Here is a 72089-nt window from a genome sequence, read left to right as displayed (position 1 = left end):
AACACGTCGCCTACCCCCTACAAAAGTTTTACTATGAATTTTGACAGCTGACAATAGTCTAACAATTTGTTTAGAACCATAAAAACAAAGTATAAAAGAAGATCAAATGTTGTTAAACTATATAAACCTTTTCGTTTCTTTAATAAACCGATGAACATGATGAAATAAAAGCATGTTTTGAGAATTAGTTAAAGTATTTATACCAAAAAGTAACTTTTGCGTACTGAGAGGATGAAATTCTCTTGTATTTCTAAAAAGTTCTATCCTCTGATGATTAAATTTTTTGCATTGAAATAAAAAATGTTCAGCGTCCTCTATTAAAGCACCACATTCACAAGCTGGGTTTTGTGTAATATGATTGTTATATAAGTCCGAGTTTAAATTACTGCAATTATTCCTAAGACGTGTATGGTATACTGTTGGTGAGCGCTCACCGTTTATAAAATAAGACGGAACAATGGGAGGTTTATAAATTTCTTTCAGTTTTCTTTTAAAGTTTGCTAACGAGTCAGATTCTCTAATATTTATTGATAATTCATTCCAAAGCTGTATTGATGACGGTATAACTGATTTTGAGTATATTTCGGTTCTCCTTGTCATAGTAACATAATTGATGTTATTTCTTAAATTATACTGGTTTTCATTTGCATTTTCTACTAAAGGGGGAAATAACTGTGATAAATATAATGGAAGTAAATTATGTTTATCTTTGTATACTAATATAAGTTTTTGAATTTTTCTTCTTTCTGCCAAAGATACCCAACCTATTTCTTTTAATAATTTTTGAATGGACACTGATCTTGTTAAACCGGTGACAATTCTAGCCGCTTCATATTGCATTTTTTCTAAAATATCTTTCTCGTACTGGGTACAGTTATCCCGTAAAAGTGAAGCATATTCAAGACGAGGACGTAAGTATGAAATATATATATTATTGAGTGTACTTCTTTGAACTTTAAACTTTATCATTTTCATAGAACCTAAAATTTTTGATGCCGAAGAAACTATAGTAGTAATATGTTCGTGCCATGATCCATCCTGACTTAGAGTTACGCCGAGGTGTTTATGGTGCTCTACAAAGTTTAATTGAACATTATCAAAGTATAATTGTGGGCGATCTCTATTGCAAAACGAAAAGAACATAACCTCGGTTTTAGAAGGATTAAAATTAACCAACCATTGTTTAGACCATTTATTTAACATATTGAGATCATGATTGAGTTTATATTCCATCGTACTAATATTATTTGTAGACACAGCTAAAGAACTATCATCTGCAAAAAGTCGTGTTATACTTAAAAGGGAGTCGGCAATATCATTAACGTAAATTAAAAACAAAAGAGGCCCAAGAACCGAGCCTTGAGGGACACCGCCATGAAGGTAACGTAAAATAGAAAAAGAAGTCCCAACAAAAACTTTCTGATTTCTATTCATTAAATAATTTTCTAGCCAAAGAATTAAATCACCTGAAATTCCGTACTGTCTTAATTTGAAAATTAAACCCTTATGCCAAACTCTGTCAAACGCTTTTGATATATCACAGAAAACCATACATGTTGATTCTTTTTTGTCTAAAGCTTTACAAATTTGATCATATATATCTATAAGTTGAAAAACAGTTGAATGACCAGGCAGAAAACCTGATTGATTTTGAAATATTAAAGCATTTTCATGAAGATAGTTAAAAATATGTTTAAAAACGATACGTTCCATAACTTTGCCGGTGCAACTGATAAGAGAAATAGGCCTGTAGTTTGACGGTATATCTTTGTCACCTTTTTTTAAAAAGAGGCATTACATGTGTTTCCAACTAGACGGATATATTTTCTCTGATAAAGAACGGTTATAAAGCAAAGAGAGTGGTTTACACAGTGTTTTAGACGTTTCTTTTAACATTTTATGACTAATTTCGTCAGGCCCGGATGCTTTGTTTACGAATAAATTTGCCAAAATATCTGTAATTTCCTGTTCACTTATTGTAAAATTTTCAAGAATCGCTTCTGTTCTTAATGAAAAATCTGGAAGATCAATATTTGATTCGTCAAGGTCTGAAATGGAAACAAAAAAATCATTAAGCGTATTAGCTTTTTCAAAATCTGTCATTGAATAATTATTGTTACTTGTGTTACATTTTAAAGGTGGTATACTTTCAGTATTTGACGAGTTTTCCCTGACAAGCATTTTAATTGTATGCCAATATTTACGCGGATTCGAAGAATTTAAGTCATTTAGGGAAAATTCGAGGTTATTATAAAATATTTCTTTTGCATGTTTTTTCATATTATTTACTGTATTTCTTAATTGTTTATATATTACCCAGTCTGATGATCTATTAGAATTTAATGCTTTGTGAAACTGTCTATCTCTTTGGCGCGATTTTCTGCGAATTTCTGAATTGAACCAGGGTTTATCCTTAGGTCTTATCAACGCCATATATGTAGGAATACACTGTTTTGCAAGTTCTAAGAATTTATCAGTAAAAAAGTCACAAGCTTGATCTATATTTCCATTTTTTATATCTGACCAATCAGTATTGCTGATAAGATTATTAAGTTTTGAAAAATCAGCTTTTTTATAATTCCAAACACGTCTTTTGAATGGTTTATTTGAATCAAAATCGATTTTTAGAAAAATATATGTTCCAAAATGGTCACTAACTTCTTTTGGTGTTTCAAATATACCTGAATCAAAAACGAAAATATTATTTGTAACTGCGATAGGATCAAGTAATGTTTGTGAACTAGATGTTATTCTAGTTGGGGCATGTATAAAATTGGTCATATTATTTAGTAAAAGAATGTCACGGAATTTATGGTTGGAAGAATTGAGTTGGTCTTCATTTATATCACCTACCAAGATTATATTTTGTTTTTGTTCAGAAGCTATTTCTAAACATCTATTTAATTTGTCCCAAAATGCGACGGTGTAGTGTGGCGGTCTATAAATTGTACATAGTAGATATGATTGTTTTTTTATCGTTTATCTCAATCCAAACTGATTCAGGAAGTACATTTTCTAAAGTAAAAAGTCGTCTAGGTCTTAGAAATGATGATACGTAAACTAAAATTCCACCGCAGTAACTGGATATATCCTTTCTAAACATAAAATCAAAACCTGTTAATTTCAAATTACTATCTTGTACATGTACGTCAAGTTTGGACTCCGTAAAACACAGAATATCCATATCTAAATAATTGTCATTTATAAAATCAAATTTGTTTCTAATGCTCCGTGTGATGGGTAGTTTTCGGTAGCATGGGCAAAAGTCACGTGACAAAATGCCTTTCGATTTCTACAGCCGACATTTTATTGTTTTTACGCAATCATTGTACAGCCCATTTCCGTGAGAAGTTACATAGAAACATTTTTTTTCAAAACCATATAGAATCTAAACAGTATTTTTATCAACACACGAAATATCAGCGTTTTATATTAACACATTTCCGGACATCCTTTCGACATGCTTGAGAAATTCGCCTTGAATGGATTATGTATGGTGGCTGATTAACGCCATCCAAATATTTTCGCGTCTTCGCCTCAAAATGCGAAAATGCGAAAACACGAAGGGACGACATATTTTGACTAATGTGTTCTCATGTCGGATCTATGTCTCTCTCGGAGTGACTCTTTTCACGTGTAAAATGTCTTTGAACATTACATTCCTAAGTTTCTATATTTGCAAATAAGAACTTAAATTGTCTTTTTTTTTTAGCTCACCAGAGCCGAAGGCTCAGGGTGAGCTATTAGTAACAAAGGGGGATACTCCGGCGTCCGTCGTCCGTCGTCATGCATCAACAATCATCTTCTTCTCTGAAACTGCTGGGCAGATTTAACTAAAATTTGGTCTGTAGCATCCTTGTGATAGTCACACTTAAATTTGCTCATGTCATTTCAATTGGCCCCTTTTAGGGTTCAGCAGAGCTAAAAATAGAAAAACCTTTAAACATCTTCTACTACAGAACTAATGGATGGATGATCACCAAACTTTGTCTGTAGCATCCTTAGGTAGTCTTTTATCAAGTTTGCTCATATTAATTTGATTGGCCCCTTTTAGGGGTCACTAGGGCTAAAAATAGAAAAACCTTTAGACATTTTCTTCTACAGAACCAATTGATGGATGATCACCAAACTTTGTCTGTAGCATTCTTGGGTAGTCTTTTATCAAGTTTGCTCATATTAATTTGATTGGCCCCTTGTAGGGGCCGCTATAGCTAAAAATAGAAATACCTTTAAATGTCTTCTTCTACAGAACTAATAGATGGATGATAACAAAACTTTGTCAGTACCATTCTTGGGTAGTTTTTTATTAAGTTTGCTCGTATTTATTTGATTGACCCCTTTTAGGGGTCTCTAGGGCTAAAAATAGAAAAACCTTTAGACATCTTTTTCTACAGAACTAATGGATGGATGATTACCAAACTTTGTCTGTAGCATTCTTTGGTAGTCTTTTATCAAGTTTGCTTATATTATTTTGATTGGCCCCTTTTAAGGGCCGCTATAGCTTAAAAAGAAACACTTTTAACTGCTTTTTCTACAGAACCAATTGATGGATGATCACCAAACTTTGTCTGTAGTATTCTTAAGGAGTCTTTTATCAAGTTTGCTCATATTAATTTGATTGGCCTCTTGTAGGGGCCGCTAAAGCTAAAAATAGAAATACCTTTAAACATCTGCTTCTTCAGAACTAATAGATGAATGATCACCAAACTTTGTATGTAGCCTTCTTTGGTAGTCTTTTATCAAGTTTGCCCATCTTAATTTGATTGGCCCCTTTTAGGGGTCTCTAGGGCTAAAAATAGAAAAACCTTTAGACATCTTCATCTGCAGAGCTAATTGATAGATGATCATTAAACTTTGTCAGTAGCATTCACAGGATACACAGTCTCCTTATAAATATAAATATGACATATACGTGTTTTGACTTCACACAAAGTAAATATGTTATGTTTTAAACTCTTAACACTTTTCGTGGTCACAGTATAAATATAATGATAGTGTCATTACAAAAACTTTTTTTTCTTTTTTTTTATAGAAAAGACCATCTTTACATTGCCTGTAATAGCATATGCAGTTTCCTGTACATAGTATATTCATTCTTTTATCCAAATAAGACATTTTCAGCAAGAATTTCATAAATTTCATTGGCTTGGGTCATGACCTGTTTATGATGTGTAAATATATTTCAGCTCTGGATTTCGGACTATTGCATCATTGTTAGGTCAGTTGTAGGTCATTAACCAGGAAAAAATAGGCATACAGAAACATAAAATTTGTTTCTCCTGTACTTTACTATCAAAGATGAGTTTATCTGCTCAATTCTCTTATTGAATTTTGTAAAAAATTGTAATTTTTTCATTTTTTTTGTTGAATTAACAAGGGACAAGGGGTTTAATTTCTGTTCCTGAATTGAATTTTGATATGAACTGGCTTACTTTTGATATATTTGATATCGCTTTTGATGTTGAATTCAATTTTGATACCAGCTGACCTACTTTAGGTATTACTGACATCATTTGACCTACTGTCTTGTATTTTGACATTCAGATTTTAAATGTTGACCAGGTTTGTAAATTCTGATGCCGAAATGAATTTTGATATCAACTGACCCACTTTTGATATTTTTGACTGCTCTAGTGGTCAGTTGTTCTGCATTTATTCTACATAGTCTCGTCACACTTGCAACATACATATTTTAACAAATCCTTTCCAAAATATTAGGGCAAAATATTACAATTTTTATAGTGAATAATGAAATGATGGGTTAGATGAGTCATCTAGGGCCATCTTAGTGGTCCTATTGTTTATTATGAAGAAAAAAACTAAAACAATCAGTGTTGTGAAAGTATATTACTAAAGGGGCAAGTTAAAGTTGATCGAGCTGAACTGCCGAAAGAGCTGGAATTGCCTTTCAGCAAGTTCTTTTGAAAAATAATTTCCAACATTGAAAAGCAGTTGTTTCTGGTGAGCGACTCAGGGCCATCATGGCCCTCTTGTTTAATAATTTCATTTTTCTTGCGCAATTCTCTAAAATGAGACTTGGCTTTTCTATATGCGTTTCACAATTAACATTCACCATACCAGGTTGTAAAATAACTTAATTTGGTCCTTAAATCAGTTTTTACCACAGCATCAAACTTCATTCAGAATTCATGTCACGTTATTGTGAGCAAAATTCTGAGTTTCCTTTAGATATGAGCAACAAAATGTTTATTACCCCCCGCCGAAAAGACAGATATAGAATTAGTCTCCATCCGTCCATCTGTCCTTCCGTCCGTCACTCTACATTTTTGTCCGGAGCATATCTCAAAAAGTATCAATTTGAAACTTCATAGGTGGAGGTATCAACTTGAAACTTCATTTGTGGATAAATCATATTTAGGAAAAGTGAAATGCACAAGAATGATAACTCTACGCTGCATATTTTTTTCATTGTTGCCCTTTGTTATTCTTCAAACTCAATTTTTGTCCACAGCATAACTTAAAAAGCCTTTGAGATATCAACATGAATCTTCATGTGGATAGATCTCACTCAGAAGGTGTGCAATGCAAGAGTGATAACTGTACCATTTCTAAATTTGGAGTTATTGCTCTTTCATACTTAATTTTTCACCTGAGTGGAGCATAAATTAACTAAAAAAAAGTGGTAGAGGTAACAACTTGAAACTTCATAGGTGGATAGCTCTTTTTGATGAGAAGTGCAGCACACTAGATTGTTAACTAACCGTGCATTATTTTTCAGTTATTGCCCTTTGTTATTTTTCATACTTAATTTTGTCCAGGGTATAACTACAAAAGCCTTTGAGATATCTACATGAACCTTCAAAGGTGGACAGATCTCACTCAGGAGATATGCAGTGCAAAAGAGTGATAACTCTACCATTCATAATTTTTAGTTATTGCCCTTTGTTATTTTTCATACTAATTTTTTCACCTCAGTGGAACATATCTCTGAAAAAGTCTTTGAAATGTCAACATGAAACTTCATAGGTGGATAGATCTTTTTGAGGAGGAATGTTGTGCGCAAGAATGATAACTCTATCCTTTATAATGTTTGAGTTATTGCCATTTGATATTTTTTAAACTTTTTGTCCGGAGCTTATCTAAAAAAAATGTTAGAGGTAACAACTTGAAACTTCATAGGTGGATAGATCTTATTGGGGAGCATTGCAGCACACTAGAATGATAACATACCGTGAATTGTTTTTTTCAGTTATTGCACTTTGTTATTTTTCATACTTTATTTTTGTCCAGGGTATAACTACAAAAGCATTTGAGATTTCAACATGAAACTTCATAGGTGGATAGATCTTACTCAGGAGGTATGCAGTGCAAAAGAGTGATAACTCTACCCTTCATAATTTTTGAGTTATTGCCCTTTGTTATTTTCCATACTAAATTTTTCACCTGAGTGGAGCATATCTCTGAAAAAGTCTTTGAAATGTCAACATGAAACTTTATAGGTGGATAGATCTTATTGGGGAGGAATGTTGTGCGCAAGAATAATACCCTTTATATTTTGTTAGTTATTGCCATTTGTTATTTTTCATACTTTTTGTCCGGAGCTTATCTCAATTATTATTAATTGAGCCTTGATTTTAAACTAAATGTGTCTGTATTTCTTACCATCCTTTACTGGTTTTAGATTATCATTATTGTTTAATAGGTTTACTTAATTAATGTTGTTGATTATGTCTTATATATATATATGATTATGTTTTATCGGATTTATGTAAAGCACTCTTGAACATTTATTATTAATGAAAAGAGTGCTATAGAAATGTGGTATATAATAATAATAATAATACTAATAATAATCATCTCAAAAAGGTGTTAGAGGTATCAACTTGAAACTTATTAGGTGGATAGATCTCATTGAGGAGGAGTGCAGCACACAAGACATTTAACCTACCGTGCATTATTTTTCAGTTATTGCCCTTTGTTATTTTTCATACTTAATTTTGTTCAGAGCATAACTACAAAGGCTTTTGAGATATCAACATGAACCTTCATAGGTGGATAAATCTCACTCGAGAGGTATGCAGTACACAAGAATGATAATTATTCTGCTCTACTACATATAAACATGGCTCTTGTAACAAGTTACATGATTATGATATTTTAAAACCTTCTGAACAAGTTAACATGTCAATACAAAACAATGCTATTTGGAGATACCTTATCAATATATTTAACTGGTATTTTTTGTTGTTGTTTTTTTTGTGTGGGGGTTGTTTTTTTTGTTTGTTTTGTTTTTCGCCGTGACAATCATATTGCTGCATTTCCCAGCAATTTTTTACTTGTAAGACATGTTGAGGAGTCTTCTTACCAACTCGCTGAATGGAAATGGTCCGAATGGGGATATATATATATATATATATATATATATATATATATATATATATATATATATATATAAAGGGAGATAATTAAATTCAATACAGTTATACTTTCCCTGCGTGGATCACTTAAGATACAAGTGTGCAGATAAATTGATAGAAATGAGAAAATATATACACACATACCACCACATCGATATGCCAGTCCAATTACGGCACAGCGCCTAGCAGAACAGTCATGAAAGCATAGCCACTGCTCATCCACCATCACAATAAAATGATGGTTTCAGAACAGCTTTATATACAGTCACAAACTGCACCACATTGAAACCAACAAATGAACGATGACTTTTTTTATTGTCTTCTTCACTGATTGGGACCAGAGAACAACGTTCTGCACATTTTGTGATGGTGGATGAGCAGTGGCTATGCTTTCATGACTGTTCTGCTAGGCGCTGTGCCGTAATTGGACTGGCATATCGATGTGGTGGTATGTGTGTATATATTCTCTCATTTCTATCAATTTATCTGCACACTTGTAACTTAAGTGATCCCACGCAGGGGAAAGTATAACTGTATTGAATTTAATTATCTCCCTTTATATATACTTTATCTGTCTAAATTCATTGTATCCTACGGATCTACTTGATCTTACGTGATCCAGTTGACTTTCGGAAATAGATATATAGTTCTCTGGTCCCAATCAGTGAAGAAGACAATAAAATGTCATCGTTGATTTGTGAGATATGTTAACAGAGAACAAACTCTATATATGAGAATGTTGAGCTTGTTTCAATGTGTAGTGCAGTTTGTGACTGTATATAAAGCTGTTCTGAAACCATCATTTTTGTGATGGTGGATGAGCAGTGGCTATGCTTTCATGACTGTTCTGCTAGGCGCTGTGCCGTAATTGGACTGGCATATCGATGTGGTGGTATGTGTGTATATATTCTCTCATTTCTATATATATATATATATATATATATATATATATATATATGGATTTATATTCAATCAACACATTGAAAAACACATTTTCCTTTACTAATTAGTTTCATGCGCAAAACCATCGAGCACTCTGTCTAGGTTTGTACTGACTTTTAGTGTTATTGGATTTATATATATATATATATATATATATATATATATATATATACATGTATATATACATGTATATATATATATATATATATATTATATATATATATATATATATATATATATATACATGTATATATTTATATATATATACATGTATAACTAACCTACACATAAGACAGGAGGTCGAAAATTGATTATGCAGGAGTGTCAATTTCTACAAAACGGCATTAGCACTGTCTTCTATAAAACAGTTTTAGCTGCCTTATATAAGCTATTAGTCGACTTAGAAGATACCAATAATAATATGTCGAATAGACTCTTTAAATGTTACATATCTCTCTGCACACTCTGTACATTGGTATGGCATTGTTGAACTGAAAACATAAAATACCATCATTATCATCATCGTCATCATCATCATCATTGAATAGCTATCATTATCATTTTCAGAAAGGCAGCATCATAAGCGGCAGCATTGTATCCTATTAAACAATATCGAAATCCAAAAAGAGGTCACTCGAGTTTGTCTGCACAAAAATATGAAGGATTTTATAGCCAGTAATATAGTATTTCCACCCAAAAGATAAATCTAATGATTAACCTAACTAATCAAGGCGGATATTTTAGCAAAGCTCATTAACATATGTTTGTTTTTCAATGAAGTCTTCAGACCGGTGACATAATAAACCAATATAACAAGTTTAGATCAAGTTTAGTTTAACTCGAACATGGTTTGAAATTGTATAAGGCAAATTATAGAATGTCCTGTACATAATGTTCTACTAATATGGAATGAAATTGTGGTCTTTTGAGTTTTACATTTTTCCTATTAACTTATAGTCACGCATAAAAAGTGGTATAACAGAACGGAAACTGTTTACTGCAATTAATATACATGTTGCGTAACATGTTTACAATTTAATTAAACATTTTTATCCTTTATAAGATTAATTCATTCACATCACAATCCCTGATCCCGACATAAATCGTTTTCTTCATCAGCGCACGTGTATATGCTCTGGTACTGAATTTATTTTGCAGAAAATGACATTCGTTTACCTACTACACCCCGTACAATCGCATCTACACCCCGTACACACCCGTACTAGACTATGTACACAAGGCAAGGCAGTTTTTCGCAAATTTTGTTAAAAGCAGCTCGAGTTGAAGGGTGAAAACTCAAATATAAGTAGAGGGATGTCTATAGTTTGTATAAACGGCGGGATTTGATACAGCAAATGCGTTTGTGCTTGATTTAGTGGTAAATATCAACATCGTTCGCAAATGTCAACAAATACGCTACATTTTGTCACCATTTTAACAAAAAGTATTTAATTTGCAGACAAAAGCAAATATAAGTAGAGGGATGTCTATAGTTTGTATAAACGGCGGGATTTGATACAGCAAATGCGTTTGTGCTTGATTTAGTGGTAAATATCAACATCGTTCGCAAATGTCAACAAATACGCTACATTTTGTCACCATTTTAACAAAAAGTATTTAATTTGCAGACAAAAGCAAACACTGCTCTAAAACTAGACATATTTAGCTTCACATTATTATTTAGTTTGGAAAAATCGATGAAGTTATGATGAAGAAATAAGTTTAAACATTTTCTTGGTCGTACTCGGTGTGCAGCTTTCTACTTTCGTTTTCGGTGTTTTTGGCAAGCCATTTCATTTGGAAAACTTGTTCCGGTTAGGTGGTTTCCTGCTTACATCTGCTGGTGCATGATTGAACGGGAAACCAGCTGCAATCGTGCCAATCGCAACTTTTCGGCCTTTTCCGTCACTCTTCGGATTAATGATAATAGCCGATGTAGTTCAGATTGCAATCGTGACAATTTGGGCGATTCCGTCATACTGCGGAATCAGACGAAGTAATATTACGGAAATCTAAGCTATTTTAGTTAGTTTGTTTATATAAATAGGATTTCTATTTTTACTTGATTTATCGGTTTAAACCGTAATAAATTATAAACGAAATTGTTCCGTTTCAATTGTTTTTCAAGACGCATGCAAAAGTTAGTTTCTTTTATAATTGTTTTTTTGTCTGTATTAGTTTTATACAATAGAGAATGGTGACTGTAGTAGTATTCCGTCTTCAAAGGGTGATCCTGCTTACCAAATCACGCATGATCGAGTTATATTTAGATCTACTGATCTTGGTGAGGTTATCTAAAAATAGCCCGTGCATATCATTAACCTCTACAGATAGCGCATATCGTCTATTTGTGATCGTGTAACATAGTTGATACATGCTTATTAATTGGTACCACGTAACGAAGTATTTTAGTGCATTTACTTGTCTATAAAGCAAAGGAATATTTCGCTGCGAAAAAGGGGAAATGAAATGTGCACACTTGTTTTCCTTCAGTATCACGTTAGTATTTTTACGATTGATCATTTTCTTTACTAGTTTTATACAATAGAGAATAGATTTCAAATCGTTTTGACAAAAAATATTCGGTTTTCCAAAAAAAAAACCAACTAAATAAACCCTTTATGATATACAAATACCGTAATTCAAAAAAAAAAAAAATGTGATAATAAATTGAAACCAAAAAAAAAAACAATTTTAAAGGGTTGGGATGAAGGCACAACTGTGCAAGCCTTTCCTTTTAAAAGGAAACTTTATTATGGGCTATATCTGGTGGACGCTGATATAATATTGTACTATTTAATAACTCTGCGAAAAAAGATCTTTATTGAACCGATATATGAACGCATTTTTACGAATATAAGATCTGATAACCAAAATAATATTTAGTAAAAGATGAATGAAAATAAGTGTAATATGAAAATAACATCTCTATTAAGTAAATTCTATTGATCGCTTAGGTAATGCACGGACAATATCTGGAAAAATGATGCATCATATGACACGTGCACATGATTGTCGGTAGCAATCAAGGCGCTAATACGATGATTAGATAATTGGATTATCGCACTTATGGTAATTGACACCTATTAAAGGCTCATCATTAAAGGTGTATAAGTAAGTAAGTAAGTAAGTAATTTATTTATTATAGTGACATGTGTAAACATATTTTACAAATTCAAATAATACAACATATTATACTTAAGGACAATGAAAACGCACGCCCGCACTATATGCATTTTATTACATGAAAACAAAACAATTACGACTCCATTAGATATATATCATAACTTTAATACAAAACGCAAACTTAACAACTGAAAATAATTCAAAATGTTTAAAATCAAATGTACAACAGTAAATCGAAGAACCTTAGGTGAAAATCCCAAAATCACACTTTTTCATCACAGTAATGCAAACTTAACAAAGGCAAAAACCAAAATAAAAATCCAAAACAAAGTCACTCATAATAAATGTCTATTCGTAATGTCACCGTCGGGATCTTTAGAAACGACAATATCCTCCATCAGCGTCTCTTACAGTTGACATCGTCGCCTCATAGACCTTATAGTGCGGATAGTCGCCTGTGGAATCTGAAGCCATTCAGCCTGTAGTGTAGTGCGAAAACGCTGATGAAGCGGAGAAATTGTAGACCGTGGACACCAAAACGGTTGGCGCTTTGATAATACAAAATTTTGATTGTAAGATAGACCAGACTGAATCTACCCAGCGGTTAATTCTTTGTAGAATCATTGCATACAATTTGCTAGCAAGTATTCAGTAGTGTTTGAAATTAAGCACCTTTTATAGAGGAAAAGTGTGTAAATGCAATTTCAATGTGAGCTTTTACGATTTCTAAAACTGACCATTGCCATAGTTTAATATTCATTTTCATAAAAATTTTAATTGCTCATATGTGGGTAACATTTCTAGAAAGGTGTGAAAAACAAGTTAATAATTAACAGTTTAAAAAAATCATTTTATAAAGTAACCATGAATTGATTTAATCTGTTTTCTGTTGTGAACTTATCACAATTAGCGAAAAGTGTTACTTTTGATTTTTCGCGTACTGTCTTTATCATGCAATAACTTCCTTAAAATGCAATCATTTTTCATAACTTTGGTATCTAAATGACCGGAATGCATTCGGTTTTATGAAACTGTGAAAAAATACTTAAGAGAAATATATTTTCCTTGTTAAAATGCAATTATTCCGACCGTGCGTTTTCATTGTCCTTAAGTATAAATACACCCGGCCCAATGGGCCTATAAGTCACCTTCAATAAACATGAGATATTTACATAAAGTCATAAGTAAATATATTAACAAATTCATTTGTAAAAAATCGTAGCTATAACTATAAGTTATAAGTTTATCTGCAAATGCTTTCACGTCTGTACAAGTATGATTTGACAATGTATTTAGCAAGAGTTCTAGATTTGTTATTTATCAAATAAACTAATTTTTCTGAATCAGTCTTTGAGTTAAAATCATTTGTATTAAATAGTTCACCAAAGTATTCAGAACGTATATGTCTATAAAATGAGCACTTTACTACAAAATGTTCTTCGTTTTCGATACACTGATCGGTACAAAATCTACAGAGTCTATCTTCAACACGTTCACCAATGTAACGTCCTGTCTCAACGCGTAATGGCAAAATGCCGCATCTTAACTGGGCAAGAAGTGATCGTTCGTTTCTTTTCATACTTAAAGAGACATACTTTTCAGTTGCAAACTCTGTTTTGAATGAAGTATAAGTCCTTAGTTTTGACATGTTTTCAATCCCGATTTTCCATATGCTACTATAGTATTCAAAGATCTTAGAGCGCGCAAAGTCAAGATTTATAATCATCTTGTTGTTGTAGTACTCTGATAAACCGATTAAGGATAATATTTCTTTCAAATCACTACACCAATTATTTTAACATAAACTATAATCCATTTCAAATATATTCCTTGTTAGACGATTTTCATTGAATGAAAGAAGTCTATTCCAGTATATTTGGATGAAACTTTTACCAATGTTACGGGAGCATGTAATCACTCCAACTGAAAAAGGGAAAATACCAAGCCACTGGACTAGTAATAACTCAGAGAGCGCCAATCACATACTGAAATCTGCAGTCCAGTGGAAAATGCAAGATGTCCTCACGTTCATCGACACTCTGCATGGTATAATTAAAGGGTAACAAACTGAAAGATGCAGAGCAATAAGAGACATGGGCAACTTTAAGCTATCTGAGAAATTTCAACATCACGCCGTCGATATTGATTGGACAAATATGTCTGAAAAAAAACGAGGAAATTCTTAACATATGTGGGAAAATGAATGCCAACACTGTTGTGTCAACCGATGGTACCAGAACTGTGCAAAAAAACATCTGCAGGACGGAAACCTTTTGTCAAAGATTTTATGCTTGTTGACAATTTTTATAATGTTTTTTTTTTTATTGTTGATGGCTATGATATATTTTTGTATTTGAATGATTTTGGTTGAGACTCGCATGTACTGTATACATGTTTCTTGGTTGGCTATTTCATAAAATAAAAACGTTTAATTAATAACAGCCGTACTGTACTAGAAATACTACAATTTGTACAAAAATAAAGTTTAGATTATTAATATATTTGTTGTTGTTATTGTTGTTGTTATTATTATTATTATTATTATTATTATTATTATTATCATTTGAATGTTTTTGTAGAGCTTTTTGAATAAGTTTGATTTGTAGTAGTTATGAAAAAAATCTTTTTACGTATTTTTTCACAGATACAGTACATGTTAATTGACCTCAGAATTCACACACCCATAATCTTATTCAATATTATAAGTACATGTACTGGCAGTAGAAGTCGTTGTATATTGGTTTCGAGATATTGACACAAATGACACGTTCCCTTTTATAATATTAGAGACACATGTCTGGTGAGGTGTACGGACATAATCCCCTTCGGACAAAATCCCCTTCATGTATTTTTTATATATCTGGACATAATCCCCTCCATGGGTGGCCATAATCCCCTTCATGTGTGAAATTTTGAAGTGGACAAAATCCCCTTCATAAAATTGCTACCTAGGACAAAATCCCCCTCGAATGAATTTTCTTTTAAAGTGTTTATAAAGTTATAAAGTGGGTATTAGAGCGATATACTGCATTATGCTGTGTGGTAAATATCTTAATGTATGAAGGGGATTTTGTCCGGGTATGCGAACTGTGGTGAACTAAAGTTTGATTGCTACGTAAAGTGAGATTAAGCGTTTTTTTATTATTAAAATACAGTTTGTTTGATTTGTCACGGAACAAGATGACCTTTTATATAAATCTCTGGATTTTGCTTTCCCTACTTAGATATAAATTTTGATAGTAATTTCCACTTGTCAAACAGAATCAGACTTGTAATGTTCAAATCATCAGTTTACTCCTACGAGGGGTGATCAAGAATTACGTAGACTGGCTCAAATATCTCATTTATTGTTTGACAAACGTACTTAATGATCAACATTATTTTTTGTCCAATCACATTGTAGTATTTTTCAAATTTCTGCTTAGTCTAACTTTGGTTAATGTGTACTAACTAAATAAAATTTACTTAATCTGTCGTCTAACCTGAGTCTAACAAATTTCAATAATGCATTATGTATAGGTTAGTGTTTAATAATACGTATTAACAAAAATAATTGGTCAAGCCTGCCGCAGGCAGGCGACCAATTATTTTTGTTAATGCGTATTATTAAACATTAACCTATTTAATGATCAACATTATTTTTTTCAACCAAAAACAAGGCATTTCTCTAAATCACTGATACCTCCGCCCTTTCGCTCTACAAGATGTCTACACCTTGTCAAGTTTCTAACATATCACATTTAGATAAGCTAAATAAATGGCCCTTTCAACATATAATTGGCACATTTTTATTGAAATGTCACAGAATTTATACATTTATCTACAGTAAGACTATCATGTTTCTATAAAATATCTGAAGAGGAAAATGATGCAATTAGGTAAAAACAATGGAGTTAATGCAATGTGTATATCCTTTTAAAATAAATGAAAAATGTGAGAAAAATACATTAAAGATTATTAATTGATACAAAAATTCGTTATTAGCTTCAAGTTATTCACTAACATTTAAAATCCCTATTGATTTGCTTATTTGAAAAACAGTTCATTTTTTTTTATTTTTCTATGTATCAATTTAGGTTTACAGGTGGAGGGGGTCCATTTACAATGAGTTTTCCAGCCAAAAAATGTAATCATTGTATTCTTAATATCAATGATTGTTAATGCAGTTCATTCCTATCAAGTGAAAAAAAAATGTTTTGGAAAATATAAAGTTTAAAACACTCAGCAATTTATAACAGACATTTTTCTTAGAGTTAAAAGGATATAAAAAAGTTAATATGCAATCATTTGTCTCTCCGTGCCCAACATGTATTATCTATGTAATAAATCAGTTGATTGTATCCTCACATTTAGAAACACCTGACCTCGACTAATTTTTTTTATGTTGGCATTGTTTTGCTAACCTTGACATTTTACAAATCAGAGTGTAAGCCATACCTCTAACTCCTCCCTAATATAATTTGTTATTGGAATTTGTTAGACTGCGGTTAGACGACAGATTAAGTGAATTATATTTAGTTAGTACACATTAACCAAAGTTAGACTAAGCAGAAATTTGAAAAATACTACAATGTGATTGGACAAAAAATAATGTTGATCATTAAATTAGAGAGGAGTTAGAGGTGTGATTTGCACTCTGAATTGTAAAATATCTAGGTTAGCAAAACAATGCCAACGAAAAAAAAACAATAAAGCGAGGTCAGGTGTTTCTAAATGTGAGGATACAATCAATTAATTTATTACATAGATAATACATGTGGGGCATGCAGAGACAAATGATTACATAATAACTTTTTTATATCCTTTTAACTCTTAAGAAAAATGTCGGTTATAGATTGCTGACTGTTTTAAACTTCTTTTTTTCTAGGAAAAGTAACCAAAACATAATTTTCTTTCAGTGGATAGGAATGAACTGCATTAACAATCCTTGATATTAAGAATACAATGATTACATTTTTTGGCTGGAAAACTCATTGTAAATGAACCCCCTCCACTTGTACACAGAAAAACTGTTTTACAAATGAGCAATTGAATAGGGATTTTAACTGTTAGTGAATAACTTAAAGTTAATAACGAATTTGTATAAATTATTAATCTAATGTATTTTCTCACATTTTCCATTTATTTTTAAAGGATGTACACATTTCATTAACTCCATTGTTTTTACCGAATTGCACCATTTTCCTCGTTGTTTTTTTCCCCTAGCATGATAGTCTTACTGTAGATAAAGGTATACATTCTGTGACATTTCAGTAAAAAATGTACCTGATTATTTGTTGCTAGGGCCATTTATTTAGCTTATCTAAATGTGATATGTTAGAAACTTGACTAGGTGTAGACATCTTGTAGAGCGAAAGGGCGGAGCTATCGGTGATTGAAAAAATAATGTTGATCATTAAATAGGTTACTGTTTAATAATATGCATTAACAAAAATAATTGGTCGCCTGCGGCAGGCTTGACCAATTATTTTTGTTAATACATATTATTAAACACTAACCTATACATAAAACTTATATCACATGAAAGTACGTTTTATCAACAAACAACATGCAATTTTGTTTTACAATATGTTTACATTATTTGGAATAACAAACCATGAAAATGTGTCATTATCGCGGTACCGGCCCACGTCGTCAAAAACTCTTGACGTCAGCGACGTCGCAGCGTCGTAAGTGTTTAAGGAAAAGCGCATGACATTCACTCTTTTTTCAAAGTACGAGCCAGAACATGCAATGCAACGTTCATGTCTCTTAGGCCACTTAGAGAAGAATATATTCCTGTAATACTCTGCTGGATACTGACGTATTAGTGTGTTTGTCGCTGACGTCGACTGTAACTCCTCCAAATTCTCAAAGCGCTGGCCCTTCAGCTGGCGTTTCAAATCTGGGAACACTGAGAAATCAAACGGATACGCAAATGATACATTGTTTATAAATTTGAATTACGCAGCATGTTTGAAACAAATGTGTATCCGTGCATTTTATTGTTGATAACAATACGTGCAAAATCATAAATTAGCGCGGAAAATTTGAGTTTTTATATTCGAAACTGAATAGGTTGTAGAGTGATTCAAACAAAAAAAACATACCTTTCGCATGTTCAATTTCTTGGTGATATTGTGTGCGTGGTTCCATAGCTCATCCCAGTTACTTCTGATATCTCTCGAACGGTCACTCTTGCTTCCTTTTTGATAATATCTTCAATTGACGTCATATGCATCTGACAGCTTGACGCTCGACCTTCTTCCATGGCCTTCATCATCTTCAAGTGACTTCCGCCCTTCAGAGAATCGCCGGAACCACTGAAAAACGAGTGCTCGAGAAACAGCATCTTCTCCTCTTGTCCTCTGCAGCTTTTATATGTGTCTGTAGGCGTTTCACCTAATTCCATGCAGAACTTTATGTTGACACGCAATTCAAGGCGTTCTTGCGATGTCATTTTTAACATAGCTGAGTAACAGACTACTATGGTTTAAACGTTGTTTATTTTCCTTATCTAACGTCAAATGACGTCAAATGTTTATGCGACGTCATACAAACGTCCGAAAACATATTCCCGCATTTTTCTGTTATTTTGATAATAGTGTCGAAATTATAATGCATTGAATAAAGCAATTATATATAAAAATAGCACCTGGGCCGGTAACGCGTTACTATAGTTACAATTATGCTAGTTATTCTGCTCTGAGTGATGTATGACTGATTTACAGCTCCTTGTAAATGGCAAGGAGATAGGTCACGACAGTGATATAAATAAAAGTATTTTATATGGGTCCGTTTCAAAGATATTGAACCAGTCTACGTAATTCTTGATCACCCCTCGTATCATTAAATGAGAATATTGTTCCTTTAAAAATATTAAAACAAACGTTTCAATAGGACAGATTATCATTTTCCCTATGAAATCATTACGATACGTGTACAAAATTTTAAACAGAATATCTTTGATCTTACATATCACATTCAGATAAGCCGGGATCTATAGATATATATAGATCCCGGGAATTAACCACTGCCATGTCATGTTCAGAAAAGCCGGGATCGTATTAAACAAAGAGAGATACCGGGAATTGACCGTCTGCCATATCACATTCAGAAAAGCCGGGATCGTATTAGATATTATATAGAGATCCCGGGATTTGTCCACTGCCATGTCACATTCAGAAAAGCCGGGATCGTATTAAACAAAGAGAGTATCGGGAAATAACCTTCTGCCATATCACATTCAGAAAAGCCGGGATCGTATTAGATATTATATAGAGATCCCGGGATTTGTCCACTGCCATGTCACATTCAGAAAAGCCGGGATCGTATTAAACAAAGAGAGATACCGGGAATTGACCGTCTGCCGTATCACATTTGAAGAAAAGCCGGGATTAATTTGTATAAATAGAGATCCAAGCAGGATCACATTACGAAAAGCCGGGATTGTACTAGACAAGCTGTGTCTATCATCAGCATCATCATCGTCGTCATCATGATTATCTGTTATTACTTTGCAGCAATGCAATAAATTTGTACATACATGTACTTGGGTTAACAAAATAATATCTTTTAAACATAATAATAAAAAACACATGTATGAATATAAAGGCGTATCTTGTATATATAATATATACGGACCGTGCTAAAGTTGATTAAACAAGTATTTCTTGAAACTATTCTTAAATATTGACAATTTTGTTTTTCTTCTTATAGTCAGTGGTATGGAATTCCAAATAACCATGGCATTAAATTGGAATGTGTCATTAAAATAATTAGTACGTGGTTCGTAAGACGAAATTAAATTTCCGTGAGATATCGATCTTGATTATTAGATATGGTAAGTAAGTCTCGGATATATTGAGGGGACATATTATTCAGTGCTTTATATACTTGGACACCGGTGTGAAAAATACATCTTTTCTTGAAAGGCAATATGTTTAATCTTTTGTATAAATTTTCTGATTGGTTTCTCATTGGAAGGTCTAGAATAATTTTGCAAATTCGTGTTTGTATTTTGTATTTTTGGCATATATATTTTTTGTTTTCTTTTCCCCATATATTACAACAATAATCAAAAATAGGAAGAAGGTATGCATTATAAAAAAGCATGCGAGATTCCTTATTTAAAAAGTACTTTAAACGCCTAAATAAATTAACTTTAGAGTTCAATTTTTTACCTGAAAGTGCCAATTGAGTGTATTTTCAACATAAATACCAAGCAGTTTTTGTGATTCTACATTGTCAAGAGTTGAGTCGTTAATTTTCAAATTTAATGCTTTTGCAATCTTTAACTTTTGTCTACTACCTACCAGCATACTTTTAGATTTTTTAGGGTGTAAAAGCATATTATTTATTTTACACCACTTAATAATCATATTAAGGCTATATTGTAGTTTTTCCTCTATAACTGATATGTCATCTCCAGATTTATGCAACTTGGAATCATCAGCATATAAATCTATGTAAACATCCTCGCAAATATTTGGGAGATCATTTATATAAAGAAGAAACAGTAAAGGACTTAATATTGAGCCTTGTGGAACAGCAGAGGTAACATATTATACGTCAGATTTTAAGTCTCCAATTTGAATTATTTGCATACGATTAGACAGATACGAATGAAACAGTTTTAAAGATGTGACAGAAAAGTGATAAAGTTTGAGTTTATATAAAAGTATTTCATGAGTAGTATAGGGGTCGGTTTACCCCCAAGACTGCGCATGCGCGGCGGCCATTTTGTTTTCTATAGTTAGTAACTCATTTGCATAGAAAAAATGACCTTACTACACATGCGCGAAATATACATTTCAGGGTTTTATGGACTGTGAAAAATTGGTTTAAAAATCGCTAAGGGGTCATAACTCGAGAACGGCTAAAAATTGAATCAAGAACCTAGGGTTTATTTTGAAGCATTTTGTTAGGTCTATCAAATCAAACAAATATCTTGAAAATCGATATCGTTAAGTGTTGCATAAAAGACAAAAAGGCGTTTTTTGATGGCAAGATTTATCCATACATCCTTCTCCACTTTTCATTGGTTAATGAAAAAGAGTGGGTTCAAAACGAGGCTGTCTATTTTTAGACGTCATCGTTTTTCAATTTCATTGGCTGATCAAAAATAGCAATACCGGTTTAAACCTGTCGTAACTCGTCATAAATAGTTTGATAGGCGAGGAGTAAAGACTGGGGTAAGCTTATTTTAGTTATTTTAATGTTCTTTACGCATAAGTGATTTCACTCTCGGTTTGACAGTACGAGCTTGTAGCATTTGTCAATACCTTTCGTTTAATATGCAACATGCCCATGTTATGTCCAGAGAATCGTCATTTTACGCATGAGTGATTTTGACTTCCAGTATGAACTTTACTATCAACAGCGTCTGAAAGTACTCTTGAATACCTTTAATTTGATACCAAGATGGATAAAATCAACCAATAAATAAGGACTCGTTTGAATATTTTCAAACAATTTAGTGCAATAACACTTTATCTAACATCGGTGGTGAAAATACACTAAGTCTATATCTGTAATATCTCAGTAACTCATTATGATAGACCCATAAGCCTATGCATTTTCTGAATCTACTCATCGAGATCTTTTTAACGGTATAAAAATTGAAGGGTTTTGTAAACTTTGAAAATTTGGGTTTAAAAATCGCTGTTACGTAATAACTCTGTAACAGTTGAAAATCGAATCGACAATGGAGGTGTAAATTAACGGTATTGAACTGTTCTTTCAATTGGTAGTCAACAATTAAAAATCATATCGTATTCGGTTGCTCTAGTAACCAATATATATATATTTTACGCATGAGTGATTTTGACTTCCAGTATGAACTTTACTATCAACAGCGTCTGAATGTACTCGTCAAGACCTTCAATTTGATATCAAACATGACTATGTTTCGTTCATAAACTAAAAAGTTATGCGCGTTTTTCCGCATGAGTGATTTTGTCTGCCATATTCAAACTCTCCTATCTCAGAAACAGTAAAAGATAGATCCATATAATAATACATTTTCTGTATCTACTGGCAGAGATCTTTCAAACGGCATATAAATCTCAGGGTTTTATGAACTTAAAAAAAATGGTTTAAAAACCGCTAATGGGCCATAACTCGAAAACGGCTAAAAATCGAATCAAGAACCTAGGGTTTATTTAGAAGCATTCTGTCAGGTCTATCATTTGATGCGAAAAACATCAAAATGTATATCATAAAATGTTGCACAAATGACGAAAAACGCTTTTTCTGTTGTATTTTTGTTCGGTTTTAGTTACCATTAATAATAGTTGGTTTTTTTATAATTTTTGCACATTCGTGATGATCAGTTTTCAAAACATGATGGCATTTATTTTCCAAAATATGTTTAAAATTATGCCCCAGTGGTAAACTGACACTTCAATAGCTTATTGCTTACTTTTTACTTTAGACGGATAAACTTTGACAGTTGAATGGAGCATTGTCCGCATATCCGTCCCTAAATAAACATACGCCAGACTGAGTGGCTACTTTAAAGGGATTAACTTTAACATTTCAATAGGCCATAGTTAGTGTTTCCGTCCCTAAATAAACACACGCCATACATTGTGGCGACTTTACACACGTGATCAGAGCATTTAGAAATAATACACTGATGATTTGTGTCATTTGGTTTCGGGCCGTCTAGAAGTAAACAAGTACTATTTTTATTCAATGTATATTATTTATTTTGACCATATTAAAAAAACATAAGCTATTTTTATTTTTTTTCCTTTAAATTCTACTCTTTTATTAATTAAAATGTTAAGCAGGTATTTATTTACAGACATTTCTTTTATAAATGATATTTATCTCTCCGTCTAGGGCCGAGGACCTGACCTACAATGTCCGCGAATCAGCTCCGTATACTTCCGGGAGATTAAAAATAAATTTCTAAAATTAGAACGATGATGTTATTCTAAATATAGAACAATGATGTCATTCTAAATATAGAATCCAATATGGCGCCGCGCGTCTGTTATTTAACACGGCCGCCGCGCATGTGTAGTAAAGTCATTTCTTCCATGCAAATGAGTTACTAATCATAGAAAACAAAATGGCCGCCGCGCATGCGCAGTCTTGGGGGTAAACCGACCCCTATACTACTTTCATGGTCAACTAAATCAAACGCCTTTTGCAGGTCTAAAAATACTGTACCTATATATTTGCCACTATCAACATCTTTTAGCCATGAGTCTATCAAATGAATTAGGGCCGTATTGCATGAATGATTCTTTCGAAATCCTGACTGTTTATTATGTAAAATATTTGTTTTTTTGGAAAAAATGCTGTAACTGATTAGCTATGTGACGTTCAAAAATCTTAGATATTGTAGGCAAGATAGAAATAGGTCGATAGTTGCTCGGATCATCTTTTAGTCCAGATTTGAAAATTGGAATAACTCGGGCATTTTTTAATTTATCGGGAAATATTCCTTGTCTAATACTGATATTAATTATGCTAGCAATCATTGGGGTCACAAAGTCACCACACGATTTTATTATTTTTGGACCTAGTTCATCTAGTCCAGTGGCTTTATTTGCATCTAGTTTATCAATAATGTTTTTAACTTCAAATGCAGAAATGCCTTCAATTTTGAATTCTTTCCATTTCATTTTATTATCTAAGTTATCCTTCAATATTTTAAATTCGTCGTTAGATAACTGTACTTTTTCGACAATATTAGAAATGTTTACAAAATGTTTGTTCAATTCATTTATAATATTGGCATGATCAGTAAATGTAGTATCGCCAAAAGTGAGCCGTTCTGGAATAAGTACATTTTCCTTTTTACCTAAATTAGTTAAATCATTAATATTTTGCCAAATATATTTTGGATTTTTTCTTTCATTTATTGCATTATTGAAGAAATTCTTTTTGCTTTTCTTAATCTCTGAATTTATTTTATTTCGTAATAATTTATAATTATCGAAATCTCCATTTTTGTGATATTTATCTCTTAAAAATATCATTGCTTTAATTTCATCAGTGAACCATTTAGGCTGTGCATCAAATTTAATTATCTTTTCTTTTATATGAGAATGTTTGGTAATAATATCTTTTACTATTGAAAAAAAGGTTTGTAAAGCTAAATTTGGACCAACAATATACTCCACAGATTCTAGAGAAGATCGAGCTAAATCAGTCTGAAAAGAGTGTTCATTAAATGTCTTGAATGATCTATACTTCATTGTCTTATGGAAACCATGTTTAACTCGTGACTTAACTGTTCTAATGAAACACTTATTGATAAATTTGATACAAATATATTACAGACATGACTATTCACACTGCCATAAATATGATCAATAATTGTTGCACTAGTTTTAGTTGTTCTTGTTGGAGTTTGAATGAATTGCTTAAGAACCAATTTTGATATTAAATTAGACCATTTTGTATTATTGAACTTGTTTCTGAGTTTATCAGGCATAAAATTAATATTTACATCGCCTAGAATATAATACTCAGAATATTTAGAATCAATTTCATCGAGTTGCTGTTCGTATACATCAATCCATGATTGGCGTACTTTTGGAGGGCTATTTCCTAGAAACATTTTTGTATTAGGGTAGTTTATCTCTATCCAAAGAGATTCTAAATTTTCATTTTCTAGGTCATTTCGACGTTTGTAGGGCACTTTCTCATTTATGAAAACTATCAACCCCCATCCGTTTCTTCCATTTCTATCCTTCCTTTCAAAAACAAAGTTTTCTATTTTCAAATCATTATTATAAATATTTTCATTTAGATATGTTTCACAAATACCGAAGATATCTGGTTTGTTCATTTTTCCTAGATGATATCTGATAACATCCATTTTTGGCATCAAATGTTGTATATTGACGAACGCAAACCGCAAGCCCTTAGAACAATAGTCAAAAGTGTTGATATTGTTTTGATTTGTAACATCATTTCCATTTCCAGGTTTATATAAAGTAGTAAGCTTTTTCTTGTTTACATTTTATTCTAAACTAAGTAGTCGTCTTTTATAATAGCTATTAAAAGTATTGAAAAATAAATTATCAACAAAACACGATTTATATCGATAATAACGATACAAATTTGATAGCAGTTTAAAAATTAATGTGTATGTATGAACGCTACAGCATAATTTAACAACGCTTATAAATGCCAGTATCCATAGATATTGGTAAAATGAATAGCATACAAGTACAAATGTTGCTGCAATGCAGCCATTGAGAAGCTCCGCGCAAAATATGCGCTCATTACAGATACCTTACAAGAAAAGCATTGATGCAAAGCATCAAAGGGCGTCCAAGCAAGAAATGCAGAAAGTGAAGACGAACTAGTAGACATATGATGACAAGATATTCTTATAAACTTTTCAATGGTTAATTTGTTTTTACCAGAATGAACGAACGAAAGACATTGTTCATTATGAACTTTGATTGGCATGCTAGAGATTAGAATATTACTTGTTATTTCTTTATGATCATGATTATTAATAGCAACGGATATACATGTATACCATCATTTATAATCCATATGTGTAACGCATGATCAACAACACACTTGTGGAATTGTCTCTTATTATGTTATCGCTATTAGCGAAGACCCTCTCTTAAGGTATCTGTTCACACTTAGTAAAAATATGACACTGGTTATATTACCATGTTGATCATGTTGAGCATAATTGTTTATTATACAATAATTGTAATATCTATTTTAATATAAAAATACAGATTTTATGAATATTGTTTTCCTCTCTTTGTTGTGTTTTATGTGCTATTTGAATACTGAGTTTTTACGTTTACTACTCTTTTTTTTATCAAAATTGTAAAATAAATTTTAAGAATTCAATTGTCATATTGACCGACGATTATAAGTCAAAACTTAACTGGAAAAAGTCAGTAAATTATGCTTAATCTTTCAATATATAATATTGTTTATTCTTAAACAATGTACATGTACATTTGTATTTTACTTTATCATTTTTTTAATTATAAATCAATTGAATAATTCATAAAATCTAATTTGTAACTTTGAATAATTCCTCGGCATCTTTACTAAACACGAATAACAAATTAAATAAAATGTTTCAAAGTTGAAAGTGCCATATTAATACCATAAAATGTACCTTTTTCTCAATTATTGCACATATTTATTGTTTTTATCTCATAACATGCTTTTGTTGTTGCTGTTGGGTTTTTTTCGAATTGTATGTTTATGTATAATAATAATAATCAATAAATTTGAGAGTTGATCTATGTTTATTAATTATTGTAACCAAACTAAGTGACAAACATTCATTTTGGAAAAAAAAGCTTATTTATCTGTAAAATATTTGTTCTGTTCTGTAACGATACCAAAACCGGGAGAGACCGGACAATAAACGTGTGATTCACTAGTAAATCCAGGTCAAAATAGACCGGGAGAAACCGAGAATTACCGATAGCAGTACATCCCTCTATAAATAGATTTTCGGAATATTTAGGTCATCAACTCATCATTCTATTTTAACATACCACATATCGCGACTAATTAATAATCAAGCACCCTCATACCGATCGGAATGATCGGCTTTTATTATGAACAACTATAAAAGGCTCGAGAAGTTGCTGTCGCACATTCACAAAATCTGATTTCATTCCATAAAAGGCGCCGCGCTTCGGCGCGGACGCCAATAATAACCCACTGTGTACTACAAAATGATAAATAAAAAAAAGAAGAGACGGAGAATGTACATATCGAGACATTTGTTTTAATCACCTATCGGAATGATCGACTTTTATTATGACCGACTAAAAGGCTCGAGAAGTTGCTGTCGCCCGGCGCGGACGCCAATTACAAAATTATTTCTACTACGCACAGGTCATGTTATATTCAGATTAAGTACTATTGTAGATTTTTTTCGAATGTTTTGTGAACCATTTTTTGCATAATTATACTTATCTTATGCACTGTCCATAATTTAAAAGAGGGGAAAGATATTTAATATAAAAAAATGCTTTCAGTGATGCCTACCTGGTAAGGAAAGTAATTCCATTGAATACAAAAAAGACTTACAAGACTTGTAAATGTTATGTGCCATGACTGTACTGTGTTCTGTTTGTGTCACTACTGTAGTCAGTAACATAAGATGATAAAGATATCAAAGTCTGTTGTTTTTATTATAATTGTAACAAATATACAAATAGTAATAAAAGGGACTATTATTATATTATAGTAATATTACTTGCATTTTTTTCATGTCAAATTAAAATAAAAAATGGTTTCTTTCAATACTGAAAGTAGAACACACTCTGGAGTGAAAAAATGGGATGAATTTCAAAAAGACCAAATTCAGGAATTTTTTGTTTGTTATACACGCGTTACATGGTGATACAGTATTTATCAATAGAAGACTGTTACCTGAATTTTAGGCAGGTATTAGGAAATTCACTAACATCATGTTCGTGCGAGTCAAAGATATAAAAGCTATTTGACATTGGTGATATATAAAAAAAAATCTATTGTTAATTGATTTATTGGAAGATCAATATACTTTTTCGTTGAATTGCTTTAAAACCATTCATAAAAAAACATTACACTTCATGTTCAATCGCAGATCAAAGTTTCTGTTGTTATCAGTGATGCTATCTATCTAACGCCTATGTTTATTGAGGGTCATTTCGCTCGTAAGGCCACAAAATGTCGAGTACGGACACCGGACTTGTCACCAGTCATACTTTTAACGTGTTCATTTTGAAGCACAAAGTGGTATGCAATACAATGAACGACATTGAAATGTAACCTTATATACTAAAGTTTAATTATTTCAAAACAACCAATATATCAACATGTTATTATTAAACATTTAATTTCATAAATATAAATTAAGAATAATTATCAAAAGCAAAAGTATTGAAGTCTTATGCCTGAAATCTTCTTTATATTGACAAATTCAATCACTAATAGTATATTTGATATGCTGTGTGTAAATGTAATTCAAACTGCAACATATTATAATTTCATGTACTACTAAAAAAGGGAAATAACAAATGTATAGTGTCAAAAATCAGAACATTTATAGCTATTTATAGCTTTCGAATTCATGTACACAGCAGAACTGCTTTCCGGTTCTCATTCATTAATATGACATGCTGCAAATCACCGAAGGGGAAACCAATATAGAAATCGAAAGGAGTTCTTGAATGTGGATTTATTTTTAGCTGTTAATCAAAGGGATTAATTGATCAAATCCGGGCCCATGGACAAAAAAAGTGGGCGCGGAGCAATAATTGATATTACTTTATCAGATTGTTCTTCTGTTTCCGATGTACATAGATAATGTACTTTAAAAGACTCACATGCATTTTAAAGACTAACGCTGTAACTTATATTACAAACCTCATAAAATTTGTTAGATAAATTGTTAAAGTTATTTTCATAAAACATTTACATTTGTATGAATTACAATCATAAAATAAACTAATTAAAAACCCATACCTAATTTCAGAGCTATTCTTATAACAAAAATATATAAAAGTATTATAAACGTAAAACAAAGTTTTACAGAGTTAAAACAGAGTTACCAACGTCCCCCGCCTCAGGGAAGTTTTATATGAAGCATAAAATTGTGCTATTTCAAAAGATTGAGGCATGGATCTTAGGACTTTCAGTCTAAAATTATGATCAATGCTAGATCTGCGAATGCAACAATAGATTTATTTAAGAAATAAATTGAAACACGAAATTTAAAAAATCTACCATGTTAAGCTTTGACCTCTAAGCGTGACCTTGACCTTGGAGGTAGTGGTGCAGGTGTTGTGCATGACATATCGTCTTATTATTGTAACTATTTCTGCCAAGTATTTTCAAAATCCCTTTAACAATGAAGAAGTTATAGGTCGGACACAAAATATACCCTATTACAGACTATGTTAATCTTTAACCTCTAAGTGTGACCTTTCAGGTAGGGACCCATGTTTTGCGCCTGACATATCGTCTTATTATTGTGATTATTTGTGCAAAGTATTTTAAAAGCCCTTGATCTATGACAAAAGTATGGACTGGACACAAAATATACCTTATTACAGACTATGTAAATCTTTGACCTCTAAGTGTGACTTTGACCTTGGAGGTAGGGACACAGGTGTTACGCATGACATATCATCTTATCATTGTGACTATTTGTGCCAAGTATAGTCAAAATCCCTTGATCTATGAAGAAGTTATGTACGGGACACAAAATATACCAATTTATAACAGACTCTGTTAACCTTTGATCTCTAAGTGTGACTTTGACCTTTGAGGTAGGTTGCAGGTGTTGTACTTGACATGTTCTCTTATTATTGTGACAATTTGTGCCAAGTTATTTCAAAATCCCGAAGAAGTTCTAGATCGGACACAAAATATACCCTAAAACAGACAATGTTAATTTTTAACCTCTAAGGGTGACCTTGAACTTGGAGGTAGGAATGCAGGTGTTAAGCATTACACATCTTCTTATTATAATGACTATTTGTGGCAAGTATTTACAAAATCCTTTGATCTATGAAAAAGTTATGGACCGGACACAAAATATACCCTATAACAGACTATGTTTGACCTCTAAGTGTGACCTTGGACGTAGGTGACCGGTTGTTCCGCATGACACATCGTCTCATTATTGTGAACAATTGTTGCATGTATTTACGAAATTCCTCCAAAAATAAGAAAGTTATTAACAGGACACGACATATACCCTCAAATAGACAATGTTGACCTTGAATGAGCAAGGACGACCTTGACCCTGGAGGTAGATGTCTAGTTGTTGCGCATGACACATCGTCTTATTATAACAAACATTTGTGTAAAGTTATTTCAAATTCCTTTGATTAATGACAAAGTTATGGACCGAACACGAAAGTGTGACGGACGGACATACAGACGAACAGACGGACGGACGGACGGAGCATATTTCTATATCCCCCTTTTTTCTTCGAAATGGCGGTGGGCAATAATTTTGCCTAGTACATACATTTTCACAATTTATATTAAAAATACACGTGGTTAATCTGTGCTTCGTAATAAATTGCTAAATATATATTATATATGTATAATTGACTCAGAGACATTTTGTAGACGTATTTTTTATGTAAACTTATTATAATCTTTACTGTCACAGAATTTATTTCATTAATACAAAGATTTGTATCTGTAAGCGACGCTGGGCCAATTAACAGGGTCATATGTTGTATATACAATAGGCACAGGGCTGTAATATCATAAATCAACATGATCAGATTACGTCACTTGTGCTATAAAAATTGATTAATCAATTATGATCGGACTTTAGTTAAGGATAATCCTAGGTGCTTTATTTATTTGATTCCCAAGAATGACCACCAACTTGTATTAATAAACACAGTTGTTACAGAAATAATTATTTTTCAATTATTAACGAAATTTCTGTGTACATTTTTCACCTTGTTTATACGTTAAATGAAGAAAAATATTTTCTTTACAGTATATAATAAGCAAAATATGAAAAATATAAAAATATTAAGTTGAAAATATCACAATATATTTCATTGTACCTTTCATAAAATATGCAGTGCATTAAACTGGCGTGGGGTCTCACTAAAAAGCGTCCCGAAGAAATTTAGCGTCCCGAAGCGTCCTGAAGCATTATTGTTAATTTAAACAGCCAGAAGGGTTATATTTATTGTAAATGAGCTGTATTATTATGTACTGAGGTATTTATGGTAGAAAAAAATATTCTAACTTATCATTTTTTCTATTTATATAAAAAAAACCTAACATACCTTCGACTCCAGTTCACTTGCTCAAAAACCACCGTATACCGACAAAGCGTCCGGAAGGTTTAATGTTTATCTAAACCAAAATTATTTTGAAATACTTCGTAATTTTAGTTAATGAAATAGTTATGTAAGTAAAAATAGCGAGAAAAAATGTTTTCCATAAATAAAATTATCTTTATAGCGCCCGAAATCGTACATCTATCCACGCATAGTTCAAGTCGCGTACTGACTAACATAGCGTCCCGAAACGTATTCATGGTTTTTATTTTTATCTAAGCAAAGATAAATCGTAATTAAGTTCTTTTATGATATTTGTAAGTGACATTAAAAAGGAAATAAACATTTCATCCACAAAATATTATTTTACAGCGCGAAAACTGACGTTTCCCATGTTGCGCTAACAAAGCGTCCCGAAGAATTTAGCGTCCCGAAATGTCATGAAGCGTCCCGAAGCATTATTGTTAATTTAAACAGTCAGAATGGTTATATTTATTGTAAATAATGTATATTATTATGTATTGAGGTATTTGTGGTAGAAAAAAATAATCTTGCTTATCATTTTTTCTATTTATATAAAAAAAACTAATATACCTTCGACTCCAGTTCACTTGCTCAAAAACCACCGTATACCGACAAAGCGTCCGGAAGGTTTAATGTTTATCGAAACCAAAATTATTTTGAAATACTTCGTAATTTTAGTTAATGAAATAGTTATGTAAGTAAAAATAATAAGAAAAATGTTTTCCATACATAAAATTATCTTTATGGCGCCCGAAATCGTACGTCTATCCACGCATAGTTCAAGTTGCTAACTGACTAACATAGCGTCCCGAAACGTATTCATGGTTTTTATTTTTATCTAAGCAAAGATAAATCGTTATTAAGTTCTTTACGATATGTGTAAGTGACATAAAGAAGGAAATAAACATTTCATCCACAAAATATTATTATACAGCGCGAAAACTGACGTTTCCGATGTTGCGTTAACAAAGCGTCCCGAAGAAATTTAGCGTCCCGAAATGTCATGAAGCGTCCCGAAGCATTAATTTTAATTTAAACAGTCAGAAGGGTTATATTTATTGTAAATAATGTATATTATTATGTATTGAGGTATTTGTGGTAGAAAAAAATAATCTTTATTATCATTTTTTTTCTATTTATATAAAAAACTAACATACCTTCGACTCCAGTTAACCGACAAAGCGTCCGGAAGGTTTAATGTTTATCTAAACCAAAATTATTTTGAAATACTTCGTAATTTTAGTTAATGAAATAGTAATATAAGTAACAGTAGCGAGAAAAAAATGTTTTCCATACATAAAATTATCTTTATAGCGCCCGAAATCGTACATCTATCCACGCATAGTTCAAGTGAAGTCCCTTTAAGGAAATTCTGACTATCTTCATTATCTTCGGTGTCCATTGTATATCACCTTGCTTATCTTCTCCTTGGAAGTAGATGCTAATCTGTTCATCGGGGTGATATCTGATTCTTTAACAAATTTTTTTTGAATTGCGCAATAGTGCCTTTTTTCCACATTCAGTGTTTTATCGTCGTGTATTTTAATGATTTTTTTATTTAACGATTAGCGTCTGCTTCTTAGCTTTAACGATATAAGCATGCATATAGTATATATAGCAGTAATTAAGTAAGTCTCTTTATTCGTTGAATTGTAACTAAAGTCTTTTATAACTCAACATATGAGTGGCAATGTACTTTTTAAATCATGTTATATGTGTTCCAAGTATATTGTTGGGAAAGTCCATTAAAAGGGTAATTCTGCATATTATCCGAAAACGAAAGTGTCAACAACTAGATAAGAGCCGCGCCATGACAAAACCAACATAATGGGTTTGCGACCAGCATGGATCCAGACCAGCCTGCGCATCCACACACATGCTGTGCGCTATCAGATTCTCTACTTGTTATAGGGTTTGTAAGCGAACAGCATGGATCCTGATCAGACTGCGCGGATGCCCAGGCTGGTCTGGACCCATGCTGGTCGCAAACGCATTACGTTGGTTTTGTCGTGACGCGACTCATATAGTTTAATTCTAACATCGTGATAGCTCAGTCGGTAAATCAACGTCACTGTTACTTTAAATGATTTGAACAAATAGGTTCGAAACCTACGCACAGCTTGTTATTATGATGTTGTTGTTAATGTGTTTCTCCCTTTTTATTTACTGTGTCTTTTGTTTGAATACATTGTCAAATCTATGAATGACATTCCAATAATACATTTCACATCATTCTAGGAATGACATTCTTTATAGTTGTAGATAACTGTTATGCACGACTTTCACGTGCAAATTTAAATGTCGAACTATACATACATACGCATGCATGCATACATACGCATGCATGCATTACATCATTCTAGGAATGACATTCTTTATAGTTGTAGATGTTGTTGTCATGCAATGCTTGCATATATATGTCTATATGTTTATGTTGTTAATATGCTATAAACATTGTATAATGTTTCAGGAAATAAAATTTGAAATTGGAAAAAAATTTTTTTTTATATTCTAATGTATATAATTGAACGAATTAACAAGAGACTATCTAAGGAGTAGGTATGCTATTTTTCACACTTACGGCTGTATACAAATCGTGATTGATATATAATTACTTCAGGCACTATTTATGCAGGTAGATGTTACATTGTGTTAACAGTTTATTTCATTCAAACATTAAAATATGACATTTTCAGCTCAGTTTAGATGTATATAAACTACTAGTTATTGCGTACTGATTACAGTCTGCCAAAACGATTCAATAATATTAAATACTGTAAGGACTACCACACAGACAAGGTCTATCTTAACACAAACGGGCACAAAAAATTCAGGGCCAGATTACAACGCGTGCTGTGTAAAACATACGTGAATGGCTGAAAACTGTCCTTTTAAGGACAACAAAAGGCCCTTTAAGGGCCACACACATGTCTCGAAAGAAATTACCTCAGTTGTCAATATAAATCAATCAGAATATAACCTTACCAATGAATTTCCGTTTTTCTATCAGTGCATCATACATTAAGTAATGAATATATACAGAAACAGAAGAAATGTATATTTCCTTGTATTAATTCAAAATATCGGTAATTACCTGTTTATAATACTTATTGTAATACTTACCAATACTTACTTACTATTTCAGGTATTCACAATTTCATGATTTTGCCCGTGTAATATACACTATTTTTACATATCTACTGTGATATAGAGTCTGAAAAAAAAAGTTTTAAAAATTATCATTCGATTTTGAAATTTTACATTTTCTAGTGTTAAGATATCACAGAAAACAACAAATATGTACTGTTATTATACACAAAAATGTCTAAAAACTATTATATAACTTATTCACAGTTTACGAACGAATGTCCGGATATACAATGCAATAAACTAGGAAAGGCAGTTATCTGGACTCTTCAGTAATGCGTACACAACGGGGGGTGGATGGGGTGCGGTATCCATAGCGATTGCGGTTAATTTCCTCTATCGATAGATTACAATCTTTCACTCCGTTTACGGCTTAAAAAATTAGAAATACAATAATTAAAATTTAGACAATTAAAACAAATCATAATGATAATAGTCTTGTTAGGTGGGATGTCATGTATATTATTTATTAACTTGACAAAATGATATTAGGATTGCAAAGAAATGAACACACTAATCAACATAAGGAACGAGACAATGAATCACAAATCAATAATTATAGATTATAAGAACAGTGCTCGTGCACCTAAATGTATAATTACCTACAGTACATACAAACCGGAAAAATGACACTGCCAGCCCGTGCATTCCATAAAATATTTATAAATACAAACATTAAAATTTTGCTTTTACATACATGTACATAAGTGTTATAGAAATATATAACCTTCTTATGGATATACATAATGTCATGATCGGTACAATTTAGAAAAAACAATGATTTCAATAAGTTACCATTTATTGCAAATACTATCAGGGTTTTTTTCCGAACGTTTTGTTAGCGCGACATGGCTAACGTGAACCGATTAATATTATCCATAAAAACAAATGTTACTTGATAATGATTGTATTCGGCTATATACAATTTATTACAATATCAACTTTTTTTGGATTACAATAACATCTTCCGGACGCTTCCTAATTTTAGGAATATGAGAGTGTGTCATCAACTGCGCACGTCCATGTCTACTTTAATCTTCTGGATATCAAATAATATTTGATAGAGAAGAACTGTCTTCCTGAATAATATCATCTAGAAAAAAAGACTGTTTAAATGGATAGTGATTTCTTTTAATTATATCGATGTTTAAAGTGAAACTGCTTTGGGACGCTAAATTTGTTCGGGACGCTTTGTTAGCGCAACATGGGAAACGTCAGTTTTTGTGCTGTATAATGATATTTTGTGGATGAAAAGTTTATTTCCTTCTTTATGTCACTTACACATAACATAAAAGAACTTAATTACGATTTATCTTTGCTTAGATAAAAAACTACCATGAAGACGTTTGGGACGCTATGTTAGTCAGTTAGCAACTTGAAACAAGCGTGGATAGACGTACGGTTTCGGGCGTTATAAAGATAATATAATTTTATGTATGGAAAACATTTTTCTCGCTATTGTTACTTACATTACTATTTCGTTAACTAAAATTACGAAGTATTTCAAAATAATTTTGGTTTCGATAAACATTAAACCTTCCGGACGCTTTGTCGGTATACGCCTATACGGTGGTTTTTGAGCAAGTGAACTGGAGTCGAAGGTATGTTTGTTTTTTATATAAATAGAAAAAAATGATAAGTAAGATTATTTTTTTCTACTATAAATACCTTAATACATAATAATATACATTATTTATAATAAATATAACCATTCTGACTGTTTAAATTAACAATAATGCTTCGGGACGCTTCATGACATTTCGGGACGCTAAATTCTTCGGGACGCTTTGTTAGCGCAACATGGGAAACGTCAGTTTTCGCGCTGTAAAATAATATTTTGTGGATGAAATGTTTATTTCCTTTTTAATGTCACTTACACATATCATAAAAGAACTTAATTACGATTTATCTTTGCTTAGATAAAAATAAAAACCATGAATACGTTTCGGGACGCTATGTTAGTCAGTTAGCAACTTGAACTATGCGTGGATAGACGTACGATTTCGGGCGCTATAAAGATAATTTTATGTATGGAAAACATTTTTCTTATTATTTTTACTTACATAACTATTTCATTAACTAAAATTACGAAGTATTTCAAAATAATTTTGGTTTCGATAAACATTAAACCTTCCGGACGCTTTGTCGGTATACGGTGGTTTTTGAGCAAGTGAACTGGAGTCGAAGGTATGTTTGTTTTTTATATAAATAGAAAAAAATGATAAGTAAGATTATTTTTTTCTACCATAAATACCTCAATACATAATAATATACATTATTTACAATAAATATAACCATTCTGACTGTTTAAATTAACAATAATGCTTCGGGACGCTTCATGACATTTCGGGACGCTAAATTCTTCGGGACGCTTTGTTAGCGCAACATGGGAAACGTCAGTTTTCGCGCTGTAAAATAATATTTTGTGGATGAAATGTTTATTTCCTTTTTAATGTCACTTACACATATCATAAAAGAACTTAATTACGATTTATCTTTGCTTAGATAAAAATAAAAACCATGAATACGTTTCGGGACGCTATGTTAGTCAGTTAGCAACTTGAACTATGCGTGGATAGATGTACGATTTCGGGCGCTATAAAGATAATTTTATGTATGGAAAACATTTTTCTTATTATTTTTACTTACATAACTATTTCATTAACTAAAATTACGAAGTATTTCAAAATAATTTTGGTTTCGATAAACATTAAACCTTCCGGACGCTTTGTCGGTATACGGTGGTTTTTGAGCAAGTGAACTGGAGTCGAAGGTATATTAGTTTTTTTTATATAAATAGAAAAAATGATAAGTAAGATTATTTTTTTCTACCACAAATACCTCAATACATAATAATATACATTATTTACAATAAATATAACCCTTCTGACTGTTTAAATTAACAATAATGCTTCGGGACGCTTCAGGACGCTTCGGGACGCTAAATTTCTTCGGGACGCTTTTTAGTGAGACCGCTGGCGTGAAGTACGTATAATTTAATGGCAATGCCTTTTTATCTCTTCTCAATTAATTCGCTGTGTGACACAATATTTTTTTTGCAAGACTCAATTTTTTTATTGGCAAAAGCATTTTATAGTGTCCATCGCCATTATTTATTTTAAAAAATGCAAAAATAAAAACATTTTCTTAAAATATTTTTCATGATATGGCGACGAGATGAAAAAAGTCACATATTCATAAATTTTTATTGATATTTATATAAAATTGATTAAAAAAAAATTATGTTGATTATTTGTAATGTTTTGTTTAAAATACATCCCCAAAAAAGCTCCATTTTTGCATAAATTTATTGAAATGAAAGAGGAAGCTGTATTCCCTATAATTGGTCAAGTTATTTTGGTAATAATTAAATTGAGAGATCATCTGTGTTAATTAATTATTGTACCCAAACAAAGTGACAAACATTCATTTTTGGAAAGAAAAATCTTATTGTTATATAAAATATCTACTCTAAAACCGGGAGAGACCGGACTATAAACGTGTGACTCTCGTAAATCCCGGTCAAAATAGACCGGGAGAGACCGGGAATTACCGATAAGAGAGCGGTTTGTAAGTGACTCAAGAAAAATGTCTGGAATAAGAATACATATTGTCATACTCTTATCTTCAATAAATATGATGTTAGGTCAGTTAATTGTTAATGTAAAAAATAAAGGTGGAGATGTAGAACGCGAGAATATTGAATCGAATACAACAGCAGACACAGTAAAACTGGAATATTTGTCCAAAGATGGCACACTTGTGACATACTTCACAGATTTTAAAACTGTAAGTTATGTGTGAATTTTCTTTGATTACGATCGAAATTTTATTAAGAAATTTCATATAGTCAGTGTAGGCAATCAGAATCACCTTATGAAAAGTGTTTTTTGCAATATTTTTGGAGTTGTCCAAAACCATGCCGCAAAAATGCCTATCTAGCTTTAAATAGTCCGCTCCAAATTTGAATATGGATGCACTATCTGGGACACTTATACCAAAAATGAAATTGATAAACTTGAACGTATACAAAGGCAAGCCGCTTGTTTCATTACTAACAACTATACTTCTAGGAATCCAGGCTGCGTAACATCTATGCTTGAACAATTGGGGTTACCGAGCCTCCAAGACACCAGCTTACTTTCATGTATATAGTGGAACCCCATTGTATCGTGCTATTCATTGTATCGATCTATTTACAAATCTTTCGATTTTTTGCAAAATGAACTAGCTACTGGTTGGGGACCACCAAAACCGGACAACCACCAAACTCGGACGGCCCCGAAAATGCTTAATTTAGTATTTTCTTTGTTCAGTGGTTGTCAGTCACTTTTTTTATCAACAATAAGTGCATGTTTATTTTAAAATTAAGTAAATAAATTTATTTCAACCTCCGTAAATGGTGATATTTTAATGTCTATTTCAAGAATGTTGATGTTGAAATTTGGGGGTCAAGAAAGCAATGCCTGGCCTCATATATCAGCTATATTCATTTGCAGAGTGAATAATAGAATATCCAAAACTTCACCATTTGTTGCTGACATATTGTATATCATGTTAAAAATCAAAAATCAAAACACCCAAGCTTTTATCTGAATTAAATCACGTCATGTACATATCTGTCCGGACACATGGTATTGTAGTGTAGACAATTTAGGTAATTTTGATACCCTCCTTGTCGAGCCTCAGATATAAGTGTCAATACAATCAGAAATAAACAAACTAGTTTGTTAGTTAGGAGAAGAACCTAGCTGAACTGTGTCAAATTTTTTGGTCTCTAGGTTAGAAATTATGAAATCTGTACGGAAAAATGTTCCAAAAGTGTCCGGTTGATGGTCTCCGACCAGTAAGGTAGTGGAAGGGCAAGTACTGGCAATTAACATACGGGAATAACTTAAATTACTCCTCAGGGCAATAGACGATCTGTTAGAACTAAATCATATAAAGTATTAAAGACCATATAAGTGATAACATTGCGGAAAAATATGTGTGTAACAATCAAAAGTGCTACAAACCAATAGGAAAAGAGTCAACTCGGCCCTATACCAATTCGGCACGGGTCAACTCGGCACGGGTCAACTTGGCCCACTTTACTAAAATATATATATAACGTATTTACTTTGCTTTGCATGTTGTTAAGGTAAATGAATAATAAGAAATATCTTATTATTATTATATAATTATACATTGTACTTCTGCCGAAATAAAGTATATTTAGAAAAAAAGTTATTTATTTGTCTTGCAGTTTCGATAAAATTAATATACATATAATAAAAATGTGTTTCCTTAGATGCATTTTGTTTGTAAAATAATTTTCAAAAAAATATGAAACAAAAACGTGTTTACTTAATATCATAAGCGTCTAATTAATTGCAGGTGGTTAATAATCAAATTTGAATGAATGAGTCAATCATAATTATCACCTAATTAATCGGTATCCTTAACATACACATTGATTGATAATAATAGCCCGTAACAATAGTCTTTTACCCATTTTTAAAAGTGGGCCGAATTGACCCGTGCCGAGTTGGAATAGGGCCGAGCTGACTCGGGGGCCGAGTATGTTTCAGGGCCGAGCTGACCCGGATTCAAACCAATACATGATTGTATATGTAAAAACAGAAAACTACAAAAACTCTTTCTTTATTAGAACAGTGTTACTAAGTAGACTTGAATAAATTAAGTGACTCTCAAGTATGTTCATCAACAGTTCAACAATTCAAAATCTCCATAAAACTTTGTGATTAAGGTATTACCACCCTAACGGGCACTAAAAGGAACTGAAAAATTTATATCATAGGTCAGATATATACCTTAAAGTACACCTGTATGCATAATTTAAACAAACTTTACCATACGGAAATCGAGTAATGGCCATCTTTATGAACTAAAGCTAGGGTGTATGAGGGCCCCTTTTCAGAAATGAGTAACCTTTAAATAATCTGCAATAACATTCTAATGAAAAATGTATTTCCCATTAATATTTGGTAAGAAACAAAGAGTACTATTCAGCTAACAATCAATATAAACAAAATTATGGTTTCTACTCAAAATTTATAAAATATGTATAAAAATGTTACCCTACCCCACCCATTTTTAACACATGTTTGACCATTTTCCTACTTAGGGAGCCTAATTTAAAAAATCCTTAAAATTTACCCAAATGAGTGCCTGAGTTTCCATAAATTTTTAAAAAAGTATATTGGTTGATCTTGTAAAATATTAAATACTTTTACCGTCTAGTTTGGATTTTATTACACTTTGAAAATATCAGGTACCATATTTATTACTAGATTTAGCATTATTTAGCCAATAAATACCTATATAAATTAAATAATAAAAAAATAAACACTTTTTTCTACCCAAAATGGATGGAGAGATACATAAATAATGTTAAAGTTACATTAAATAAAAATGTAAAAATATTTTGCCGTTGGCCTAAAAATCAAACATTCTACAGTTTCATTAACCTGTTTAAAAGTTTTGTTGTAAATCTCATCAAATATTGATCATAAATTAGGATTTTAAACGGGAAACCCCACGGTAACACTAAAGTTCGTATCCGAATTTTAACATGCAAATGAAGACTATAATGAGCTCGTGTATGCGCTACGTCACAGTTTTATAGTTGCTATCCGGAACACAGGAAATGTGATATTTCTTGTGCAAACACATTTTAACCGTTTAAGCTTCACGGTGCACTAAACCTGGGGTTCAGTAAAAGTAATCATCTCGTATAAAGATTAAGTTTGTATGAAAACATCCGTTACAATGCGGAAATATACCGTTAAATTAGGACTGCCACTTATAGTCATGTTTGTTGATTTAATATTGATGTACGGATGATCCGAAGGCGGAGTTTCTCATGCAAACAGAAATTGTACTTCCCATTTCGCCACAATGAGGTTACCTATTTTTATGCTAATAAAACTCATTTTGGTTGTTTGGACACCAAAATAAGACGTGGAGTCTATATAAAACCCAATTTATTAATGAAATGTTGCTATTTAGTTTTTTATGAAATTTATTAAATGTAACTTTAAAAGAAAAAAAAGAAAGAAAAAAAAAAAAGTTGACCCATCTGAGGTTTGAACCCATGGCCCTCAGTTTCAATGTAGTTGACAGTAGTTCTAGCCTATTTGAATACTTTTCAAAGCGGAGGTATGGCATTAAGATGGTAATACCTTAAGCACAGCGTACACTCCAGTGTCCGCTATAACTTCCGCTTGCGAGCGAGTTATACACGACAAAACACAAATTTAGATTGAAATATAGGTAAAAAAGTTAAGTTAAGATCAATAATTGAAGAATTTTTTATCTTTATGGGTGGGTCTTACATGGAACAGATTTTTCACGGTATGCTTTTTGTGGCAAAACCTATATCTTTTAAAACAAAGCGATTTCTCACTTAGATTTCTCAAAAATTTCTTTTTTTTGTCGACTTCAAGCAACAATTTTGAAGATTTACATCAAATATTTGTGCAAACCCTTTTGATTCTTAAAAAAGGTTAACTATCTAGGTAGCAGAAAATGAGGAAATATTTGAAGAGAACTCTTTCCTTATGAAAATATTGACACTGAAATTGTCACCTGTGAGGTTTTCTCACTGTACGGTTGCTTGCATAATCTGAAAAACAAGTTGTCCAGTTGCTTGGGAGGTCACTGTACGGTTGCTTGGAATATTGTTCGCATTTCTGATATTTGAAAGACGATTATTATTATTATTTTTTTATTTTTATTATTATTATTGTTGTTATTATTATTATTAGTACTATTAAAGATATTTTAAACATCGTGTGAGAAGCCTTTGAAATAGTGATATATTTGGAAAACGTATGTCATATACATATATTCCAAAGAACCTGTACAAAATGTACATGTCAAATCGTAGCAACAAATTTTCCTCACAAGTAATCGGAAAAGAATGAATTTTCCTCTGAATCAATGCAAAACAGTTTTAAGTCATATATATATATATATATATATATATATATAAATATATATAAAATCAATAATAGAGGATATTCAAGTTTTTTCTATAAATATGGAAATAAGTATTTCATGAGTGGCAGTAGCCACAAGTGAAATATGATAATTTTCATACCACAAGATGAAAATAAATCCTATGTTAATAGAAAAAAAATGAATTTTCTGTTTATTATATACTTTTTCTCTTGTTTAACCTTATGAATAGGAAGTATTCCCTTTAAATTTTGTTTATTGCCTGAATTTAGAAGAAAGTAGTCTGGCAAGACACCAGTAAAATTACGGAAAATATGTGTCACTACAGTGGAAAATAATTTTTTCCAGTGAAAATACGGAAAATAAAAATACGCATTTTATTTCATCAATATTTCTCAATATTTCATTTATAAGTATATAATAATGTTGTTGTTCTTGATTTGACGTTAATTATTCCAAGTTTTATTTAATATTCACATTTTCTTACTATGATAGTCTAATTAAAATGCTTAATATACTTTTATTCAGTTTTGCTTCATTTACATTCTTATTAAATATTTTTTTGATAACTTGTTGTTTTCATTTATTTGAACCTTCTGTTGTAATATTGAATTTCAATGTTGAAGAAAGTATCTCATATTTTAATGTTGGCATGTAGATAAATGATGTATTTATGCTGTCAGATTTTATATATAACCAAGTTATCAATTTTGATTAGAAGTGCATGATTTCATTGTTTATATACATGTCAGCCACTGTTACGGTGTGTACCTTGAAAAGACATAAATCAATCGATTAATTAGATCTAATTATTTTTTGACAAAATAGCTCACAGTCATTGTGACATTGTGACAACATTTAAATTAAATGGTCAAAGAGACACACTTTCATATTTATTTGATAAATGTCAGTTGCATTTACCTACACTTTGGAATACTAGTGTCAGACTTATTATATATGTCACAAATAAAAAGGAAACAGAATACACAGATTATCGTTCAAAACAAATCCAACCATTTAACTACTGGACAAGGGTTTTCATACATCACAAACAACGTGTTTTAAAAGCACATAATGTAAACATTGATGGAAAAATTAAAACTATCTTGACCTTGGTCCTAGGGGGATAATAAAAGTATCCAATTCCTAACTGGAAACCGATTTTCTTTTTGTTTTTGAGTAACTGTAAGGTTGACCCATAACCCATTTAAGGCCCCCACGGTTACACGTTTAAACAGATCCGTTTCGATTTTCATTCGTAAACGTTTACGAAATGTTTTACCGTTTAATCGAAATGACCATATTGTCTTACAAAAAATAATTAATATTAATCATTGTCTGTAATCATGAATTCTATTAATTCTAATTGATTAATTCCAAAGTAAAATCAAAGCACTGAATGTACTGATGGGGAGGCTATGACAGAATGTTTCAGGCTTATAGTTTCTTTTCTTTTTGCTTAAAATGTGCTGTTAAATAAGGAGATATGCACATTGCGCCATTTATCGCTCAGCCTTTCATATATATGGTTAATATGGTTGACTATTCATTTTGTTAATATTCCAGAACATTTCATCGAGGTCTACATTCCGATTGTTAATCATGCAAATTTTGAAAAACCTAAAAACCATTTATAAATGACACACCAGCATGTATGACGACTGTTCATTATAAGATCATAATACCATTTTACAACTGACGGTTCCTTATCAAAATATTCTAGGACTGTTCATCATAAATACTTTATGTCATTTTAATATCATTGAATGATAATAACAACTGCAAGTTAAGCAACATTTTAATTGAACATAAAATTATACATATTTACATGTACCATAATTGAGATCAATAAGACACTGTCTTGTGTTGAGTATTAATTTTCATGCTCTACGGACAGAAAGTTGTCTTCTCCTGAAGCAAATCTCGAATAAAATCACGTTACATGAAATTATTCTCATTTCATTACTCGTCGCTGACTTTGTGACGGCTTCGGATAATATTAAAGCTAAATATTTCTTGAAAAATACATATCTGCAAAGCTTATTCAAAATTGAAACAACCTAAGTGAAAATTGATCAGGAAGTTATATCTTCTTTTTTTACCGCCAACACTCAGCCAACTTATGGTAGTTAATCGATAGATTTTAAACCTCACTAGCTTGAAATATATACTGCGGTAAATCTGTTGTTAACAGGGTGTGCGGTTATAACGTAGGTTTTCCTTGTCGACCATTTCCCGCAAATAGATGAGAACATCGAAGCGTCAGTGCTATGAATGGTGTTATAAAAAGCGTGTTTTGGAGGTTTTTGTTGAAACTTCTCCAAATCCCTCCAGAGGTATGCACGTCGCGGAGAAGGCACACAACAGGTCAAGGTCAAGTCATCACAAGTACCAGAGGTGATTGGTTGACCTGTCGTAACTTACTCTGGAGGTTTGGCGCTAATGAATGCCGTTTTTGTTGTCGTCAGTCAGGAAGTTGATGCCTTGACAGTACTGTCGTCTCCTTTACCACTAACGAACGAAGAATGGGCTACCAGGAAGATTCTGCTTGAAAAAGACGTCCCCGATGCTATAATCTCGGACATATGGTTATTCCGGTGCCGAGAATAAATGAACTTAAAACACACACTCTTGTTGAAAACAAAACAAAAAAACAACAACATATTTTCTGTAGTAATTTTTCAAGTGTTGTAAAATGAAAACGAAATTCGTCTTATGCCGCCAATTATTTTTAGAACACAAACATATAACTTCTTTTTATTTGATTTATTCAAATAAACATAAATCACTTCAGCGCGCGCAAATATCGTTTTCAATTTAAAATTTCGTAAGATATGTTGATGAATTTCCGATGCTCGACTGTAAGTCATTCGTATATATATGCGTTTTTTTTTGTTTTGTTTTTTAAAGCTTCTTATTCTTTAATATTTTTATGTATCTCATAATCTGTATTGAAAATTTTATTACACATGGACTATCAAATTATGATTCGTTGCCCTAGAATTGAATAAACTTTCTAATTACACAATACGGGGTCATTCATTTGATTGAAGACTGATCTTTGCGTCTTTCTCTGAAATAATTATTTCCTCGTTAAAACATATTTGACCACATATTTCTGTCATTTAACTGTTCACTTTACTTCTGATTTTTGTTGTACCGAAACACATGTTTCTATTTGTGTTTTCTATTCGAATCTATAATCAGTTTAATGGGATCACCACCGGGTAAACGACTACTAGGTACTTTGGTCATGTTTTTTACCCCAAATATTTGAATGTTTCTATTGGGATTAAAATGAGCGTAGATAACTAAACTACTGGTTGTATAAATCCCTGACCTGTCTAATTCTAATAATGAGATTAGTGGATATATTAAGACTTTCACTACAAAATATTCCTAAACAAAAGAGCACATGCTTAAATTTATTCCTTTACAAATAAAAGATCAGAGTAGGGATCTGTCAATTGCCAGAGATACTTTTATGTTAAAAGTTTGATTAATGAATTATGTAGGATGAAAATATAAGTATTGCTTTTTTTATTTTGCTAATATTAAATGTAATCTTGTGGTGAAATTTTGTGGGAGGGTCCTTACGGATTTTGTAGTTAAATAGTTTTTTTCATGGTTTAAGAATATAATGTTTTCAAACTATATGTTCATCACCATTAGTGAATTTTTAGTTCTAAATGTATGCAAAATATGTACTAACAGCTATATGATATAGCGGTTAATGAGCGTTTTCCGCGTACAGCCTCCTAAGGTGTACTAATAAGTTAGTTTTCCTTAGTTATCACGCAAGCATGATCCATGTCTCTGATGTAAGCGACAGTTTACCATTATTTGTCTTTAAAAAAATATTAAGGACTATTAATGGTTTATAACAACAAAAGAACATCTACGGTGTTGCAACGTTCTAGTTAATGACCCGTCATAAACAGTTGGTCGCTGCGTAGTAATTGGAAAATTGTTATAAAAATAATAAAGAATATTTGCCACCTAATTAAAGCATTTATCTATAAATTTTCATTTATGCTTTTTGTTTAAAAAATATTGATAAAGTTATTATATAGAAGGGTTTTAATACCAGAACTATTTATTACCAACGTACGTACGTATGCCTAAACCTGATTACCGCGGCAGTATGACGTCACGGAGTAGTGATTTTGAAAAAAATAACAACAAAAATCGAGAATTATTATCTTTACAAATTGCAGATATGAAATTAAAGAATGAAAATATTTTCATATTGTAAATGTCTGTGATGAGTGATGAGTCAGCTTAGAAAAAATCAAGGTACTATTTTTTGACCTGATTACCGCGGCAGTAAGATTTAACAGACGGTTATTAACATTGGGTCGGCATAGCCTCCCCAAAAACAGAAAATGAGTGGTTACAACCTCTAGACAGCATCACCGTGCAATAATCGCTCTTGATATAATACATTTTTGGTAAAGTTTATTTACCTTTGTTGCTCAAAAGGGCGAAATGGGGATACAATGCAGAAAATGTGTGCTGACTCAATGGTGATAAGCCCTCAACATTATTTAGTTGTACATGTACTAAAAATATAAAGTAAGTCATCATTTGGCTTGAATACATGGTGTAACTTCTACTTATAGTACATAGAAGTACCACCGTTTAAACGGTATCGTTTTGGTTCTTAACAATCGTGTAAACGTTTACAAAAAATTGTAAACGTGGGAGCCTTAAACCCATTACACTATATACACGCCTTTTCACCCCCCTTTTTGTTGTCTCAAATGGTGAAAAATGCCTTATTCAGGCCCCCAACACTTGTTTTTGTTTGAGAAATGTTGTTAAAAAAAGTGACCACTTTTTCGGCGCGGCCCCCCAACCAAAAGATACATCAGGGGGTTGCCAGAAGGGGGATGTTTGGGGGGTTTGAAGGGGACAGAGTCCCCCTCATCGCCAAGAAAACTTTGGACTTGTGAGAGGCTATAAATGACCCCAGATTGATCATAAGGTAACGTGTAACCAACGCTGAAAAGCATTTGACTCTATCTCAATCCATTGAGAAGTTGCAGCACTTTGAAATCAATTTTGATGGAAAAAATCAACGCAAAATAGTGATTTTTGGCAATTTTGAGATGTCCCCTCATTGCCATGGTAACAGAAAATTTAAGCCTGTGCATGTTGTTGCAAGGGCAATGGTCCAGTCAACATTTGTGCCAAGTTTGATTAGTGTTGAAGCAGTTTTTATAGTAATATAGCAATTTGAACTTGTAACGGGAGACTTTTCAATGAAAATGTTTTCAATGAAGTAATGGGTTAAGGAGGCCCAAAGCTATCTTAAGTTAGGTCTTCACATAAGCTTAATCTAAAGCATGTTTCATTATAACACTAATTATTGACCAGAAATCGATTTTCTATTTTTAGTAACGATAACCTTGACCTCAATCCTATGAGACCCAAGAGCAATGCCATAGAGATCTTCACAAAATGTTACTATACGCCAAGTTCTACTGAAATATTATCAATTTCAAAACTCTAATTATTGACCTATTATTAGTAAGTGACAGGGGGGCCAAATGCAATAATAACGCATCTTCATATAACTTACTATACACCACATTGCATTGAAATATCTGATTAAAAACTCTAGTTATTGATCGGAAACTCATTTTCTATTTATAGTATTAATGATCTTGATCCTAAGGAGCTCAAAAGCCATCCCAAAAGAGGTATTCATAAAAGGTAACTATACACCAAGTTTCAATGAAATATTCCATTTTAAACTCTAGTAATTGACCAGATACCAATTTTCTATTTTTAGTAACAGTGACCTTGACCCTAGCTGTCTCAAAAGCCATCCTAAGCGAGGTATTTATAAAAGCTTGCTTTACACCAAGTTTCATTAAAATATCTTATTCCAAACCCTAGTTATTTAACTCTAGTTATTTACCGGAAACCTAGTTTTTTCCTTCGGAAAACCTGAACAAAACAAACAAAACACACACTTTGAATTCATGCAAAAAAGGCATTCCATAAACACATGTGAACAGTTCTTTAATGCAAATCATAACATCAATTAGCTGTATAATATGCTGGTGTATTTTCCCATTTCCAAAACATTGACATGTAAAAACAGGGTTTATCAATAATTTTAGATCTTCAATTAATTAACAATAGCTAAAACAAATAAAACATCAAGAAATTATAAAATAGTTGGCTCTCAGGCAACAGTACAGAGTTTTAATTTATTCTCCCAAGCAACCGTACTATGAGTTAGCAAGCAACCGTACATTAAGGAAACAACACCAATGATGATTTATCTGTCATTTTTTGATAAACCACTGTGCGCACACCAGATATTGTTTAATCTTATTAAGCTCACATGATTATTCTTCAAACTGTCAAGAGGATTTGCTTGTATATTATATGTAAGGCTTGAAATCGGCTTTTGAAGCCAACAATTGTGACATTTTTTGAGGAATCGGGGTGAGAAATCATATTTTTCCGAAAAATATAGGTTTTGTCATAGGACTTAAGCCAGAAATAACATCTTTATGTAACTCCTAGTTATAAAAGTAACAATTCCTCCGTAATTGGTCTTTATTGAACTTATTTAACAATTTTCAGTTCAAAATCAGCAATTTTTTGCTTTTTTTTTTGCTAGCAAGCGGAAGTTATAGCGGACACTTGAGTGTATGCTGTGTTAAGGCGCACTCCCCACACCATCGTGTTAAAGCCAGATTATGAAAGGGGCATAACTCTGCCAAAAATCATTGAACCATGAATAAATTTGAACTTGACCTGCGCATTCCTTTGATGTTCTGGTATCCTTATGTCATATTTGAGTTGAATGTGTAATACCGTTGGGGAGATAATGAACGGAAACTGAAAATTTCATATTATTTTCAAATAAAGGGGCATAACTCTGCCAAAAATCATCGAACCATGACCAAATTTGAACTTGACCTGCGCATTTCTTTGACGTATCCTTGTGTCAAATTTGAGTTGAATGTGTAAAACTGTTGGGGAGATAATGAATGGAAACTGAAAATTTCATCAAGGGGAATAACTCTGTCAAAAATCAATGGGCCATGACCAAATTCGAACTTGACCTGTATTTTTTCATGATATATCCATATTTAAAATTTGAGTTGAATGTTTGCAACTGTTACTAAGATAATGAACAGAAACTGATGATGACAGAATGATGGAATGACTGAACAGGGTAACACTATATGCCCAAGCCATTTTTTGGCGGGGGGCATAATAATAAAAATAAGAAGTGCAGAGTACCAGTTCTTGTGCACTGCACTTCTTCTTAAAGGGAGACACAGGCAAAATTTTCATTTCTTCGTTTTGAATTTTTCATTCATTATTTTGTAAATGTCCTCAAAATAAATTATCTAGGCAGTCTTAGGAACAAAACTTTTCTCCTTATAAAGAATAAAATGCTGGTTTCCTAACTTGACCCGCGTGGGTCAGGTTAGAGCGTTAAAATATCACATAAGTTCCCACAGTGAACTATGGAAACGTTAAAGGACATATCAAATGAATGACTTAGACTTGTTTCAATCATTCAATATCCACAAAATTTGTTATTGTAAGTTCCAGGGTTTGTTCAAGTCACATGGCTTGTTTTAAAACTATCGATGATTCTGTCGGCGTCTTAATTTCGTTCAATACATCTAGATATATTTACGCTTCAAACCCAAAATAAATAGAATTTATACAGAATTTCATGCTTGGACTTTAGAAAATGTCATTTTAGTGTGATTTGAGTACATTATATCATTTTGATATTTTTGTCATTTATTTGCCTGAGTATCCCTTTAATGAGATCTATCATCCTATAAAGTCAAGTCATAGCTTTTATAATTTAGGAGAAATGGCCCAGACATTAATAAAGTATGAAAATTAACAAAGGGCAATAACTCAAAAAGTAAGAAGTGCATAGAACCGGTTCTTGTGCACTGCACTTTGGGCTATTGAAAGAAGCATGCATACCAAGTTTGGAGTTAATGATTGAGTTATGGTCCAGACAAGCCTTAGAGGACGCCGACACCGTCAACAAAAGAAACCTCTATATGTCGCCTTTTTAAGGCACAAGACACAAAAATTAAGGCAAGGCAGAGTTATGGCTCCTGCGCACTGCACATCTATACAGTAAGATCTATCTACCTACAAAGTATCATGTTGTTATCTCTTGTAATTTTAGAGTTATGTTCCGGACAAGGTTCAAAGTGTAAAAATGAACAAAGGGCAATTACTCGAAAATTAGGCAAGGTAGAGTTTACAATTCTTGTGCACTATAAATCTACCCATTGATATCTATCTACCTACAAAGTTTCATGTTGATATCTCTTAAAGATTTAGAGAAATGTCCTGGGCAAGATTTTTCTAAAAGTGGTGATAATTCAAAAACAGGGCAAAATAGAGTTATGGTTCTTTGGCACTGCACTCAGACTCAATGCCCTCTACGACAGTACAAATTATGTCCAAGGGTTTTCAGGTTATGCTCCGGACAAGCACAATGGACGGACAGATAGACGGACATCCTCAAAGTTTGGTACTTAAGTGGCTACTCTTTTGTTCTCTGTATTGTTCTTTTAGCCACATAAGACTAAGAGAAAAAGTAGCCACATAAGAGCTTACTAAAAGGAAATTTACTGTTACCTATTGTTCCCATAGCTACCTAAGTATCTATATGTTTGTACAGATAGACAGACGGACAAAGCGGCGACTATATGCTCTCCCTTGGAGCAGTGTCTATTCTAGGAGGGTCGATGGGGGGATTCACTATAATTTTTAGAATTCCCCCGTATTTTTTCAGAGGCAGGGGGAAATTTTACATAGAGAAAGAAGGAAAAAGAAGGAGATACTTGCTTACACGCAAAAACTTAACCAAGAATTTCTAAGTCGAAAAAGGGCATAATTATGCAAAAAAAGCAAATCAGAGTTATGGGACTTGTGCCAATCATGTTAGATAATCACAGAGAACAAGTGTGTGAAGTTTCAATCCATTCCCTTTAGTAGTTATGGAGATACCAGCTTACACGCCAAAACTTAACCACAGGGACGCCAACGATGACAAATGGGTGACTGCATTTAATAGCTTGATTATTCTGCGAATAGTCGAGCTAAAAATGTTTACCCATTCACTCAGTTAAGGACAGAAAATTGCCAAAAAAAATGTAAACACAGTTATATAACTTGACAGAGTCATGGTTTGTAATTGTGAAATATATATGTTGGCAAGTCATTGCTATGACTTGTGATGAAGTTGAAAAATATTCAACTTTATCAAACACTAGTACCTTTACATGTTAATGCAAGGCTTTACCTTGAACCCAGCATACCCAAACTCCATCTGAACTTAAAAGACCACTTTAGATATGTTCCTTATAAATATGAGACATTGGTAAAAAATACAAAGGCTGTAAAAAAATGTATAAAAAAAAATCTGTTGTCATTACAAGCGGTATTGACTTTGTGACTTCCAGCACTGGACTATCCAAGGTATGTTCCTTTCAATTATGAAAAACATCAGGCTCACTAAAGGCTGTATAAACCAATGTATAAAAATCTATTTTTGGCACCCTTGACTTTGACCCACTGACCCCTTACTCAGCAAGATATCTTCCATTCCCTAGATTTATCACTTCAATGCCACCCTTGTAAATGGTGGAGTATTTAGACAATTTTCCACCAAGAATCCCACCAAAACACCACCCAAATCATGAAAATGGTGAAAAATTTGAGCAGGACTGATGGTAGAGAATTTTCCAGTAAATTCCACCTTTTTTACACTTAATGCCACCAATGAGTGGAAAGTAGGTGGAGCATCTAGACAAACTTTCACCATTATGCCACCTTAGGGTTGTAAACTCATTTTCCACTAGATGCCACTTGTTTCCACTTATCGCCACCATCAGGGTGGAAAATTGGTGAAACTTGTAAAACTAACCATGGGTGGGTGTATACATGCTCAGCCTCCGGCTTTAACCAAATAATGCTCCCCATCCATCACTAAAGCTTGGATGGGGGGGACATTTTTCGTAAGTTTTCTCAGCAACTACTTATCAGAGCCTTATGATATTTAGTATACAGCATTAACACGTTGTCCCATACCATGGGATTCGATTTCAGGTCTGTCGCTCATCCACTTCATGTTTACTGACTTAGTAAAATTCATAATAATGGTCAATGGTAGGAATTTTTATGCCACCGCAGCATCTGCGATTCACCTGTGTGTATGTGTGTGTGTGTGTTATATAGATTATATAGTGAACTTCAAAAATCTTCTTGTGAAAAACCACAGGTCCAATTTCAACCAAACTTGGCAGGATTGATCCTTTGGTTAAGGACTTCAAAAGTTGTTCAAAGAATTTCATTCCATGCAGAAATCTGGTTGCCATGGCAACCAAAAGGAGTTATAAGAATAAATTAAAAAAATCTTCTTGTAAAGACCCAAAAGGCCTAGAGCTTAGATATTTTGCATAAGGCATTGTCTGGTAGACCTCTACCAAGATTGTTCAAATTATAGCCCTGGGGTCAAAATCGGCCCTGCCCCGGGGGTCATGGATTTTCACTATATGTACATATAGTAAAAAATTAAAATACCTTATTGTAAAGACCCAAAAGGCCTAGAGCTTAGATATTTTGCATAAGGCATTGTCTGGTAGACCCTTACCAAGATTGTTCAAATTATAGCACTGGGGTCAAAATTGGCCCTGCCCTGGGGGTCATTGATTTTCACTATATGTACATGTAGTAAAAACTTAAAATACCTTCTTGTAAAGACCCAAAAGGCCTAGAGCTTAGATATTTTGCATAAGGCATTGTCTGGTAGACCTCTACCCAGATTGTTCAAATTATAGCCCTGGGGTCAAATCGGCCCTGCCCCGGGGGTCATTGGTTTTCCTTATATGTACATAGTAAAAACTTATTGTAAAAACTTTAAAAAAAAATTCTTCTAGCAATTGACAAATGCTAGAGGTTAGATATTTTGCATGAAACATTGTGTAGTGAACCTCTAGCAAGTTTGTTCAAATTATAGCCCTGGGGTCAAAATTGCTCAGGCCCCAGGGGTCATTGATTTTCAATATATACATATAGTAAAAATCAAAAAATCTTATTGTCTGAAGCTACAAGGCTTAGAGCTTTAATATTTGTTAAATGATATCATCTATAGGTACTCTACCAAAGTTGTTCAAATTTTGCCTCTAGTGTCAAAATTAGCCCGCCCCAGGGGCCATAGGTTTTCCTTATATGTATATAGTAAAACTATATGTAAATATATTATGTAAAAAATCATCTTCTCTAAATTTACAAAGGCTAGAGTTAAGATATTTTGCATGAAACATAGTGTAGTGAACTTATGGCAAGATTGTACAAATTATAGTCCTGTGGTCAAAATTGGCCCCACCCCCAGTGGTCATTGGTTTTCACTATGTACATATAGTAAAAAATTAAAAAATATTTTTGTCTGAAGGTACAAGGCTTAGAGCTTTGATATTTGGTATATAATATCATCTATGGGTCCTCTACTAAATTTGTTTTAATTATGCCCCTAGTGTTAAAATTGCCCTGCCCCAGAGGCGATAGTTTTCCTTATATGTATAAAGTAAAAACTTGAAAAATGTTCTTCTCTGAATTGACAAAGGCTAGAGGGTAAATATATGGCATGAGACTTTGCGAAGTGAACCTCTACCAAGATTGTTCAAATTATAACCCTGGGATCAAAATAGGTTCCGCCCCTAGATTTTGATGATGTGACCTACTTTCTTGTCCTTTGATGTACAGCTATGAAATTTGAACCATTTGCACAGATTAAGATGTAAAGTGAACTTTGATATCAGCTGACCTAGATTTTGAGTGTCTTACTGTGTTGTCCTTTGATTTAGTCATGAAATTTAGGCTGTGTGAAATATGACCTTCACCACCAAATTCACTAGACTCAAGTGCATTGATATATTCCTACTCTGATCTTTTATTGGATTAACAATAGATTTAACCACTAATCTGATATTAAGACTTAATTAGGTCAGGGATCTATGCATTATGGCACTCTTCAATTGTATAGAAACAAAACAAATCTGTTCCTACACTACTTTTTAGTGTTGTATTAATGTGGTGGCATAGCATTTTTATGCCCCGGTGCATATAGTGATTGAACCGTCCGTCCGTCAGTCCGTACCAGGTTAACCTAGAACGGCAAGTTGGATTTTTCTTAAGTTCTACCTGTACCAATGGCTTCTAAGTGTACACACTTACTAATCAATACAAAGTACATGATCTGGGCAAGTTACATAACTGGCTTTCATATTTACCAAGTTATTGCCATTTTCAGCACTTAGAAAATGAATAATGGTTAACCTAAAACGGCAAGTTGGAAATATCTTAAGTTCTATCTATACTAATGGCTTTATAATTTCCACACTGACTTATCAATACAAAGTACATGATATTGCCAAGTTATATAACTGTGTCATCCATATTTCCAAGTTATTTCCCTTTTTTCACTTTGAAAATAGGGCCTTGTCTGGTTAACCTATTTCAGCAAGTTGGATTTACCTTAAATTTCTCCTAATTGCTTAATTTCTTTAATGATATCTTTCATATTTAGTAGGTGGATACCTTTGATGGTCCTCTAATTTTTTGTGGAGTAAGCGGTCTCTAGGGTCAAGGTCACTGGTTTAAAAAATAAATATAAACTTTTTTGCTCATACAGCCTTTATATTTTAGTTGATGTCTTAGTTTAATACAAAACATGCCATGGGAGGTCCACCTTCTTTGGGTGTAGTAAGGGGTCATTTGGGTCAAGGTCAATGTTACCAATGTCAAGGTCACCAATGTTAAAAATAGATTTTTACAGGTGTATTGACCTTATTCTATAGACAGATGTTATTTGTAATTGATAGAAACATAAACTTTGATGGAGTAGGTGGTCAGTTGGGTCAAGGTCACCAGTGCTAAAAATAGATTTTTACACACATTTGCTCATACAGCCTTTATTAAGTGACAGATATATTTTATATTTGGTAGGAAGATAACTTGCATGGTATTCATCCTTTTGATTGGGGTAGGGATCAGTGGGTCAAGGTCACTTGTGCTAAAAATAGATTTTTACACTTTTACCCATACAGCTTTTATTTATTGACAGATGTATTTCATATTTGGTAGGAAGATAACTTGCATGGTATTCTTCCTTTGGATGGAGTAAGGGGTCAGTTGGGTCAAGGTCACCAGTGCTAAAAATAGATTTTTACACTTTTGCCCATACAGACAAATGTATTTCATATTTGGTAGGAAGATAACTTACATGGTATTCTTCTTTTGGATAGAGTTAGGGGTTAGTTTGGTTAAGGTCACTAGTGCTAAAAATAGATTTTAAGACTTTTGCCCATACAGCCTTTATTTATTGACAGATGTATTTAATATTTGGTAGGAAAATAACTTACATGGTATTCTTCTTTTGGATAGAGTTAGGGGTCAGTTTGGTTAAGGTCACCAGTGCTCAAAATAGATTTTTACACTTTTGCCCATACAGCCTTTATTTAATGACAGATGTATTTCATATAAATTTGGTAGGAAGATAACTTGCATGAAGTTGAATATTTTTCAACTTCACAAGTCAGAGCAATGACTTGGCAACTTATATTTTTCACAATTACAAAATGCCAAGACTTTGTCAAGCTATAAAACTTGTGTTTACAATTTTTTGGCAATTTTTCTGTCCATAACTGAGTGAATGGGTAAACATTTTTAGCTCACCTGAGCAATGCTCAGGGTGAGCTATTGTGATCGCCCTGTGTCAGTCGTGCGTCGTCGTGCATCGTGCGTCGTCAACTTTTAACATAAACAACATCTCCTCTGAAACCAATGACTGCACATCAACCAAACTTTACAGAAATGATCCTTGGGTGGTCCCCTTTCAAAGTTGTTCAAATGGTTCCGGTCTGTTGCATATGTAGGTCACAGGGCCAGAAAAGGATTTCAAAAAACACAAAATTAAAAAATCTTCTTGTCTGAAAGTACATGGGTCAGAGCTTTGATTTTTAGCTCACCTGTTACAAAGTGACAGGGTGAGCTTTTGTGATCGCTTTTCGTCCGGCGTCCGTCCGTCCGTCGTCCGTCCGTAAACTTTTGCTTTAAATGACATCTCCTCATAAACCACTGAGCCAATTTCATCCAAACTTCACAGGAATGTTCCTTTGGTGGTCACCTTTAAAAATTGTTCAAAGAATTTAATTCCATGCAGAACTCTGGTTGCCATGGCAACCGAAAGAAAAATCTTTAAATATCTTCTTTTAAACAACCCTAAGAGCTAGAGCTTAGATATTTGGCATGAAACATCTTCTAATGAGTGTCTACCAAGCTTGTTCAAATAAAAGCCCGGGGGTCAAAATTGGCCCCGCCCCGGGGGGTCATTGATTTTCCCTATATGCATATAGTAAAAACTTAAAAAATCTTCTTTTAAAGAACTGTAAGAGCTAGAGCTAAGATATTTGGCATGGAACATCTTCTAGTGAGTGTCTACCAAGTTTGTTCAAATAAAAGCCCTGGGGTCAAAATTGGCCCCGCCCCGGGGGGTCATTGATTTTCCCTATATGCATATAGTAAACACTTAAAAAATCTTCTTTTAAAGAACTGTAAAAGCTAGAGCTTAGATATTTGGCATGAAACATCTTCTAGTGAATGTCTACTAAGTTTGTTCAAATAAAAGCCCTGGGGTCAAAATTGGCCCCGCCCCAGGGGGTCATTGATTTTCCCTATATGCATAAAGTAAAAACTTAAAAAATCTTCTTTTAAAGAACCCAAAGAGCTAGAGCTTAGATATTTGGTATGAAACATCTTCTAGTGAATGTCTACCAAGTTTGTTCAAATAAAAGCCCTGGGGTCAAAATTGGCCCCGCCCTGGGGGGTAATTGATTTTCCCTATATGCATATAGTAAAAACTTAAAAAATCTCTTTTAAAGAACCGTAAGAGATAGAGTTTAGATATTTGGCATAAAACATCTTCTAGTAAATGTCTACCAAGTTTGTTCAAATAAAAGCCCTGGGGTCAAAATTGGCCCCGCCCCAGGGGGTCATTGATTTTCCCTATATGCATATAGTAAAAACTTAAAAAATCTTCTTTTAAAGAACTGTAAGAGCTAGAGCTTAGATATTTGGCATAAAACATCTTCAAGTGAATGTCTACCAAGTTTCTTCAAATAAAAGCCCTGGGGTCCAAATTGGCCCCGCCCCAGGGGGTCATTGATTTTCCCTATATGCATAAAGTAAAAACTTAAAAAATCTTCTTTTAAAGAACCCAAAGAGCTAGAGCTAAGATATTTGGCATGAAACATCTTCTAGTGAATGTCTACCAAGTTTGTTCAAATAAAAGCCCTGGGGTCAAAATTGGCCCTGCCCCGGGGGTCATTGATTTTCCCTATATGCATATAGTAAAAACTTAAAAAGTCTTCTTTTAAAGAATCGTAAGAGATAGAGTTTAGATATTTGGCATAAAACATCTTCTAGTAAATGTCTACCAAGTTTGTTCAAATAAAAGCCCTGGGGTCAAAATTGGCCCCGCCCCAGGGGGTCATTGATTTTCCCTATATGCATATAGTTAAAACTTAAAAAATCTTCTTTTAAAGAACCGTAAGAGATAGAGTTTAGATATTTGGCATAAAACATCTTCTAGTAAATGTCTACCAAGTTTGTTCAAATAAAAGCCCTGGGGTCCAAATTGGCCCCGCCCCAGGGGGTCATTGATTTTCCCTATATGCATAAAGTAAAAACTTAAAAAATCTTCTTTTAAAGAACCCAAAGAGCTAGAGCTAAGATATTTGGTATGAAACATCTTCTAGTGAATGTCTACCAAGTTTGTTCAAATAAAAGCCCTGGGGTCAAAATTGGCCCTGCCCCGGGGGTCATTGATTTTCCCTATATGCATATAGTAAAAACTTAAAAAGTCTTCTTTTAAAGAATCGTAAGAGCTAGAGCTTAGATATTTGGCATGAAACATCTTTTAGTGAATGTCTACCAAGTTTGTTCAAATAAAAGCCCTGGGGTCAAAATTGGCCCCGCCCCATGGGGTCATTGATTTTCCTTATATGCATATAGTAAAAACTTATAAAATCTTCTTTTAAAGAACCCAAAGAGCTAGAGCTAAGATATTTAGCATGAGACATGTTCTAATGGGTGTCTACCAAGTATGTTCAAATAAAAGCCCTGGGGTCAAAACTGGCCCCGCCCCGGGGGTCATTGATTTTCCTTATATACATAGCAAAAACTTAAAAATCTTCTTTGAAAAAACCCAAATAACTAGAGTTTAGATATTAAGCATGAAACATCTTTAAGTAAATATCTACAAAGTTTGTTCAAATAAAAGCCCAGGGGTCAAAACTGGCCCTGCCCGAGGGGTGTCATTGTTTTTAACTATATGTGTATAATAAAAACTTAAAAAATCTTCTTTTAAAAAACCCAATGAGCTAGAACTTAGATGTTTTGCATGAAACATCTTCTTATGGGTGTCTACCAAGTCTATTCAAATAAACAAATAAAAGCCCCTGGGTAAAAATTGGGCCGGGCGGGGGGGTGGGGGGGGGGGGCGGCTATATACAGGTGAGCGACCTCAGGGCCATCATGGCCCTCTTGTTGGTATATGGTATCATCTATGGGTCCTCTACCAAAGTTGTACAAATTTTGTCCCTAGTGTCAAAATTGGCCCCGCCCTGGGGGGGTCATAGGTTTTTCCTTATATGTCTATAGTAAAATCTAAAAAAATCTTCTTCTCTGATTTGGCAAAGGCTACAGATGTGATATTTGGCATGAAACATTGTGTAGTAGACCTCTATCAAGATTGTTCAAATAATGGCCCTAGGGTCAAAATTGGCCCCGCCCTGGGGGGTCATTGATTTTCATTACATACATATAGTGAAAACTTGAAAAATCTTCTGGTCTGAAAGTAAATGGCCTAGAGCTTTGATTTTTAGCTCGACTTTTCTATGAAAAGGGGAGCTATCCTACTCGCCCCGGCGTCGGCGTCGGCGTCGGCGTTGGCGTTGGCGTCACACCTTGGTTAAGTTTTTCGTACCACCCCACTTTATTTCAGAAGTATTACAAGTATGGCTTTGAAACTTACCATACTTGTTCACCATCATAACCTCCATCTACAGACAAGAGTACATAACTCTGTCAAGGTTTTTGACAGAATTATGGCCCTTTTTTGACTTAGAAAGTGTATTGAGCTTGGTTAAGTTTTTTGTACCACCTCACTTTATTTCAAAACCATTGGAGGTATTGCTTTGAAACTGACCATACTTGTTTACCATCACGACCTTCATCAACAGACAAGAGGACATAACTCTGTCAAGGTTTTTGACAGAATTATGCCCCTTTTTGACTTAGAAAATACATTGAATATGGGTAAAATCCACTTATTGCCTTAACCCTTTGAGATATTGCTTTGAAACTTTTAATGCTATTTCACATCATTACCCCCATCTGTACGCAAGAGAAGGTAACTCTGTCAAGGATTTGTTTTAAAAATTAAGGCCTTTTATCGACTTAGAATCTTGGTTAAGTTTTTAGTACCAGTCCACTTTTTGACTGAACTGTTTGAGATATTAATTTGAAAGTTGGAATACTTGTTTACAATCATGATTCCCAAACATGTCTAGGAGAAGGTAATTCTGTCAAAGATTTTATTTGAATTATGGCCCTTAACTGTCAATGTTTTGTATTATAGGCAAGCACTAAAAAACTTAAAAAATCTAAAAAAATTCATTCCTATCCACTTGTTCACTTTACCATAAATTATGTCATAATAAAATAATTCTTCACTAAATATCTTAATGCTCATGGCCATTGTTCACTTTAAAAATACAGAGATTCTTGTATTGCCTTTTACTGCAAAAACTTTTTTTATTGGCAAGCAATAAAAAAGTCGAGCGCGCTGTCTTACGGACAGCTCTTGTTGGTATATGGTATCACCTATGGGTCCTCTACCAAAGTTGTTCAAATTTTGTCCCTAGTATCAAAATTGGCCCCGCCCCGGGGGGTCATAGGTTTTTCCTTATATGTATATAGTAAAATCTAAAAAAATCTTCTTCTCTGATTTGGCAAAGGCTACAAATTAGATATTTGGTATGAAACATTGTGTAGTAGACCTCTATCAAGATTGTTCAAATAATGGCCCTAGGGTCAAAATTGGCCCCGCCCCGGGGGGTCATTGATTTTCATTACATACATATAGTGAAAACTTGAAAAATCTTCTGGTCTGAAAGTAAATGGCCTAGAGCTTTGATATTTGGTCTATGGTATCATCTGAAGGTCCAATACCAAAGTTGTACAAATTTTGTCCCTAGTGTCAAAATTGGCCCCACCCCGGGGGGTCATAGGTTTTTCTAATATGTATATAGTAAAACATAAAAAAATCTTCTTCTCTGAATTGGCAAAGGCTACAGGTAAGATATTTGGCATGAAACATTGTGTGGTAGACCTCTACCAAGATTGTTCAAATAATGGCCCTCGGGTCAAAATTGGCCCCGCCCTCGGGGGGTCATTGATTTTCATTATATACATATAGTGAAAACTTGAAAAATCTTCTAGTCTGAAAGTAAATGGCCTAGAGCTTTGATATTTGGTCTATGGTATCATCTATAGGTCCAAAACCAAAGTTGTTCAAATTTTGTTCCTAGAATTAAAATCAGCCCCACCCTGGGGGTCATTGATTTTCCCTATATGTATATAGTAAAAACTTAAAAAATCTTCTTTTAAAGAACCCAAAGAGCTAGAGCTAAGATATTTAGCATGAAACATCTTCTAATGGGTGTCTACCAAGTTTGTTCAAATAAAAGCCCTGGGGTCAAAATTGGCCCCGCCCCAGGGGGTCATTGATTTTCCCTATATGCATATAGTAAAAACTTAAAAAATTTTCTTTTAAAGAATGCAAAGAGCTAGAGCTAAGATATTTAGCATGAAACATGTTCTAATGAATGTCTACCATGTTCGTTCAAATAAGAGCCCTGGGGTCAAAATTGGCCCCGCCCCGGGGGTCATTCATTAGCTCGACTTTTTTTTTTTTTAGATAAATACATATTATATATATATATACATACATATATATATATGTAATTTATATATATATATATTATATATATATACAATATACATACATACATATATATATATATATATATATATAAATATATATTGCATTTTTTGGTGTGTGTGTATATATGAAATATATATATATATATATATATATATATATACATACATACATACATATATATATATACATACATATATATAAGATATATATATATAATATATATATATATATATATATATATATATAGAAATGAGAGAATATATACACACATACCACCACATCGATATGCCAGTCCAATTACGGCACAGCGCCTAGCAGTACAGTCATGAAAGCATAGCCACTGCTCATCCACCATCACAAAAATGATGGTTTCAGAACGGCTTTATATACAGTCACAAACTGCACTACACATTGAAACAAGCTCAACATTCACATATATAGAGTTTGTTCTCTGTTATCATATCTCACAAATCAACGATGACATTTTTATTGTCTTCTTCACTGATTGGGACCAGAGAACTATATATCTATTTCCGAAAGTCAACTGGATCACGTAAGATCAAGTAGATCCGTAGGATACAATGAATTTAGACAGATAAAGTATATATAAAGGGAGATAATTAAATTCAATACAGTTATACTTTCCCCTGCGTGGGATCACTTAAGATACAAGTGTGCAGATAAATTGATAGAAATGAGAGAATATATACACACATACCACCACATCGATATGCCAGTCCAATTACGGCACAGCGCCTAGCAGTACAGTCAACGAAACTTTATGGGAATCATCAATATCAAGAGGAGATGCGCATCTGACCGTCCGTTCGTCCGTCCATCCATCCATCCGTCCGTCCGAATTTCGTTTCCGGAGTAGTTCTCTGCAACTACTGGCTGGAATTCAACAAAACTTTATGGGAATCATCAATATCAAGAGGAGATGCGCATATCATCGGCTTGTTCCCGTCAGACACTTTAACTCAGAGTTATTGCCCTTGATTAGTTATGTAGTATGCATATAGAGTAAAAATCGTTTCCGCATTACTTCTCTGCACCTACTGGCTGGAATTCAACGAAACTTTATGGGAATCATCAATACCAAGAGGAGATGCGCATATCATCGGCTTGTTCCGGTCAGACACTTTAACTCAGAGTAATGGCCCTTGATTAGTTATGCAGTATGCATATGGAGTAAAAATTGTTTCCGCGCTACTTCTCTGCAACTACTGGCTGGAATTCAACGAAACTTTATGGGAACCTTCAATACCAAGAGGAGATGCGCATGTCGTCGGCTTGTTTGGGTCAGACACTTTAACTCAGAGTTATGGCCCTTGATTAGTTATGCAATATGCATATGGAGTAAAAATCATTTCCGGAGTAGTTCTCTGCAACTACTGGCTGGAATTCAACGAAACTTTATGGGAATCATCAATATCAAGAGGAGATGCGCATATCGTCGGCTTGTTCCGGTCAGACCCTTTAACTCAGAGTTATGGCCCTTGATTAGTTATGTAGTATGCATATAGAGTAAAAATCGTTTCCGCACTACTTCTCTGCAACTACTGGCTGGAATTCAACAAAACTTTATGGGAACCTTCAATACCAAGAGGAGATGCGCATATCATCGGCTTGTTCCGGTCAGACACTTTAACTCAGAGTTATGGCCCTTGATTAGTTATGCAGTATCCATATAGAAAAATATTTGTTTCCTCGCTACTTCTCTGCTACCACCGGCTGGAATTCAATGAAATTTTATGGGATACTAAGAGGAGATGTGCATATAGTCGCCTTGTTCCAGTCAGATACTTATAACTCAGATTTATGGCCCTTGATTAGTTATGTAGTATGCATACATCTCATTGGCATTTCCAGATTTTACTATTTAACACAAAGTTATGGCTCTGTTATTTCCCTGAATATTAATAAAGTTCAAAGAATATTACTGTTTATGCCATGATTAATATATAAATAAAGCCTTATGTCTTCAGTTGTTGTGTTAATAATAACCAGTACTCGGCGGGGGATATAAATTCAACGAATTTGCTTGTTGTTTATCAAACACTTGGGCTCTTTAATGACCTTGTCCTTGAAGATTAAATTACTGAATTTTCTCAGATTTGTGCATTAAATGAACATATATATTTATTGGTGTGTGTGTGTGTGTGTGTATATATATATATATATATATATATATATATATATATATATATATATATATATATATATATATATATATATATATATATATATATATATAATAATCATCATCATCATCATCAACAACAACAACAACAACAACAATCTATTTATAGAATGTATTGTATTGTGTGTATCTATTTATAGAATGTATTGCGTGTATCTAATTATAGAATGTATTGCGTGTATCTATTTATTGAATGTATTGTGTGTATCTATTTATAGAATGTATTGCGTGTATCTATTTATAGAATGTATTGCGTGTATCTATTTATTTATATATAAATGAGTATATTTATATATACAAAACATATAGACAAAACTAATGTGACAAGACAGACCTTTTAAATTTATAAAAAGGAAACGTTAAGATTTGTTCAAACATTTCTTTGTTTGCTTTTAGAAAAAGTAAAAAGTCGAGAGTTGCCCCCGCCCGGCGGTGGCTCTTGTTATTGAAGTATTATCCAAATTTGTACTTTGTCTTGTTAATTATGATGTCATTATTAAAATTTTCATGATGTAAACACGCCACAGTGAGTGTATTTTTAGCAACCAGTACTTTAAAGAAAAAAAAAAGAGGTATTTCTATTCACTTGTTTGCATTCCTGTTGCTGTTGGCCAAAAATACTTTACATTTGACACTAACCTTTAAATGACATTAAAGAATTTTATAAACCTGGTGCTTGTTTTTAAAAAAGAAAAATACTTTTAAGATCTATTCCTTAAGGTGAGCGATATAGGGCCATTATGGCCCTCTTGTTTTAAGTTATTGCCCTTTAGTGGTGTTTATAAATAACCTATATAAGTGACAGCTATACTGTTTACAAGCGACACATCCGACTTGCTGAGTTCTAGTTAGTAAATTGCCCTTTGTTCATTTTTAGCTAGACTATTCGATAAGAATAAGTAGAGCTATTGTAGTCACCCGAGCATCAGCTGCGTCGGCGTAACCACTTATGTTAAAGTTTTTGTAATATCTCAAATATTTTCAAAGTCCATTGACATATGGCTTTGAAACTTTGCACCCTTGTTCACCATCATGACCCCAACCTGTAGACAGGGGGAGGTAACGGTATCAAGCATTTTGACAGAATTATGCCCCTTTTTCGACTAAAAATTTACGTTAAAGTTTTTGTAATACCTCAAATATTTTCAAAGTCAATTGACATATGGCTTTGAAACTTTGCACACTTGTTCACCATCATGACCCCAACCTGTAGACAGGGGGAGGTAACTGTATCAAGCATTTTGACAGAATTATGCCCCTTTTTAGCTCACCTGAGCACAAAGTGCTCAAGGGTGAGCTTTTGTCATCACTCTGCGTCCGTCGTGCGTCGTGCGTCCTTCAAAAAATGGCGTCAAACTTTTCAAACAACATCTCCTCCTAAACCAAATGGCCAATTGCAACCAAACTTTACAGAAATGATCCTTAGGTGGACCCCTTTCAAAGTTGTTCAAAAATTTAAATTCCATTAAAAACTCTGGTTGCCATGGCAACCAATAGTAAAAACTTAAAAAAATCTTCTTTTAAAAAACCCTAAGAGCTAGAGCTTAGATATTTGGCATGAAGCATCTTCTAATGAGTGTCTACCAAGTTTGTTCAAATCAAAGCCCTTGGGTCAAAATTGGCCCCGCCCCAGGGGGTCATTGATTTTCCCTATATGCATATAGTAAAAACTTAGAAAATCTTCTTTTAAAGAACTCAAAGAGCTAGAGCTAAGATATTTAGCATGAAACATGTTCTAATGGGTGTCTACCAAGTTTGTTCAAATAAAAGCCCTAGGGTCAAAATTGGCCCCGCCCCGGGGGTCATTGATTTTCCTTATATGTGTATAGCAAAAACTTAAAAATCTTCTTTGAAAAAACCCATATAGCTAGAGTTTAGATATTAAGCATGAAACATCTTCTAGTAAGTGTCTACAAAGTTTGTTCAAATAAAAGCCCTGGGGTCAAAATTGGCCCCGCTCCAGGGGGTCATTGATTTTCCTTATATGTGTATAGCAAAAACTTAAAAACTCTTCTTTGAAAGAACCCAAATAGGTAGAGTTTAGATATTAAGCATGAAACATCTTCTAGTGATTGTCTACAAAGTTTGTTCAAATAAAAGCCCTGGGGTCAATATTGGCCCCGCCCCGGGGGTCATTGATTTTCCTTATATGTGTATAGCAAAAACTTAAAAATCTTCTTTGAAAAAACCCAAATAGCTAGAGTTTAGATATTAAGCAAGAAACATTTTCTAGTGAGTGTCTACCAAGTTTGTTCAAATAAAAGCCCTGGGGTCAAAATTGGCCCCGCCTCAGGGGGTCTTTGATTTTCTCTATATGCATATAGTAAAAACTTAAAAAAATCTTCTTTTAAAGAACCCAAAGAGCTAGAGCTAAGATATTTAGCATGAAACATGTTCTAATGGGTGTCTACCAAGTTTGTTCAAATAAAAGCCCTGGGGTCAAAATTGGCCCCGCCCCGGGGGTCATTGATTTTCCTTATATGTGTATAGTACAAACTTAAAAAATTGTCTTTTAAAAAACCCAATGAGCTAGAGCTTAGATGTTTAGCATGAAACATCTTCTTATTGGTGTCTACCAAGTTTGTTCAAATAAAAGCCCCTGGATTAAAATTGGCCCTAACGGGGGGGGGGGGGGGGCAGTAGATCATTGTTTTTCATTATATGTGTGTAGTAAAAACTTAACATTGTGAAACATCTTCTAATGGGTGTCTTCCAAGTTTGTTCAAATAAAAGCCCTGGGGTTTAAACTTGCCCCGCTTCGGGTGCCTTTATACAGGTGAGCGACCTCAGGGCCATCATGGCCCTCTTGTTTGACTTAGAATTTATGTTAAAGTTTTTGTAATACCTCAAATATTTTCAAAGTCCATTGACATATGGCTTTGAAACTTTGCACACTTGTTAACCATCATGACCCCAACCTGTAGACAGGCGGAGGTAACTGTATCAAGCATTTTCACAGAATTATGATATCTGACATATGGCTTTGAAACAAGTTGAAATTTTATACTCTTCTTTGAGAGCATAATAGGACTCTCTCCAAGGCCTATGTCTGTCATAAGGATTTAAAGAAAAATTTTACCCTTTTCTTATTAGAAAATTTTACATTATCAAGGCTTTTTTACTATCAAGCACTTAGAATAGTCGAGCATTGCTGTCCTACCGACAGCTCTTGTTACACATTGAAATTTGTCCGGGACATAACTCTAAAACCAAAAGGGGTATCAACAAGAAATTTTATAGGTAGATAGATCTCAATAAGTAGATGTGCAGTGCACAAGAACCATAACTCTGGCTTGCCTAATTTTTGGAGTTATTGCCCCTTGTTCACTTTTTCACTGAACTTTGTCCGTGACATAGCTCTAAAACCATAAGAGGTATCAACAAGAAACTTTGTAGGCATATAGATCTCATTTAGTAGATGTGCAGTGCAAAAGAACCATAACTCTGCCTACCTTAATTTTGGAATTATTGCGCTTCATTCATTTTTACACTTAGAACATTGTCCAGGACATAGCTCTGAAAGTGTAAGAGATATGAACAAGAAACTTTTTAGGTAGATATATCTCATTGGGTAGATTGGCATTGCAAAAGAACCATAACTCTGCCTTGTCTTATTTTTGGAGTTATTGCCCTTTGTTTCTTTTTTCACTTTGAACATTGTTCAGGACATAACTCTGAGAGATATTAACATAAAACTTTGTCGGTAGATAGATCTCATTAAATAGAGGTGCAGTGCAAAAGAACTGTTACTGTAACGTTATTGCCCTTTGTTCATTTTTACACTCTGTAACATGAAACTAAGTTTGTAGATAGATATCATCGAGTAGAAGTGCAGGGCAAAGAACAGTAACTCTGCCTTGCCTAATTTTGGAATTATTGCACTTTGAACTTTGTCCGGGAGATAACTATGATACTTCAAAAGGTGTACTTTTCTGTGTCCAAAACCTTGAATACTTTAAAAAATCAATTAATATTGCACTATGGCCTTATCTTAACATTATACAAATCTGCACATTGTCTTTCATTTGACATGCTGAAATATGACCTTGACCCCCAAATTCACTAGACACAAATGTATTATGGCGAAGTTCAAATATATAGAAACAAAAAAGATCTACTTCTGTTATATTAATGCATTGGCATAGCATATTTTGACAAATGCAATCTTGTTTTGTTTTGATTTTTTAAAGAATTGACACAGTGAGCAAATAGGTATTTTTGTTAACGCTAATTTGACTGATTGTCCAAAGTAGGTATACAAACATAGGCAGCTTAACAATAACATGTGTAAAACACTGAAAACATACTTGTAAGCTATATATATATCAATAGGAAAATTGAAAACAAAGATTTACCTCAGTAACCTATGAAAGCTATTAATCTCTGACAATAAGAGTAGTCTCTCTTTTTCAGCAGAATAATGAAAAAAATAGAATTATGTTCAACAAAATTGTTCAAATTAGATTATCTAAAATTAGATAACTGCCAAAATTGTGAAATTTTCCCTACGGGGAAAATTACTTGATAAATGGTATGTACAGCTGTCAAGTTATTTGTATCTTATGGCTGCAGATAACAAATCCAACATATGCAGTTACAGTCCCCTTGTGGAAACAAAATTTATCTATTTGATAGCAAATTTAAAAATTGTTTCCAAGATAATGAAGGGTAAAAACAGTCATTGTTCAGAATATACATGTGCAATGAAGGGTGAGAATAGATTACTTAACAAAAAAGTACTTTTAAGAGGAAAGTATTTGTGAAGATTTGTTAATAATTCATATTACAACATTGATCATTTCAGCGTTTGCAGATTTTTCGTGTAGTTGTTCCATGGGAGGAAGAGAGAGGCATTGTTCAAAATACACCACAGGTTCTATGTTTTATAACAAGATTTGCCAAAAACGAATTTATTTCTTCAGATGCTATGTCTAAACTTAGACAGGTAAATTTCATGAAGTACATTCATAATAACGTTTATTTGAACATTCATTTTATAGCCAGACTATACAAAGTATATTGAGTGCTGTTGTACTCATCTTGGCATCAGTTTTTTAGCACAGCTTTACAAAGTATATGGAGAGCTGTCCAACTCGCCCTGGTGTCCGCTGTTCAGATTTCAGAATTAAAGTTTTATTGTAGTAAAATATTTTTACTATAACCTATTTAGTCCCCTACTGTTTTAGCTTTTACCCTCCGTCCACAAACTGGATCCCGTGATAACTCATAAAGTACTGAAAATATTTTTTATGAAACTTGAAATATGGGTAAATGGCAGACTGGAGGATATGCACATATTTTTCTTTACTTCTTATTTTGAAAATTTTTGTTGCTATTTGCAACTTACATAAAATATAGCAAATATAACACAAAAACTAGATCACGTGATTACGCAAATTTTTTTATGCAACTTGAAATATAGGTAGATGGCAGTCAGGGGATTATGCACATCTTTTTTCCCCTATGTTTGAAAAATTTCGTTGCTATTGGCAACAAAATAGACTAGAAATATGGCAATATATGTCAACATTTGTGATAACTCAAAAAGTACTGAAAAATATTTTATGAACTTGAAATATGAATGGATTGCAGTATGGAGATTATGCACATCAAGGTTCACAACTGTAGCACCAAAATATTTTGATTTACCTCCCTTTGAAACTTAGAATTCCCATGAAAAATGTTTTTATGCCCCCCTTTAAAGAAGATGGGGGGTATAATTGTTTTGCTAATGTCAAAGTGTGTCTGTCGGTCTGTCTGTCAGTAGACCACAGTCATGGTTTCCGCTGATTATTTTGAAAACTATATAGCATAAAATCTTCATATTTCACATACTGATTCGCCATAACTTGTAGATGACCCCTATTGATTTTGGGGTCACTAGGTCAAAGGTCAAGGTCACAGGGGCCTTAAAATTAATGACAGAAAGGTTTCAGCTGATAATCTTGAAAAACTGTTTATCACAAAGTCTTCATTATCATATTTCACATACTGATTGTTCATAACTAGTAGATGACCCCTATTGATTTTGGGGTCTCTAGGTCAAAGGTCAAGGTCATAGGGACCTTAAATGTCTGAATAGCTTCTGCTGATTATTATGCTCCCCGAAAAATTTTCGGGGGAGCATATAGTCCTCGGGTTGTTCGGCCGTCGGTCAGTCCGTCCGTACGTCCCGAATTTCGTGTCCGGCCCATAACTTTGTTATTTTGAAAGTCGGATTTTAAAACTATTTCACAGAAATGATCACCATATTGAAGACGACGTGTCACGCGCAACATTTGGATCCCTACCTTGAAGGTCAAGGCAAGGTCACAGCATGACCTTGAAGCAAAATCGTGTCTGGCCCATAACTTCCTTATTTGAAGTCTGATTTTACAACTATTTCACAGAAATGATCACCATATTAAAAGACGACGTGTCGCGCGCAACATTTGGGTCGCTACCTTGAAGGTCAAGGTCACAGCATGACCTTGCATCAAAATCGTGTCCGGCCCTTAACTTTGTTATTTGAAGTCTGATTTTACAACTATTTCACAGAAATGATCACCATATCAAGAGGACGTGTCGCGCGTGCAAGTCAGTTGTTAGATCTCATTGAGTAGAAGTGCAATGTAAACAACAGTAACTCTGCCTTGCCTAAGTTTGAAATTATCACATTTTGAACTTTATCTGGGATAAAACTCTCAAAACTATGAAAGATATACTTTTCTGTGTCCAAAAACCTAGTTGGGGAGCATTACCCGGTTCAACCGGCTCTTGTCTGAAAAACTGTTATCACCAAGTCTTAATATTTAACATAACTAGTAGATGACCACTATTGATATAGGGTTACTAGGTCAAAGGTCACATACTGATTGGACATAACTAGTAGATGACCCCTATTGATTTCTGGGTCATTGGGTCAAAGCTCAAGGTCACAGGGGCTTTAAATGTCAGAATGGTTTCCGCCAATTATCTTTAAAACTATTGTTCACAAAGTCTTCTTATTTCACATACTGATTTTGTCATCACTACTAGATGATCCTTAATGATTTTGGGATCATTAGGTCTAAGGTCAAGGTCACAGTTGCCTTAAATGTCAGAATGGTTTCCACTGATTATCCTGAAAAACTATATATATCAAAGTCTTTATATTTTACATACTGATTGGTTATATTTAGTATATAACCCCTTTTGATTTTGGGGTCACTACATTAATGGTCAAGGTCACAGGGGCCCTTATATGTCAGAATGGTTTCCGCTGATTATCTTGAAAACTGTTCATCACAAAGTCTTAATATTTCACTCAGTAATTGGCCTTGAATGTTAGTATGGTTTTTGCTCATTATCTTTAAAGCTATTTATCACAAAGTCTTCATATTTCACATTATAAATTGTCATAACTAATAGATAACCCCTATTGATTTTTAGGTCATTAGCTTCTAAGGTCAGGGTCACTGGTGTCTTAAATGTCAGAATGGTTTCCGCTTATTATCTTGAAAGCTATGTATCACAAAGTCTTTTCATATTTTACATTGTGATTGTTCATAACTAGCAGATGACCTCTATTGATTTTGGGTTACTAGGTCTATGGTCAAGGTCACCAGGGTCTTAAATGTCAGAATGGTTACCGCTTATCTTCTTGAAAGCTATTTATCACAAAGTCTTAATATTTCTAATATTGATTGGTTATAACTATTAGATGACCCCTTTTTATTTTGGTGTAACTAGGTTACAGGTAAAGGTCACAGGGGCCTTGAATGTAAGTATGGTTTTCGCTCATTATCTTGAAAACTATTTATCTTCAAAGTCTTCATATTTCACATATTGATTGGTCATAACTAATAGATGACCCCTTTTTGATTTTTGGGTCATTACTTCTAAGGTCAAGGTCACTGGCTGTCTTAAATGTCAGAATGGTTTCTGCTTATTATCTTGAAAGCTATTTATCATAAAAGTCTTCATAATTCACAATGTGATTAGTCATAACTAGTAGATGACCTCTATTGATTTTGGGGTTACTAGGTCTAAGGTCAAGGTCACCAGGGTTCTTAAATGTCAGAATGGTTTTCCGCTTATTTTCTTGAAAACTATTTATCACAAAGTCTTAATATTTCTCATATTGATTGGTTATTAGATGACCCCTTTTTTGATTTTGGTGTAACTAGGTTACAGGTAAAGGTCACACAAGCCTTAAATGTCAGGATGGTTTTTGCTCATTATCTTGAATACTACATATTACAAAGTCTTCATATTTCACATATTGATATTGGGATCACTATGTCAAAGGTCAAGGTCACAGGGGCCTTGAATGTCAAAAAGGTTTCCGCCCTCATTATTATGAAAACTATTTATCACAAAGTCTTCATATTACACATATTGAATAGCCATATGTAGAAGATGATCCCTATTGATTTTGGGATCACAAGTTCAAAGGTCAAGGTCACAGGGGCCTTTAATGTAAATATGGTTTCTGCTTATTACCTTTGGAAACTTTTTTT

The 72089-nt window shown here is 33.2% G+C and overlaps 1 protein-coding gene across 1 annotated transcript; it reads left to right on the top strand.

The window, feature by feature from the left end:
- Positions 1-37892: 37892 nt before the first annotated feature.
- LOC132733275 (out at first protein-like) lies at positions 37893-68644 on the top strand. The gene is made up of 2 exons (XM_060719884.1): positions 37893-38152; positions 68414-68644. The coding sequence occupies exons 1-2, from the start codon at positions 37952-37954 to the stop codon at positions 68630-68632; spliced, it is 420 nt and encodes a 139-aa protein (XP_060575867.1). The 5' UTR covers positions 37893-37951; the 3' UTR covers positions 68633-68644.
- The last annotated feature ends 3445 nt before the right edge of the window (positions 68645-72089 follow it).

Source organism: Ruditapes philippinarum, unplaced genomic scaffold, assembly GCF_026571515.1.
Source record: "Ruditapes philippinarum isolate M1 unplaced genomic scaffold, ASM2657151v2 ctg1769_1_1_1_1, whole genome shotgun sequence".
NCBI lineage: Eukaryota > Metazoa > Mollusca > Bivalvia > Venerida > Veneridae > Ruditapes > Ruditapes philippinarum.
Note: the sequence above shows the minus strand (reverse complement) of the source record. Positions and strands in the feature narration are given on the sequence as shown.

Bases quoted from the DNA above. Each gene is read 5' to 3' on its own strand.
- LOC132733275 (XM_060719884.1), top strand. From the start codon at position 37,952: ATGTCTGGAATAAGAATACATATTGTCATACTCTTATCTTCAATAAAT. The intron at 38,153-68,413 runs GTAAGTTATGTG...TGATCATTTCAG, and splicing joins ACTTCACAGATTTTAAAACT to CGTTTGCAGATTTTTCGTGT.